This window comes from Orcinus orca, chromosome 20 (genome assembly GCF_937001465.1).
Source record: "Orcinus orca chromosome 20, mOrcOrc1.1, whole genome shotgun sequence".
Lineage (NCBI taxonomy): Eukaryota > Metazoa > Chordata > Mammalia > Artiodactyla > Delphinidae > Orcinus > Orcinus orca.
This window is the reverse complement of record NC_064578.1, coordinates 26,852,110-26,924,198: the sequence shown is the minus strand read 5'-3', so window position 1 is coordinate 26,924,198 and position 72,089 is coordinate 26,852,110. Positions and strand designations below refer to the sequence as shown.

General features: G+C 42.5%; 2 protein-coding genes across 5 annotated transcripts in view; both read right to left on the bottom strand.

The window, feature by feature from the left end:
* The window catches only part of CFAP20 (cilia and flagella associated protein 20), a 12,259-nt gene extending 1,018 nt beyond the window's left edge, over nucleotides 1-11,241 (bottom strand). The window contains exons 1-5 of the mRNA XM_004264943.3: nucleotides 10,894-11,241; nucleotides 2,239-2,318; nucleotides 1,413-1,524; nucleotides 387-575; nucleotides 1-30 (exon numbers count right to left, since the gene is read on the bottom strand). The exon at nucleotides 1-30 is cut by the window's left edge and continues 81 nt beyond it. Of these exons, the coding sequence (XP_004264991.1) occupies nucleotides 1-30; nucleotides 387-575; nucleotides 1,413-1,524; nucleotides 2,239-2,318; nucleotides 10,894-10,977 (495 nt within the window). The 5' untranslated portion in view covers nucleotides 10,978-11,241. The remainder of the gene's footprint in view (nucleotides 31-386; nucleotides 576-1,412; nucleotides 1,525-2,238; nucleotides 2,319-10,893) is intronic.
* An 8,957-nt stretch (nucleotides 11,242-20,198) lies between these two features.
* CSNK2A2 (casein kinase 2 alpha 2) lies at nucleotides 20,199-59,307 on the bottom strand. 4 transcript variants are annotated; one of them, XM_012531309.3, is made up of 12 exons: nucleotides 58,827-59,305; nucleotides 57,896-58,007; nucleotides 48,985-49,086; nucleotides 46,332-46,382; nucleotides 36,717-36,776; nucleotides 31,635-31,718; nucleotides 30,713-30,823; nucleotides 29,781-29,882; nucleotides 28,811-28,911; nucleotides 27,842-27,990; nucleotides 26,323-26,416; nucleotides 20,199-20,642 (listed from the first exon to the last, which is right to left on the bottom strand). In XM_012531309.3, exons 1-11 carry the CDS (start codon nucleotides 58,928-58,930, stop codon nucleotides 26,340-26,342), a joined length of 1,053 nt encoding a protein of 350 aa, XP_012386763.2. In that variant the 5' UTR covers nucleotides 58,931-59,305; the 3' UTR covers nucleotides 20,199-20,642; nucleotides 26,323-26,339. The 4 variants fall into 4 exon arrangements, with proteins under 4 accessions (XP_012386763.2, XP_033274954.1, XP_033274955.1 ...); XM_033419063.2 differs by lacking the exon at nucleotides 20,199-20,642 and having other exon boundaries at nucleotides 21,857-26,416; nucleotides 58,827-59,302; XM_033419064.2 differs by lacking the exons at nucleotides 20,199-20,642; nucleotides 31,635-31,718 and having other exon boundaries at nucleotides 21,857-26,416; nucleotides 58,827-59,306.
* Between the last annotated feature and the right edge of the window lie 12,782 nt (nucleotides 59,308-72,089).

The following is a 72,089-nucleotide window of genomic DNA, read 5'->3' as shown; positions in this document are numbered from 1 at the left end:
AACCCGTCGGATGCGACAGTTTGCATGGATCTGTGGATGCAAGACTTAAAATAAGTCTCAAAATATGATTGTCTTTCCTCTTTTCCTGATGTTCCTTGAGCCCCCCGCATGGTGCCGTCAAAGCTTCACCTCTGTGGCATCTCCTCAGCATGGCTTAGGGGTAGATTTTGACAAGAGGGAGATTTTACTTGCTGTATTCTCCCACTGAATCTGAGCAGATTCCTGAGAAGGTCCTGGGCCTCTCTGAGGTGAAAGCCCTCTGGACAGTGACTTGGGAACTTTAGCCAGAAACCCACACTGTTCTGTCACCTGGGTCACAAGCCAGTAACAAACAAAGCCTAGACCCCTCTCCCATTTGGGGCTCCATCTGGAAAAGGAGCCAGTACCTGCACCCTGAGGGTCTCAATGTAATTTGTGCCATATGCCCGCCGAGTGAAGTCTGACAGGTTGAACTGAATCTGGTTCCAGCCGTCATCCAGCCGCATGGGCATGGTACAGATGAAGGGTTTGACCCTGGTGGTGCTCTGGTAGTTACTTGCCCGAAACCGCCGACGCACATTCTTGTCATCTAGTACCTATGAAATATAGAGAAGAATCACATTAACACCATCTTGGAAGAAGCAAACAACCTTGATAAGACGAGGACTTGAAAATCCCACAGCCTGGTTTCCCAAGGCTGAGACCCAAGGGAGAATAAACAAACCAGATATAGGTCACACTGGATGCAGACGGCCCGGAAGTAGCTAGTTTATCTTGTCTGTTGCCAAGACAACACCAGCTGCTTATGACATATGACACATGCATCAGGCCCCCAGACCATAGCATGATTCCATAAACATTCTTCCCTTTGAAAAATTAAAAAAGCTAGACTTGAGACCAACAATAGCCCTGTATTAAATAGTAACTTCCCAAATGGACACTACTCTAACCCTCAAGCTTTGAACTCTTGTAGCTATTGATTAGATTTTCTAGATGCTTACTGCTTCTTTTAAAACTTGGCATTAAACTTTGATTGATAATACCAAAATAATAATGCCATAATAATAATGCCATAATAATAATGGTTGTGGGCTTCCCTGGTGGCGCAGCGGTAGAGAGTCCGCCTGCCGATGCAGGGGACACGGGTTTGTGCCCCGGTCCGGGAAGATCCCACATGCCGCGGAGCGGCTGGGCCTGTGAGCCATGGCCGCTTAGCCTGCGCGTCCGGAGCCTGTGCTCCGCAATGGGAGAGGCCACAACAGTGAGGCCCGCGTACCGCAAAAAAAAAGGTTGCATCAAGTGTACAGCAGAGGCAGAAAAGAATACATACAAAAGGATAAAGATACTTTCCTGCGGCCACTTTTCTCCTATAAATTGACAGGACATCTCTTTGGTATAGCCAAGAGTGTAGAGATTCATGTGCACATACTTACCTGTACTTCAAAGGTAAAATATTTCTTCAGGTTTTTGATAATCATGACAAGGAAGGGAAGTTTAATTCCCAATGTTTTCTTTGGGTCTGCAGGACATGTGATATATGTGGTGCTGTAGAAAGAGGAAACACCAATAAACACACTACTTGCCTTTTCCTTTGTGGTATGCACAGCAATAACACTCAGTCCAAGAGGATAAATTGGAAGGCAGATCTAAAAGATCCAGATACGTCATCCAATGATCCCTCAACCCTTAAGTTAAGCTAATGTGTTAAAAAAAAGTGCTGGACTCTGAAACAAAAGTTTAACATAGCACTAGACATCAACAATAAAATATCTGAGAAACAAAGCCAGACCAGTGGATCTGCAAGTTCTTCCAGTGAAAAAAGATTTAATTCTGGTCTAAGAAACTATCAAATGATAGAAAACCAAAACTAAGACCATTGTAACACTGAAAACTACCCTGGCCATCCACTGGATGATTACTGTAAACCCATACCTCCACATAAACACATCTGGGTTAAATATTAATAACTAAGACTTATACAGCACTGACTAAGTGCTAAGCAGGTTTTAAGTGTTTTATACACATTCACTTACTTAATCTTCACAATAATTCTACAAGGAAGATGTACTGTCATTATCCCTATTTCACAGGTGAGGAAACTAAAGCCTGGGGGATTAAATAACTTGCCCAAGGTGAGCTCTAAGTAGCAGAGCTGGATTCACACCAGGCAGTCTGACTCTGCAGTCCATGCTATTAACCTCTATGAATGTACTACCTCCTGGCATTCCATGTCTCTGGGAGAACAGAGTGGCAACCTACCTGACATTTGTTCCTTCAATCTCTAGCACCAGGGACTGGATGTCATTATCGGTGATTCTTTTGATGTGGCCATTCCGTACCTACAAGGGATGAAATTAAACTGGTTAGTACTGAAATCGACAAATAACTCTGTTAAGATTTTGAAGGCTGAATGGGACTATTTAAAGCAGCGGTCTCCAACCTCTTCGGCACCAGGGACCGGTTGTGTGGAAGACAATTTTTCCACAGACCGGGGTTGGGGGTGGGGTGGGATATGGTGGTTCAGGCGATAATGCCAGCGATGCAGAGCCGCAGATGAAGCTACCCCGGCTCGCCCGCCGCTTACCTCCTGCTGTGCGGCCCGGTTCCAAACAGGCAGCGGACCAGTACCGGTCCGCGGCCCAGGGGTTGGACACCCCTGATTTAAAGAAAACCACAGTAGCCCAAAGGGCACAACACAGAAGTTTGTGACACGATATGTGAAAGTAAGCCATGCTATTACCTCTGTACAGGGCCCAATCAACCACCACAGGAGTTGCAGGCAATTTGGCAATCTATAAATCAGGACAAATTTCTTCCCAAAGAAATCAACTCAATTTAGATCCAGCTAACGTTTACCAAGCATCTACTATACACTAGGAACATTCCTAACAACAACGAGCTCAGTCCTAACAACAACAACAAAAATCACAAGGTCGTTGGTGTTGCTTCCACTTTACAGACGTGGACACTGACACTCAGGGAGTGCAGACGACAGACCCTAAGTAAGAGGGGCAGGATTAACGCCAGGCTTTCCACTGCCCTACACTGCCTCACATAGTTCTCTGGCCAGAAAGGTCAAGTGCTGAGTGTCACTGAGAGGGAGGGTAGCAACCAAAAACCGAACGTATTACTACCCCAGGTTTACTCCTACTTATGCTTCCTTATCTTCTTTTCCCTAAGTTTCTACTTTTTCAAGTATGAATTCGAGTCCCATCTGTGCCGCACACAGAAGCCTTCTTTAGCATTTTCAGCCTACACTGACCTCTCTTCTCTCTGATTCATTTTTCTTGCTCATGTAGCCTAGACTACATAATTTAGCACTTCATCCTACATTGTTTTGCATTGTTTGCTGCATATGTAGGGGGAATATGATGGAGAGGAATCAATATTCGATACGGATTCCTCCTCTCAAAACATATTTAGGAAAGCACAATTACCTTCAAGCATTACATCCAAGCACCTTATATGGACAGAGCAGAGACATGCAAAGGCACTTCTGAGACAGGGCTGGACTGTTAGGGCTGAATGTATTAACACATGAAAAAGATCAACCAGGTTTAGAACCTGATGCATCAGAATGACAAGCATGTGGTCTTTTACTAGGTATAGTGAAAACGGCTGCCTGTGCTGTCATATTCAACAACTCATCATGTGGCTTTCCATGAGACTTGCATATGGGGAGAGAATACAGCGTTGAGTCTGATAGTTGTATTGTTCAACACAATTATTAATAACATGGCATTCTGTCTTTAGACATCAGTCTCTGCGTGCTCTGTTCCTGCTAATTTGATCCACTTGTGGTGTGCTTGGTATTCCCCAGGTAACATCTGATATCACTGCCCATCTTTTTCTGCCAGATGCAACTGAGTCTTGTCTCCTCAAAAAAGTATAAGCTGAAGGGTAAGGACCAAGTATTAAACATCATTTATATGTTCTATAGTGCTTAGTACTCTGCTAGGCATAAACTAAGCATTCAAATATTTGCTGACTTCTGGAATCTGTCATCCTAAGAGTCGGCACATATGAAGAGATTCAAGGAGGATTTTTCAAAAATTCCTGGATAACATATCCACCATGGGCTATTACGGGAAGCCAGAGATCCTAAGGTATATCACAACGCTAGTGAGGTTACCAGCATAAAGAATGCCTTCCCACAAATCATCCTTTGGTACCCATTGTCAGAGACAGAATGCTGAGTGGATGGGCCCCAGATCTCTGCCAGTGTAGCATTTCTGGATTCTCAAGTCACAAACATCACATTGAAGTGCTTCTCAAACAAAGCTGGCGACATCCAATGCCCTCCTGCTTTGAATTCTGGGCCTCTTTCCAAGGGAGATTAAAAGCACAAAGACTTGGATCACAAAGACTTGTAGCACATGCCAACACTGCCCACCTCATTCCCCATATAAATGCTCCCAAAGTGGCAATATTCCTCCTCTATTTGCTAGCCCACAGCTGCTGTGGAAAATCAGGCAGACTTCTTGGTAAAGGAGGAATTCATCAAGAAATTTTTCCATATAATATGTTGCAGGCACACTGATAAGAGCTGACAGTATCCCAACAAGATGCAAATACTAATTATATAACATACCACTAATTATTCTCTATAACTTCATTCTTTCTTAAAAAGGTACCGAATGCAACAAACCAAACAGATGGTTAAATTGAAAGGATTAAGTAATTAGGGTCCAAAGACTACTATTGTTAAAAGGCAACACGTTGCAATTTAGCCAACATTGTAAGTGGGACCTCAGACCTGGAAGGTCTCTCTGACTACAGTCACGGGAAGCCTCCCTCAGCTCCAGAAAACCCAGCCAGGTTTCACAGGGAGGAAATGTTAGGACGTTTGCCTTCTGCCCATCTCAAAGTTTATAGCACTCCAGTAAATGTGACTACTCAGGTCTTTACAGAAGAAAACAATGCTTTACACTGCACAAAGAAGCCAACAGACTAAAAGCCAAAACAGACTCTGTGTATTCTTACACTTCTGTCCCAGGAGCAAACTAACTTTCAGTTGGACTGTCAGTAACTTCTTAAGAGAAATTCCTTTCACAACACATAAACTACCACACGCACAAACTTAATTCTTACAAAATTAATTAACATAGCCCGTAAAACACGAGAACCCAGAGGGGGAAAAGGCAGCTTTTTCGAAGGAATGCCCAACAGTCTCTCTAGAGTTTTAACCTGCTTAGTGGCGAGAACAGTCTAAATAGAGCTTTGCCCAAGGAGAAAGTTCAGTCCTCAAAGAAGAAAAGTATTCTCATATCACAAGCTGCCAGAGCTTTAAAATCAAATTAAGGTGATTTCTTAGTGAATTATGATTTTTCTTCTTTATTAAGTTCAAAGGGCTGTAAATACAAATTCAATGGAAGAAGAGTGGAGTGGGGCCAGGGGTGCAATTAACCAGAGATATGGGTGGGAAACATCCCCAAACTTCTCTCTAGGCTCTAAAGCTACGATCAAAGGAGAAAGAGAGGTGGACAATTTGGGGCAAGGCCTCCCAACCACTCTGGCAATCTGGCTGTCACTGCCTTAAGTTGTAAAGGTCTTCCAGGAAGCAAGCCCCTCCCCAGTCCAGCTTCTGACAAACATGTATAACAAGACACATGGACTCAGAAAGTATCAACTTCCTTTCCTTAGCTTCTTCCAGTTCAGAGGCCACTAGGCAGGTCTGGCTTTGAAATGAAGAAAAAATGAACTGGTCAGCATTTATTGCACATGGTGGAAGTAGGTTTTATTTTACTTCCCTCTCTAAATTAGAAAGTGCCTATTGTTTTTGACTTGCTAATTTTTTTATTTCATGACACATTCCTGTAGTGTGGCCTATGAGTGTTTTATTCCTCCAAAATAATGATAATAAATAAAGCCAATCTTACATTTTTTAATTTCATGATCTCCTCCCCTCCCCCACCCCCGGGCCCCAACCATGAGGTGGAGGTACTTTAGAAGCTTCAGAACCCAGGCTACTGGCAATTAACAATCAGAATGGTTCTCAGCCTCTGCAGGCACCAAGAAGGGAACCTTCAAGCCCTTTTTTGCAATCACTCTCCCAGGCTTTCCATGGTTGCTGGGACAACTAATAAAGAACACTGATTTTTTTTCCCCCGATGTAAGCCCCAGGGAGGAGAGTCAAAGCTGAGCGGGGAAAATACTACTGGGATAGGGAGGAAGCTGGCCAATGCTCTATATTTCGTCAAGTGCTTTAAAAATAACACGAGTTGTATCCGTTCCCCACTCCCACCTTTCTTTTTTGTGGCTCCACCCACTTATCCTGGCAGACAGCTGAGCCCTCAGCCATCTGGCATCCTAGTCTTAATGACACATGTTCCAATTTACATTAAGCCTTTAGAGCTGTCCATTTCAGCAGGAAAGTTTCTGCCCTGAGCTAGGGGCTGGGCTCTAAGTCAGAAAACAGGCAGAGGGAGACCTCTGTGGGGAGAGCTGGGCATAGCTCTGTCTCAAGCCCTGGGCCTTGTAGGCTCCAGTGGATTAAAGGCTTCTCTTCCTTTGCGGCACGTAACAGGGACTATCCAAACAGCAGACAGGCAACTTTGGACATTTACAAACAACCCTTTAGTTAAAGTAAGGACAATTATATGTATTGCTAACCAGTCTCTTCCTAAGAATGCCTTGAAAGGGCAAGTGTAACTAAAACCCAGGCCTTTGCCCAATTATAGTAAAAGCTATTTTTTGGAAAAATGAATAACATCCTCAGATTGACCCAGGGATAATCTGAAAAAAATAGTTTTAGTACTTTCATGTCCAAATGCTCTCAATTCTACTACTAGAAATTTAACATGTACCAACAAGGTTTGCTAATTAAAAGTTAGGGTGTGGGAACTTTTTTTCTGGAGAGAGACTTTGTTCATTTTTAAAATTAGGAACTGGGAATGGGAATCTAATATTTTCCAGCAACAGCCACAAAAACTCTGGTTCTAATATTTCGTTTGGGAATGGGGAGGATCAGCAGCAGAGAAAGACAAGGTGAGCAGAAAGAAAGAGAAGCTTGTATGAGTTAACAATCTCATGTAGTAGATTTTTAGGGTATTACCAGTAAAGTCTGAAAGTTACATGTTTTACACAGGCATAAGTGGGAAAAGAACCTCCTGGTATTTTCCTTACAAACCGGAAGTAATGTTTACATTAAACATAAAAAGTCCTTTAATAATGTAGTATTTGCTGATCCCAGAAGTTAAGGGAGCATTAAGAAATCCCTAATTTCTGCTAAACTCTTGGTTTGAAAAATTACAAAGGTCTCTATCAGGAAGCTTACCGTCCAGCCAGGAATACAGATCTTGAGAAGCTAATTTCAAGTATGATGAGAAGGAAGTAGAGGTTCTATAAGTGGATATAAATTAACTTAACCTGAGGAGGTACCTTTGAGCTGAGACCTAATGAAGAGGGGTAGGAGTGGGTCCCAGGAGAGTGGCCGGCAAGTACAAAAGCCTAAAGCAGGAGAGAACAGACTTCTTTCAGTTCAGTAGGAGGTCAATACTAGAAGGGGGATCCTGTGGGACGTCAGCCTGGAGAACTAGTTAAGCAGGTACCAGACCACAGTCTGTGTGGCCTTAGAGCCATGTTAAAGTTTTGGATTGGGAAAGCCATGGTACACTGACTAAATTATTCTCATTTCAGAAGTCTGGAGTTACTGTACTTCCTATTCCTAGGCATCTGAATATTGGGCTCAGTTATAAATTTTTCACTTACTCTTGAGCAAATGCCTCAGTTCCCTGCCCTATTTAATACTGTGTGCCATAACTGTTGCTAAGCATTTATATACATCTTCATTTAATCTCCATAACCATGAGAAGGAGGTGGATTACAAGATGAGAGAACTGAATAGTTGAGTACTTGCTCAAGGTTACACAGCACAGGACATATGACAGAGCCAGGACGCAAATCCAAGGTGTCTGACCACACTCTGGCACTGGAGTTTCAAGGTAAGATACTATTCTTCCCCCTAAGGAACCTGTAGTCTAGTGGGAGATATACAATAAATAGGCAACTGCCATTCAGCGTGATATAGAGCGCCACAGGAGCACACAGGAGACATAAACATTATTTCATTGGGAACTTAAGTTAAGCTGAGATTTGAAGGATGAGATGGGGGGAGGGGCTGAGAACTTCAGAGTGTCAGATAAATGCAGGTATTGCAAATGTAGCCACACCCCCAAAATGAATTTGCAAATTAACTGTTATTATGAATATGGCATTCACTCCTCATATTCATAAGGAGACACAGAGCCTAAATGAAGCCAAACCTAAGTTTTCAAAGACTGCTCTTCACCGTAAACAAATAACAGAAATTCTCTCTCCATAAACTCAGGAAGGAGAATAGTAAAGTTTTGTGAAATCAAAGTATGTAACAACTAAAAACAGGCACTTATAGCCAATATGTACCTACTAGCAGAGGGCAGGGTCATTTCTAGATAAATGTGGACAGTCCTTCCCTCCCTCCATCAAACTTTGCCCTTATTACAACTTTGCCTTATTCGGAATCATGGGAGTGGGGAAAATGTCTTCTCTTCCCTAACTTTGTATCTCCCCAAATCTATACAATGCCTGTCACTTTGCTGTTGCTCAATAAATCTTTGATAAGAATATCAGTTCCCAGTGTTTCCCCTTCTGGACTGGATTCCCAACACTTTCTGAGGACTTTATAATACAGCTGAGTAAAGGAACACATACACCAAAGCCTATGGATCTGGCCCCAAACTTTCCTTTCTTCCTCCCTTTCCTTCTCTTGCCTCACGGGGGAAAAGTTCACAGATAAACACTTTTCAATCTAGTCTAAATAAGAAGAGTAGAAACATATAATTTATTTTTACTATTATGAGAATTTTGCTTAAAATGAGTGTTCCTCTAAAGATTTTCTTTGCCAAAATGTCTGCTTAATTTACTCCACGTAACCCTGCCAGTCGATCTTCTAACAATGTTTTCACACAGGTTTATGTCATTAGGGTACCATCCGACCTCTAGTGGCGTTGTTAAGGGACACAGTGCACCATGGTTACTCTGCTTTTATATTCCGTGTGCAAACATGTTGACTACTCAAAAAGCTGCATTTGAAAAATAAAACACACTACAAAAGATCAAGCCCAGAAGGGTTAAAATGGGGCAACTCTGATAAAAGTTTCACCTGATAGAAATGCTGAGGCCTCTCTACCACTGGAATTCTTTGTGTTGGTAAGTTCTCTGACCTGCTCTGAAAACCTCTCCTCCTAGATCAAGCCCCATTCTCTATATCAATTGCCTCATATTGACACTTTGGTTACAATCCCAAATTCAACTGGCATACAATCCACTCTCTCCTTGCCTTTGGACAGTCCAAAATTAAGTCAAGCCACAGCTGAGAAGCCATCATCTTTACAAAGTTCCCAGGTACACTCATTCCGGGTTCTCTTTGTAGAGGTACAATTTCAGAGTTTAAAGTGTTTTTTATTCCAATGTGAACAAAACCATGGAACTGAAAAACTCAGTAAAATGTAGGAAAACAGTTAAGGAACTGCTCTCTTGGGTAATAAGTAACTCTTGGCATTAGCTCTAGTTTGTGGACAGAATCACTGTGAAAGAGGAGAGCTGGTCAGATTTCTCACACATGCATAAGGCCAAACTCATTACATTCAGATCTTTCAACTATCTTATAAAAATGACATTGTGAACACACCATCCCCAAAGCTGCTCTCAGAAAGCAGAATTCCCTAGTGGCAACAGGCAGAAGGCTGTCCATGTTCTCTCCTAATCTCTATGTGGCCCCAAACCTTTATCTGTGGATAAGGGAAGACAGGGAATTGTTCTGAGATGACATCCAAAATTCTTGGCCTCATTACCAATGAACTGCTTATTTAGATTATCCTACATTCTTCTCTATAAAAACAGCATTCAACACACCACCTCTCTCCATTGTCCCCGAAGGAGTGCAGTACTAAGGTTATACCCTAAATCACCTGTCTTCCAATGTACAGTGCTTTATATTAACTTATATTCAAAAAAGGTACGGATGACTGGGAATTTGCATGAGAAAGGAAATATCAAAGTAATTAAATGCAGACCAACTCATAGATTGCTAGGCACACATGCCCCCAATCAACATCTCCAAAAAGTGGACAGGGTCACCATCTCCCAGAGTCAGTGAAAGTTATCATCTAGTGGATGCCTGTATAAAGACGATGAGGCTTGTACCTGGCGTTCAGCTTGTTAACCCAGACAACACTTTATCACCATTTTGCAATCTCTCTGATGGAGATCAGCCACTGAAGGCAGAGTACAGACCCCAAGTCACAGTGAGTGTGGAGCAGGTGCCAAAGGCCACCGAATTCCGGCTTGGCTGGGATCAGTGGGAGGAAGGGAGCAAATGAATGAAACCCAAACATAACTGAGTTCTGGCTGTGCCTCTATAAGGGGGCCTGGAACAAAGGCTCTGTGTCTAGTGCCCAGCACAGTGCCTGGCACAACACAGGATATCAGTAAATATTTGTGAAATCAGTGAACAGCGGTTCCTTTCATCTGCGCGTTCCATTCCACAGCGGTTCCTTTCATCTGCGCGTTCCCGAAGCAACCTCACGTGAGTTTACGCTTTTCATGCCGTGAGACGTGCACTATCGACCCCACCATATAGATGCGGAAACCGAGGCTGAGGAACCGACGGGCCCAGTCAAGTCTGCCGCGAGGGGCAACTGTCCTAACCACACTACTGCCGCAGGACACTTAAACCCCAGGCACGCCCACCCCACAATGCAGCCCCCGCGGCTTACACGACGCCCCCACCTCGCGCCTCAGTCACGCCAGGCTGGGGACAGGAGAGAGCAGAGACCGCCCGGCCTCCCCCAGGCGCCAGTTCGACACAACTACCCGCTACCCCGGGCCCATCCCCGGGCCCCCGCCCCGCCGCCGCCGCCCCCAGCCCCTGACCTTTTTGTCCCAGATTTGCAGGGGCTTGCTGCCAATGCTGTAGAGGATAGAAAGGAAGCCGCTCTGGAACGTGTTCTTGAACATCTCGCCCGCGGCCTTCTCCTCAGCCGCGCCGAAGACGACCTAAATATTGGCACCAAGTGGCGAAGGGAAAACAGGGAGTTAGCCCTAGTCCGAAGAAAGGACGCTGCGCTCCTGACCTCCCGATCGGTAGCCACAGACACCTGGACTTGGACACGCGACGCTGCGTCCGTGAACTTCAGCTCCCATAAAAACTAAGCCACCTCAACACGGAAACCACAGCAACTGCCGCCCGCACCGTTCTCCCCTCCTTAAATGGAGGCGGTGGCCGCCCGCGCCTGCGATGGATCCCTCCGCCCCCTGAGAGCGCTGAGCCCAATCCCGCCACAGGGCTCACAGACTTCCTGTTCCTTCCGCTTAAGCCCCGCCCTAGTTCCGCCTCCTCGTGAAAAGAACTCCTTTGCCCAGGGACTATTTTTCCATCGTGGTCCCATAGCTGCTTTTAGAAAGCGGAAGGAGACAGGATTATAGAATATGTCGTTAGAAGCTACGTAGTGTCATGGAAACCTGGAGGGGGTGGGGTCAAAGCGCGTGAAGGCCAGGCCCCGCCCCCTAAGGGGCTAGGAGGAGTTACAAAGGCAAAAGAAAAGTGAGGAAAGGCACGGAAGGTGAGCTTACCTGGTGTGCTGAGAATGACAAATAAATACTTGTTGGCCGAGTACTGGATAAGGTTAAAGCAGCTAACTAGTATTGCGCACTAACTGTGCTAAATGCCTTATAGGCATCTGCTTTAATTATTGACAAGATCGTTATGTTATGAATACTCACATAACTTGTGGGATGAAGTCAAAGCAATACTTGGAGGAAAATTTATCGCCTTAAATGCATGATTAGAAAACAAGGCCTGAACATTAGGATAAAAGCAGAAATTAATGCAATTAAAATAAAGTTGAGGGCTTCCCTGGTGGCGCAGTGGTTGAGAGTCCGCCTGCTGATGCAGGGCACACAGGTTCATGCCCCGGTCCGGGAAGATCCCACATGCCGCGGAGCGGCTGGGCCTGTGAGCCATGGACGCCGAGCCTGCGCGTCCGGAGCCTGTGCTCCGCAACGGGAGAGGCCACAACAGTGAGAGGCCAGCGTACCGCAAAAAGAAAAAAGTTGAGTTGGTTGAGTTGGATCAACAGCTGTTTTTTTTTTAAAATCAATTAATTCTTAGAATTTTTAAAAATAAATTTATTTTTATTTTTGGCTGAGTTGGGTCTTCATTGCTTCTCACGGGCTTTCTCTAGTTGCGGCAAGCACGGGCTAATCTTCTTCGTCCCGGTGCCCGGACTTCTGCTTGTGGTGGCTTCTCCTGTTGTGGAGCACAGGCTGTAGGCGCACAGGCTCACTAGCTGTGGCACGTGGGCTCAGTAGTTGTGGCTCATAGGCTCTAGAGCGCAGGCTCAGTAGTTGTGGCACACAGTCTTAGTTGCTCCGTGGCAATGTGGGATCTTCCCAGACCAGGGCTCGAACCCATGTCTCCTGCGTTGGCAGGCAGATTCCTAACCACTGCGCCACCAGGGAAGCCCTAGAACATTTTTAAAAAGACATAAAATAAGCTATGGTATTTCAAGTGTGGAAGAAATCCCAAATGTTGGAAACCAGTCACTCACTGAGCACTTACCTGGATATTACTCTGTGTTCAGGCCTGTGTTGGGTATTGTGGCTGACAGAAAAGGAGTTTGCAGCTAACTTCACTGTAACAACTAATGTCATCATTGTAATAACTAATAATTCCTAACATCAACTGAGCATTTATTTTGTGTCAGGAATATAATAGAGTGCTTTAGCCTTTATTAAATCATTTAATCCTCATGGCAATGCCGTGAACAGTCCAACCAGAATTTCCAGACAGAAGGAAAAATATGGATCTTATTACAGCAGAAAGTCAAAAATGTTTATACAAAGCTGTTATTTTTGGATGATTTCTGAGGACTCTGTATAATTCAGGTCAGTGAACAATTTATCCCTTAAGGTTATTAAATTTTTCAAAATATCCTAGGGAGAAACACAATTACTGTACATTAGATTTTCATGTGCACCTGAGTCTATTGCAGGATTTTTTAATTCTGCTCTCTTGAACGCAGACAACACCAAATGCTGGTTAGAATGTGGAACAACAGGAACAGGAATTCATTGCTGGCGGGAATGCAAATTGTACAGTCACTTTGGAAGACAGCTTGGAGATTTATTACAAAACCAAATATACTCTTATAGTATTCAGCAACGCCACTCCTTGGTATTTACCCAAAGGAGTTGAAAACTTATGTCCATATCAACACCAGTACACAGATGTTTATAGCGGATTTAGTCAAAGTTGCCAAAACTTGTAAGTGACCAAGACATCCTTCAGTAGGTGAACAGCTAAATAAACTGGTACACCCAGACAGTGGAATATTATTCAGCACTAAAAAAGAAAATGAGCTATCGAGCCATGAAAAGACATGGAGGAAACTTAAATGCATGTTACTAAGTGAGAGAAGCCAATACAAAAAGGCTACATACTGTATGATTTCTACTATATGACATTCTAGAAAAGGCATGGAGTCAATAAAAAGATCAGTGCTTTCCAGGGGTAGAGGGGTGGGGAACGATGAATAGAGCACAGAGGATTTTTAGGGCAGTGAAAACATTCTGTATGATACTATAATGATGGATACATGTCACTATACATTTGTCCAAATCCATGGAATGTAAAACACAAACAGTGAACTCTAATATAAACTATGGACTTTGGGTGATTATTATGTGTCAGTGTAGGCTCATTAATTATAACAAATGTACCACTCTAGTGGGGGATGTTGATAATGGGGGCCATGCATGTGTGGGGGCAGGAAATATATAGAAAATGTGTACCTTCCCCTCAATTTTACTGTGAACCTAAAACTGCTCCAAAAATAAGGTCTTAATTTAAAAACAACAACCTTAGAAATATCTTCAAGACCTTGAGGTAGACAAAGATTTCTTAAATAGGACACAAAATGTACTAACATAAAAGAAAATATTGATAAATTGAATGTCATTAAAATTTTAAAAGTCTGTTAATTAAAAGACAAGATTAAGAAAGTGAAAAGGCATACCACAATCTGGGAGGATGTATGTGCAATACATACACCAGACAAAAAAAAAATCTTTTATCCAGAATATATAAAGAACTCCCACAAATTAATAAGAAAAAGACAGAAAACCCAATTTTGAAAAACAAAAGAAAATATTCGAATGACCAATAAGCATATGGAAAGATGCTCACCATATCTTGTCATCAGGAAAATGCAAATTTAAATCATGAGACACTGCTGTAGATCAACCAGAATGGCTAAAATTAAAAGGACTGACAATACCCGCTGATAGGGAGGATGTGGAGCAACTGGAATATTCATACCTTTTTTTAAAAAAATAAATTTATTTAATTAATTAATTTATTTCTGGCTGTGTTGGGTCTTTGTTGCTGCACGTGGGCTTCCTCTGGTTGCTGCAAGCAGGGGTTTCTCTTCGTTGCAGTGCGTGGGCTTCTCATTGCAGTGGCTTCTCTTGTTGTGGAGCAGGGGCTCTAGGCACGCGGACTTCAATTGTTGCGGCATGCAGTCTCAGTAGTTGTGGTGTGTAGGCTCAGTAGTTGTGGCGCACGGGCTTAGTCGCTCTGTGGCATGTGGTATCTTCCCGGACCAGGGATCGAACCCGTGTCCCCTGCATTGGCAGGCGGATCCTCAACCACTGCACCACCAGGGAAGCCAACATTCATACCTTCTTGATGGAAGTATAAACTGGTTCAGCCACTTTGGAAAACTATTTGATAATGTCTACTGAATCTAGACATATATAAACTCTGTGACTGAGAAATTCTAATGCTGGGTACCAAACAGAAATGCTTGCTTATGTCCATAAAAGACATGTACAGAAATGTTCTTAGCAATGTCATTTTTAATAGCCCTGAACTAGAAACAGCTCAAATGTCCATCAACAATAGATGGGGACTTTCCGGGTGGTGCAGTGGTTAAGAATCCACCTGCCAATGCAGGGGACACGGGTTCGACCCCTGGTCTGGGAAGATCCCACATGCTGCAGAGCAACTAAGCCCGTGCGCCACAACTACTGATGCTGCGCTCTACAGCCCGCGAGCCACAACTACTGAAGCCTGCGCACTCAAGGGCCCGCGTGCTGCAACTACTGAGCCTGCGTGCTGCAACTACAGAAGCCTGAGCGCCTAGAGCCCATGCTCCGCAACAAGAGAAGCCACTGCACTGCAACGAAGAATAGCCCCTGCGTGACACAACTAGAGAGAGCCCGCGCACAAAGACCCAATGCAGCCAAGAAAAAAAAAAAAAAGGGGGCTTAGTTTGTTAACCTGCAGTTTGTGTAGAACCATTGCAGAAGCAGCAAGGAATTCTGTGCCCGGCCCAGAATCTCTGACCATGAACGAATCACAGTCCTGAGTTTAGATAGAATATCTCACCTTGGTGGCATAAGTGTCAGAATACACACAGAGACTATGGGAAGTGAATCAAATTCATAGTATCAGTAATCCATGTCAAACAGAGGAATAAGTTTGATTATTGTGATATTTTGTTATTTAAGATATTTGAAATAGTTAACTCATTTAGAGGATTAGAGGATATTGTACTTTGAATTTAATTTGAAATGCTTAAAGGAATTTGAAATTAGGTCTGCAATTTTAGTTTTAAAATGCTAAGAAAATTTAACTAAGTTTGTAAACAACGTTTGATTGATTAAATCTATGAGTTTAGACTTCGATATGTTAGTATTTGAATGCTTAGGAAGATTTCAGCAGATTTTAGGCCTTTCATATTAGCTATTGGAAGTGTTTGTGCAAATCAGACCGATTAAATACGTGGTTTACTTTGAAATTGTCTAAGGAAACTAGATTAAGTATGTGAGCAATGTTTATGGTTTAACCCATTAAGTTTTGAATTAATTGAGCATCAAAGATTAACCAAAATAAATGTTCAAATTTACATACAAAACCAACCAGTTTGTAGTTATAACAAGATTTGTAGCCACAAGACAAAATAGATTTTTAAACATACAGCTTTTTCCTTTTTTTTATATAAATAAATTTATTTATTTATTCATTTATGGCTGCTTTGGGTCTTCGTTGCTGCGTGCAGGCTTTCTCTAGTTGCAGTGAGCGGGGGCTACTCTTCGTTGCGGTGCATGGGTTTCTCAATGCGGTGGCTTCTCGTTGCAGAGCACGGGCTCTAGGCACACAGGCCAAGTAGTTGTGGCTCAAGGGCTTAGTTGCTCCACGGCATGTGGGATCTTCCTGGACCAGTGCTCGAAGCCGTGTCCCCTGCATTGGAAGGCAGATTCTTAACCACTGTGCCACCAGGGAAATCCCAAAACGTACGGCTTTAATAACTAAGATATTATATAAAACACCCAGAACTCCAAGAATCCCTTTTAGAGCACAAAACCCTGGTTACTTGCTAAAATCCAGTGGACAGCATCTGTTTATGTCAGTCTGAGACCAGAAACTCCAAGCACCTGGCCACTAAAGGACACAAGGGCCTTGCCACACACTGTAAGGCAGAGATTATTCTTCACCCCTCCCTGCTGATGGAAATGGGGAGATATAGGAATGAGGTGAGGGGTTGTGCCTAGAGAATCACCCCTTATCTGGGAGCAAAGATGGAAGACTGCCCAAATGACGGGGGTGCTCAGCTAGCAGATGGAGGACTGCTGAATCCCAGCTCAGTGGTTATATCCAAAGACATCGTTAAAAGAGCCAGTGGCGGGCAGATGAAGCTCCTGCTAATCTGAGAGTGAAGTTCAAAGGGGACTGTGTTGGGACCCTGCATGTTATTGTTATTTTTTAAAATTTATTTTTAAACTTAAATACAGGAAAATGTACTCTTTTTGGTATAGTTTTTTTTTTAATAAATTTATTTATTTATTATTTATTTTTGGCTGTGTTGGGTCTTCGTTGATGCACTCCGGCTTTCTATAGTTGCAGCGAGCAGGGGCTACTCTTTGCCGCGGTGTGAGGGCTTCTCATTGCGGTGGCTTCTCTTGTTGCAGAGCACGGGCTCTAGGCGCTTGGGCTTCAGTAGTTGTGGCACACGGGCTCAGTAGTTGTGGCACTCAGGCTCAGTAGTTGTGGCTCGCGGGCTCTAGAGTGCAGCATCAGTAGTTGTGGCGCACGGGCTTAGTTGCTCTGCAGCATGTGGGATCTTCCCAGACCAGGGCTCGAATCCGTGTTCCCTACATTGGCAGGCGGATTCTTAACCACTGCGCCACTAGGGAAGTCCCTTTGGTATAGTTTTGAGAAAGGTACCAAGTCATATAACCATTGCCACATTTAGGATACAGAACAGCTCCATCACCCCCAAATTCCCTTTTGCTATCCCTTTGTAGTCAAACCCCCCACCCCCCAACCTTAACCCTTGACAACTACGGGTCTGTTCTCCATCCCCACAGCTTTGCCTTTTCCTGAATGTCATATAAATAGAATCATCCAGCCTTTTGAGACTGGCTTCTTCACTTAGCACAATGCACTTGAGATGCACGCTATTTTAAAAGTCTAGAATATTCTGCAAAGAGTTGCTCATCCATTCCAACACCCAGACCATTCAGGCCAGGGATATTTTAAAACATTTACCAGCCCTCTGCATGGTTACTTTTGAAGGCATCCCCATAGCATTTCAAACATTAAAAGGCAGCCATTTTTCATATTTAAGATAACTTTTTTTCCCTGTAATTTTTTTGGAATTCTCAGTTCACAGGATCGGAGAGACATTTACTTACATTTATTAAATTTTTATTTTGCAACTTTCTTATGTTAGAACCAACACCCTTTTTTCAAGTCTCAAATATTCTGTAGGTCCCTGGAAAGCTCATAGACCTTGGACACCATGCCCCAAGTGCCTGTCAGAGCCCCACAAGAATTCCATAGCTAAAGGCATCATGGTGCCAACCTACACCAGTGAGAGAAAGCAATGGAAGACTACTTTCTCTGAATTTCAACAATGCCCTTGCTAAAAAAAGGAAGAAAGAAAAAAAGCATATGGCACAGTAATTCTTTTTTTGAAAAGATTTTATCTCACAAACATACAGACTGTGTAAGAATGTATGTGCAAATTTGTTCATTGCGACAATACTGGTAAGCATCTATCCATAAGGGATTGCTTCAACTGTGGTACATTACACAATGGAATGCTATACAGCCATGAAAAGCGGTGTGAGGTAGATCTATACATGATAACAGTAAAATTTTCCCAACTAAGTGAAAGCACAAGTTGCAGAAAAAGAACGTAAAATCTGACTACCTGTCAAATAAAAATCATTATAATTTTAAAATGTTAGTAAATGCATAGAAAATAGTCAAAAAATACATGCCAAATTTAACTGTGGTTTCCTCCAAGGCAAGGAAGAGTTTTTGGATGTGTGGGTATGTGGTTAGGGTGAGGCTGTCATTATTTACTTTTATGTAACATTTGAATTTTTTGCCATGAACATATATATTACTTTGGTAATCAAGAAAAGTCAATAAATATTACTTTAGACAATCCCAATACAAGCAGGACTACTGAAAGATGTGAACTGATGTTCTGAATTTCCAAGCACGTTGTGGATGAGCTTCAGACTGTTCTTGGTTTAGTGGGTTCCTTGTCTCCTTCTCTCAAGGCCAAAACAACCTAAGCAAAAACTCTTCCTTCACCTTCTACCTACAACTGAGCACTCTCCTACCCAACAATTATCATCCACAAAACCCAAGTTTATCTTGGTTGAGAGGTTTTTGGAAAATAAGACTTTCCCACTGGTTGAGAAGGGAAATTGGATAAAGCTAGCGTTTCAGTTCTGCATGGCACCTAAAGAACTCCCAAGCCAATTGACTGTGTATGTGCTCTGAAGAGACCCTCCCTGTCGGGGAAGGCCCTCGAACGCCAGTGGGTCAACATGGTGATAACATGCTATGTAGATTAACACACACATATGAAGTACCACGTTCCCAAGAGTTTCAGGGACATGCTCATTAAAACAAGGTATTGAGATGCTGTCTCAGGCACGTGGGAGACCAAAAGAAGTTTAGAGCCTTGGGTCAAAAAGGGCCTCATGAGAGAGATCGCTTGAGAATACGAGGCCGGTGATGGAGCTGGAAAGGACCAAGTCCATACGTTCGGTGTCCTGTCACCTGGTTGGGGGCCTGCGGGCCCTCACTCGCTGGTGTCTAGGGGCAGGCACAGTCTTGAGCTCCCACACCTGAGGAATGGCTTGGATACAACAGGAGCTGGTCCAAGGGACACTGACGCCATGGTGGCCCTGAGGGACCTCTTTGCTTTCCCCCTATAATTGCTTCAAAAACTGTGAGCATCCACACCTGGGTTCCCATAGTCACCTGTTCAGGACAAGCAGCAGAGAAGACAGGAGAAGGGATGTTGGGCAGACCAGTGGCTTTTGTGGAGAACTAGCGGGTGCCCCGTCTAGCTGCCCAGGTGTTGGGTCTGCCCGCCGCTTCTGCTTTACAGGCGGTGGGAGGACGCAGGCCTCAGCCAGACACAAGGCTGGGCAGCCACCAGGTTGTTGCTTTCACCTCCCCGTGGCACAGCTGTCCTGGGAGAGGACTGAGGGTACCAGGGAATCTCATTTGTAAAACAGGTTTCGTTTTCTCACTTAACAGACACACCTGGTGCTTCTATTCCACCTTCTTTCACCTGTGAGTGGGTTGCTTCTCCTCCCATTCACGGGAGCTTCGGGATAATCTGAACCCCAGACCCAACCCCTTCCCCTGCCTCAGGGCAGTAGACTCAACCAGCCTCCAAGGTAAGATGCTTTTTCAGAAGGGGGCGTGGCGGGGTAGTGAGCAGTATTGGGAGGTGGAATGGAACACGGTGATGCGCAAAGGGAAAGCAAAGAATGGGCTAAGGCAGCTTCCTGAGTTCACTAGAGGTGACATTTACCTACCACGTAAATGTCTGGTTGACTCACCTGCTTTGGAAGGAGGGGTCCAGGGAGACGGACGCGTTCAAGGCGAGGCCGAGGCCTGGCTTTCCTGGCTCGCCAAGTCTGCTGGAATCACCTGCGGTCCCCCACTGCCAGGACTGCTTCACATACCTCTTCAACTTCTCATCTCTGTCAAGAGCGTGCTGGAAATGGCCCTCCTCCCCTCTGGGACTGGCCCTCTTCCCTCTGGCTAGAACCTGGCTCAAATGCCCTTCTCTTTCTCCGTCCTCTGTGGCCACAGGTCTCGTTTAATGGCCCCTTCCGCACTGAAAACTCTCCATACATTTCTTTTAAAACCTTTTATTCAATAATATATACTTTTAAAATTATAATATGTAACCGCCCATCATGCCATATACGCCCCGTGCCCCCACTGGAGTCTGTGGTCAGGTAGTTAACATGGTCTGCTGGAAAAAACAGGCGGCCACGGGGACGAGCCAGGGGCGCGGGGGAGCAACAGTAACCACCATTTCGCATACCCTTCACATTTCCCATGCTTTCTGGGTCAGGAGGAAGTCAACAGGAAGCCAAAGGCGTGTGAACCTTTTACATTCAGAAGTGAGGTTTGATATACGGTGGTGGGCTGCCCTTCGGTTGGTCTAGTTCGTGCTCGCCAAACCTGCCACCGTTTTGTGTCTGCTCACGGAACGTGATCTCTCTACACACGTTAAGACGTTTGATTTGGTTCTTGTTCTGCTTATGGAAAAGTGGGAGGAACCGCAACAGACCTGGGGAGAGAGATGGGAGGAGGGGAAAGATGGCATTAATCATTCTGACCCGGAGTGAGGACAGGCCTCCACTGGCGTGTGGCTCCCTTCTCTTGGGGAGCACTGGGAATGGTATACAAGCCTGACTTTCCCACGGCACTTCGTGGAAAACCGGGTAAGAACTGACTGGTTTCAGGTTTCAAATAGCACCCTTTTTCTTCCTCTTCTAATCACCACTCACAGAGGCAGTCTTGGTCCCAGCCTTACTGTGACCGAGTCCCTCCCCTTTTCTTGGGTTCTAGGGTCCAGGACGCTAATCTAGAAGCACCAAAGCCTCTTGTCTATTCTGTGTAAGTCAAGCTACAGGTTCAGCAGCCCAGCTCCAGATACCCATCAGACCTGAACCAACTTACTTATGTCTTGGGACCAAGAATCAGATGACTGTATTTACAGAGGGAAAGGGCCCAGTTCACTAATAAAGAGCAAAAATGGAGCTCAAATATTTTTAACTCCCCCCTGGAAGGAGCTGTCTGGCATGGCCTGAAAACCTCGTTCCTCCTTCCATGTCCAGCACAGCGGAGTGGGTTGTGAGATTCCAGCAGAACTCTAGAAGCAGCAGCTCAGAACGGTGCCACAGCAGGGTACCGAGAGAAAGGACAATGTATCTGGGAAGCTGTCACACAGAAACATTTCATGACCCAAACTTTCTTTGGGTACGGGAAGGGTTCTACGCTTAGTATTTGAGAAAGGCTGCATGGTACGTAAGGTTAGAAATGACTCTTCAGCAGATGATTTTCAAGCATCCCACTCCACAGAGGGATCAGTGAGAAGCAAGCGCACTGATGAAAGACTCCACCATCTGCCAAACAATGGCGTGTGCCCACTTGTGTTGCAAGAAATGGGGCTGGGGAGAGGTTTTCATAAGTGCAGAACACGCTCCCACAAGGTAAAGTTGTGCAATGAAATGGTCAATCCCAAGCAGGATTGGCAGGTTCTGAGTGATACAATTCAGAAGCAAGTACCAAGAAACAATCCCCACACCACCCTAGTCCCACCACTTCTGCTAAAGTCAAGTCTTCACACCAAGGTGATTAACTGCAACCACCCGCCCACACAACTTCACAGTTCAAGGTTTATTCCTCCTCTCCCCCAAGAGACAGGAAATACAAGTTTAAGGTCCTCATAGCAGTGGCTTGTTTCCCACTTGGGAAGGCTGGTGATTCTCAACATGCTGGTGATTATCAACATTTTTATTTATGAAAACAGGATTTAACATGGCATTTTTCTTTCCTCTAAAGGGCAGCAGCACATAAATCATACATCAGTCATCCAGTGATACAAAGAGGTGGTCAATTGTGTCTGAAGTAGTCATTAGTAAAGGATCACAACCCAGGCAGTGTTGCTTTTCTGCAAACAGAAGAAAATAGTCGGCTCCATGTTTCTTGAAGACTTATCCAAGCTTTCCACTGGGTGTCAAGATTTCTGTCCCAACCTCTTAGTCACCATTTACAGCAAGAAAAGCCAGCAAGTGAAAAACTGTTAATTTATTGATTCAATGAATTTTTTTAAAAAAAAAAACAATCCCCAATACATGCAGTTCAGGATTAAGTATCACATTTGTAGCACATTGTTGATTCTCTACACAAAAGTATGCATCACCTGTATAATCCCATAACATCACTTCCCCCTGCCTCTACAATACCTGGTTGGGGTCATTTTCACTGACACATCCACATAGCTCCAAAGCATATGTTATTACTGGTTTTCTTAAGCCAGATGTTTCCTCGCCACCTCCCCTCCCCTCATCCCCACCCTGGGGTTAGTTTTAATGGCAAGATGTCACTCAGTCTTAGATTCATTAAGCTCACTGACAAACTTTGGCTTCTTGTGTGCTCATATGGACCCTGCTTTTGCTTTCGGGTTTATATCTCAATGGCCTTGACTCTGATCAGTTACTATCCACTCCTGTTAATTTGTAGGAGGGAAGATTGCTTTTTCCTGTGAGTGCTCATGCAGTAACACAGGTTCCTACACGAATCATTAATCTGAACTGGCATTAAAGGAGACTGTCAACGGGGCTCTCTCAGATCCATTTCAATGCATATGTAAAAATTCTTCCAATTGTTTGTGTCCCAAAATAATTTTGCTTCCATCCTCATCAAAGCAGCACCTGGGAGAAGCTAAGTCATTTCCCTGAGTAGACGCAGACTGAGATCCACGGCCATGGGCTGGCTCTCTCTGGGACTCAGCATCTGCCTCAAGAGCACCACCTTGCAGTCCCACTGGAACCAATCCTGGGGGCGTTCCAGAACTCAGGGCACGTTCCAGAACTTGAACTTTGTGCTCCCTTGCTTTCTTCCCTCAAGAAGTCATGTTCCCCCCACCTCAAGATCTACCTTTCAACTGTTTTTACTGATTCCCTTTCTTCTTTTAACATCCCCCTCTCCTGTCCTCTCTCCCTGCCCCCAAGGATTATAAGCTCTTCCGTCTCCTCTAATCAATCAGTTGGAAAGCACCTTCCTTCTTTGCAAGGGAATACATAATGCTTTGAGCCTCGTGAGTACCAATGTGCTGGAGAATGCCTGTGAGGAGACCCAGCAGAGTGACTGATGTTCACGTGCCTCACAGAACTGGCTCTGGCACTCCTCTAAGTGGTAAGATGACCCGGGAATGCTTGGTCTGCGTTATACACTCATTGGCTTCTCCCACCTGGTCACTTACCACGGGGCTAGGATAGGACAGGGGCAGGCCAGATGATAGGATCACGGGGAGAGTGAACTGCAAGCAAACCTGATGAAAATATTTGCACTTCATCAGTTCTGCTCTCGCCATGGGATTTCTCAGCTGAAGCAAAACCTTGCAGTTATGCTCACCTGTGGCCAATAACCTCTGATACACCAATCTGTATTTGGCACGGGAACCTTCTGTTCTCACCATACTGGGTCTATGTTCTTGAACACAGGCAGTACCTGAGATGACAGTGTAACACTACCCTGTTCCCCACATTTTTTTGCTTTTCTTTAGGAAATAATAGGTCCTTATCATAGGCACTTTTAACCTGTTACAAGGTAATGAAGCAAACAAAATGTCTAATGAAAATTACTGAGATGAATTTAAGAAATAATATGCTAACCGAAAAGGATATTGGGTGGGTAAATCTACCACAGCTTTGTCTAAATATAAGATTAGACTCACTCACACACACGCACGCTCTCATCCCTCTTTTGGAACTCTCCAAGACTGCCTCCTAACCCAGGTAAATACTCTAAAATCTCAGGGGAGCTAGGTCCATCTGGACACAAAATGGTTTTGGAGATAGGTAAAAGAGGAAAGGTCTGGACAAGACTCAGTTCAGTTTGGGAAAGAACCACCCACAGTCAGTCAGCCAGAAGTTGGGTGTCAAGAACAGACTCAGAAAGGAGCATTTTAAACTCAGTTATTCTATATGTCTAAGGCATGAAGAGAGGTAAAAAGTATAGGTGGTGGAAAAGTAAACTGTATGCATAAAATGGAAGAATTACTCCTTTGCCAAGCTGCAGTCACAGAACCCAAGGACAGGCAGGTGAGCTGTTTTTGCACCTACTACACATCATGACCAGAGGAGAGACAGAAGTCAGTCACCTGACTCTTCTCCAGCTGCTTTTACTGCCTCTGGGGAGACCCAAGAGAAAGAAACGGGGTTACTACTTCACCAAGACCCTCCAGTAGGCTTCCTCTGCCTGGTCCAGACCGGCAATTTAAAAAAAAAAAAAAAAAAAAAAGAAGGGTGGGGGGAGGGAATGGGTGACAAAGGAGGAAATGGGTGGGGCAGGAAAGACACACAGTGGCATATCTCCCTGATAAATAATAACCAACAGTTCGGTGTTGCCTAGAAGGGCACATTAGAAGGCTTTTGATAATCCCAAACACTGAGTTTTGCTGCCTGACATATCAATATAGGTTCACTCAAGAGCTCCTGTCTTGTTTTTGATTTTCAGGTAGAACAAATGTATACATTAATATACAGAATGTGCAATGAAGGCAGGTACATTGGTATGAGAACCTTAACTGAATGCATTTCCTGGCTTTGGGATCTTGTTTTATTTGAAGTTCCCACTGACCAAACAACAAAAATAGAATCTACATTTAGAGATAGGACCCGCTACCAATACCAATACGATTTTATTGGGATATGGAATGTAAACAGATGTTTTCAAACACCCTAACCTTATAAAAATGTACGGCATTATTAAATAGTAATAAAGGAGTCCTGAAGTGTGATGTGGTGGTAGACACCTTGAGCTCCAGCCTAGTGTGAGAGGTCCCCACAGCTGTAGCACGGCCCTGCAGCTGGGGTCAGGGGACTGCTTGCAAACCATGTTGATGACAAGTCCCCAGAGTGATATCAGCTCTATTTTTTTAATTTTCTTAAACAAAATATAGCTTCCTTTGCTAACGTGAAGGCTAGCACAATGGATCCCAAGCTTTGATACTTGCCCCAGCAGCTCCACTCCTTTCCCCAAGCCCCTTGTATGCTACTCTCTCCGGTCGCTCGGGTTATCGGTGGGTGGCCCTGCCCACACAACTCCAGTCCCTGCACGTGAGAAAGACTTCTCTCTGCCAACACATTCATGTATTACCTATCAGAGCTTAAAAACGCAGATTACCCTGATTACAGAGGGAAACTGTTTCTCATGGGGATAAAAAGGGGTAAAGCATGGGAGGGGAGTACTTGTTTTTATCCCACCCAATCCGTCTTTCCTGAATAAATTCTAATAAGGATGCTTTTCTTTCTCCCTCCCTGACCTCCCTGAAGACTGACTTTCCAGCTTTAGTTATGGTTGTGAACAAAAAGTCTTTGTTTCAGAGACGTGCGTTAAAATAGGTGCACACACAGGGATGTGCTGGGAAATGAAGTTTTCCTTAAGAGGCTGGAAAAAAAAGCTACATGAAAAAAATAGCAACAAGATTTTATGGTTAGGCAAATCAACGAAGGTTACACTGAGCTCCAAGTTATGCACTTAGCATCCAACTTTTGATGAGACAGATGGACCTGTCCATGGCATCAGAAGGTTTAAAGTGATGCCTCCTGACATCAAAGGGGACTCCTGTGAGAGTGACTGCAGTTTGCTCCCAAATGAATCACTTAGAAGAAAACTGCAGGGATGAGGTACATTTCCCAGAGAGCTCATGTCATTAAAAAAAAAAAATACATAAAACATGAATTTGTAAAAGAGCTTAGAAAAAAAAATACTGTCACTGTTTTAGTATCTCCTTTTCGTGAATGAGGCTGGTGTGTCACTATAGACTGCTGACATTTTGCTAAAACTTGAGCCTGAATCTCACCAAAGGAAACCCAGACCACAGTGGAATAGATAGGAAGTCAGATATTCAGAGCTTGTTGACTTGAACAGGTTAATTCAACAGTGGTCTCCTGTTAAATAAAGGTAAATGTACAACAACTCCGAGTCTCTCATCTCCCATGCATTCCAAAGGGAAAGTCCCCTCAGATACCCAACTATGTGCATCGTCAGGCTGCCAAACAGCAGTTCCCTGTAGACTAGTGCTGGGGAGTTTCTTTCTTTTTGACAGACTTTTAGGTCTTTACTCTTCTTTGCGTTTAGAAGGAATGGCTAGAATTTCTTTTTATCACACTGTAGTTTTCCTTCAAGGTTTGTGTTTGGTTGGTTGGTTTTATTGGCAAGCATCAATGCCGCATTACCCGTCGCTTTCCAGTCTTCATCGGGCCGCCGTGAGACCACTGGAAAGTACAGCATTATCTGCACAAGGCTGGGACTGCTCCTTCACCACGGGGTCTGCAAGAAAACAGGAGGACAGTCAGCAGAGGCAGGGCTGGCCAGTGCCAGGGGAGAACACCATAACAGACCCAACCTTCTTCCACAGTGACATAGACACAGGCTACCAGGAAGTCAGGGTCAGGAGGGCAACCAAAATTACAGACACTGAGGAATGATCAAGGGGAAATGCTCTCACAATCAACTTGTATACCTCTTCAGAGTACAAGTTCAACTGCTAAGCCTCAGGAAAAAGAGAGGCACAGAAACACCCATTTCCTACTGTTCAAAATTTCTACTGATTTTCTTATGTGTTGTTTTTCCTTGAATACTAACATCATATCCAACTCCCATTTCTTCAAAGTATGTGCAATAGATAGTAAACACTTCAGAGGAAAGGGTGAATAAAAAGAGTTACTAGAAGAACTATCGATTTTAAGCAACAGTGTAAAAATTTTTTTATAGAAGTATAATATGTATTCAGAAAAGTAGAGAGATCATGATTTGCATAATATAAACATCAGTGTTCTTAATTCAGTCAAACTCAGAGTGTAAAAATAGCTTTCTGTGACAGAAAGACAACCATTTACACTTGTCTGAGGTCTGGAAGAATGAAGGGTAACACCTTTTAAATCTGCTGTCTACTAATGCTTATGGGTTACCAGGCTCAAGACCACAGAGCAATGTATTCTTCAGGCAAGATTTAGTTAATCTCCAGAGAGGAAAAAAAGGAGAAGGAAAGAGCATATTGGTCAAGCAAGAGGTAGGCTGAAAGTTCTCTTCTCACTTCAGACAGAAAATTGAGACAGATCACTTAACCTCCCTCACTCTCAGTCTCCTCTGTGACTGGACTAAATGACGTCACACTGCCTTTAACGAGAGGAAAGTCTGGGACATACTTTATCAGTGGGGAGAACCATACACATGCAGACCGATAAGCAAGTGCATAAACTGAATATACACACATACTTTAAAGTGAGACCTAGGAAGTCTGTAATTCAGACAGGATTTTAGCGAGGTCCTGCCATACCTGCTTTCCTTTCCTCAAATTCCTTGTATTTATTTATCTTATTTCCTTCTTTAAAAATATGCTATGGTCACCTTACTACTTTCAACAAATCACTTTTTTTTTGAGGGGGAAAAAAAAATCTTTGATTAGGTTTCCACACAAATGTATATATTTGAAAACAAAACTTTAGATACTTGTCATCTATCAACTCAGGGTCATAGGCAATGGTCATACAGATCAGACTCAAGGGAACTACAGCGAACAAGCAAACACCTTTGGGCAACTAGAAACAGATCTGCAGAGCTGTTTCAAGAGTCGAACTAATGAGGCCAAATCCCAAGCATGATTCATCCAAATACCCAGAATTCTCTTGTCTGGCCTCAAAGATAAAGAGTAGAAGAATTTCCCTTTGACAGATCAGGTCCCTGGAAACTCACAGAAGTATGGGTGCTCCATGGCCTCTTTGGCAGTCAGTCTCTGTTGATGGTCATATCGCAGAAGTTTGTCCAGAAGATCTAGGGCCTCAGGGCTGACGAGGTGTCTGTTCTCACTATGGATAAAATTTTCCCAGCGTTTCCGTGAATGTCTGAGAAGAAAAGGAAAGCATTGGTATTCTGAGATTAAATTCAACAAGAATTCTTACATATTAGGGTTAAAGCCAACAGAGTCTTAGAACACTGTGTTGATTACAAGCTCATTAAATCTCATTCTTAATGTTACCTGTCCCCCCCCCATAGTTATGATCACAGCATCCTCAAACAAAACAGTGCTCTGTGACTGATACACAGAATTAATTATAATGTCTGCATCTGATTTAAACTTTGTAGAACCTTTCTAGATAGTTTTTTATGCCCCAGACTTTTAGTCAATTCTGGGTGAGGCACGGAGGTAGCTGAGTAATCTTTATTGTTCAGCAGATATATTTAAAGAGCTAGCTTCAGAAACATGGAGGTTCCATAAAATTACTGTCTGAAAATTGTCAACACAACATCTACGTTTCAACACTATTGTACTGTATCTGAAAATATGCTTTAAAATTTGCTCCCTTACAGAAAATCCATTACACAGAACAAGAAGAAACTACAAATCTCTTACTGAAAGAAGAATCACAGCTTTCTAAGATTTTCCATTAAAATAAGCCATATGCTATTCCAGAAAGTTTTCTGTAGCATGATTTTGTCTTCCATTTTCTACTGATAAACAGGCTATCTCTTAGAGAAGTAAAATGATTAGAAGACACAATGCCCAAATTTCTCAAGTTAAAAAATATATACGGGGAAAAAAAAGAATATTTCAATTCTGATATAATTAGAAAGGAGAAAGAGCTTTAGAAAGTGATTTCAGCTAACCTTTTCACTTCTGAATTGGGTAAATTAAGACCCTCTTTCTTTCTCTCTCTTACTTACTGTCCCAGGATATCGTTGAAGTGTGGATCTAGGTCTATGTGATACTTCTTCAGATACCCATACAGCTCATCTGTACCCAGAACCTTGGCAATGCGAACAAGCTGAAACACAAAACAAACTGACCAAATTACTGAGCACAGCCCGCGGGGATGCTGGACCAAAGAATTAGGAGACTTCCACATCACTAAATTTCCAGGGAACAGATACAGATCTGAGCCCGGGGCGGAAAGGCAGCAGACTCACAGATATGAAGTTCACATGAATGCAAATTTCCAAAATGCCTTTAAAATGATAACACAACTTATGACAATAATATTCTAGAGGCTGATGATTATGGGAACATAAAACCTAATGATTAGAATCTTTTTTTTTTTAAATAAATAAATTTATTTATTATTTATTTTTGGCTGCGTTGGGTCTTTGTCGCTGTGCTCGGGCTTTCTCTAGTTGCGGCGAGCGGGGGCTACTCTTCACTGCAGTGCGTGAGCTTCTCATTGTGGTGGCTTCTCTTGTTGCGGAGCACGGGCTCTAGGCACGTGGGCTTCAGTAGTTGTGGCTCTCGGGCTCTAGAGCACAGGCTCAGTAGTTGTGGCGCATGGGCTTAGTTGCTCCACAGCATGTGGGATCTTCCCGGACCAGGGCTAAAACCCGTGTCCCCTGTATTGGCAGGTGAATTCTTAACCACTGCACCACCAGTGAAGTCCCTAATGACTAGAATCTTGTTTTATTAGACAAGGAGGTACCTGACTTCCTCATAGACACAATTTGGAAGTTGGGCAGAACACAGCACACTACCTGTCTCTATCTTTGGGGACCTCAGACAAGATTTTGTGAAACTCTTTACCCTGAAGAAAAGCTTATATGCAGATACTGGATGATATTTAGTGGCTCAACAACAGCATCCCTATCAAGATGCTATTTTCTTGGCATCTGCCCCCAAATGGATAGGAGCCAGATGATGTTTGCTTACCTGGTCATAGTTATCCTGCCCATGAAAGAAGGGCTCCTTTCGAAAGATCATGCTCGCTAACATACAGCCCAAACTCCACATATCCAGGCTATAATCATACATCTGAGGAAATAAAGACAACCAGTCAGTTAAGGGTGTTACAAATATCATTTTTCTGATCTGAGTTTCTAGGTTTCTAGTCTTTAGTTGACCTCTTCAGATATTTTAAAATTCAAAGCCAAAAAAAAAAAGTAGCTGAGAAAAGTCCATAATTATCATTTTGGGGTAGAATAAAGACTGGATTTTATTTTATTTTATTTATTTATTGGCTGCATTGGGTCTTCGTTGCTGTGTGCGGACTTTCTCTAGCTGCAGCGAGTGGGGGCTACTCTTCGTTTTCATACGTGGGCCTCTCACTATGGTGGCTTCTCTTGTTGCGGAGCATAGGCTCTAGGTGAGTGGGCTTCAGTAGTTGTGGCACGTGGGCTCAGTAGTTGTGGCTCACGAGCTCTAGAGCGCAGGCTCAGTGGTTGTGGCACACGGGCTTAGTTGCTTTGCGGCATGTGGGATCTTCGTGGACCAGGGATGGAACCCTTGTCTCCTGCATTGGCAGGTGGATTCTTAACCACTGTGCCACCAGGGAAGTCCCAAGTCTAACTTCTTGAGCCAGGTGACAGATTCCTGGGAATGGTACCCAAAAGGTGGCAAACCTTTTCCCCAAAAGTAGTGAGGTCGTGGATGGAATGTAGGCCCAGTTCTGTAGCTGTTTTTTCCTAAACTGTCTCCCCGGGAACCAAGATCATCTACAATGATCCTGGATACATACCTTTTGTATCCAAGACTGGCTTTTAAATGTATCCAAATTGACTAAATAAAAACCAGGAAAAAGAAAAAGCCAAGAAAAGCCCTAGCAAAGGTAAAAAGAACCCAGAGGTGCTTCACTAACATTTTACCTGATAGTCCACAAGGAGCTCTGGTCCCTTGAAGTACCTGGAGGCTACGCGGACATTGTACTCCTGGGCGGGATGATAAAATTCCGCCAGACCCCAGTCTATCAGTCGCAGCTATAAATACGACAGAAATAAAACATGTGAAAGGAGTGTCTCCAGACGCCTGTGTCTTACAACAAGGCCACATCTAATTAGGTAACAATTATTTGGCCACATAAAAAATGTTAGCAAGTGCACTGGCTAAAAAGATACACTTTTCAGCAACTGCTAAGAGGTCATTTCTAGAGCAGAGCACTTGGAATCTTATTTGCTTTTTCTTTTTTAAAATTTAAATTATCCTGGCTTATCATTCTCTCTAGATCAATAAAGCTTAAGGTTGTCTTCTGCCTCCATACCAGCTGCATGTGTTAACATACCCCCTCATTACTGACAGCTTTCATTATAAGCTCTAGTCATTAACAGAAAAGGTTGGGGACATGTGCCCCACTCCAGGATTGAAGCATTGCTCTAGCTTTTCATTAATCTAACACTAGCTGATTCATTTACTCACCAGTCAGGGACAATCAGAACTGAGAACAGAAAATAGGAGGGACCCAAGTATACTTTTTAAGGCCAGGCAGGTTGGTCTGAGGGTCATTAAGAAAGGAAGTAAAAATCACCAGCTGTAGTTTCTGTCTTGAGGCCCTCCAGAAAATCATGACCAAAGTAAACAAGTGACTACAGTCAGGGTCAGCTGTCTACTCTTCTTGTGTACTATGCTTATGTGAAGTAGAAACCAACACTGGAGACTAGAGAAATAACAACATCACAAGTCTGCCCAAGAAAACAGCATGGGTCTTCAGAAACTACCTAGGTACTGGCCAGAGTTTTGATTGTCTCTAAGCCTTCCAATGAAAGGCTTTTCACTGCCTGGCTGTAATGGTACCTTTTTCTGTTGGTGATCTATCATGACATTGTGAGGTTTCACATCCCTGTGCATGATTCCCTTGCTGTGGCAGTAATCCAGAGCCTATTAGATAAGAAAGCACAGAGAAAAGTAAGCAAACCCTCTACCACCCCGCAATGCAAGCATATTCTTTTTATTTTTTTCTTGATTCTGAAAGCTTTTATTGAGCATTGTCAAATTTGTAAGCTTCATAGGTATGGACATCATATTTATAAATGCCCTTCTGTAAGTGCTACCATAGATGTGAAATTCTTGCCTTTAATATCATCTTTGAAAATGTTAAATTGAGAATTCTGTTAACATTTTAAGAATTGGCATATTGTATTACTGCAAGAGATCTGATTTTCAGCATCTGCAAGCACATTCTTATTTGTTTGCGACAGCTTGATCTGAATACAGCCTCTCAAGGGGCAGCCTTACTGTCTGTAACAAAAGAGAAAAAACATGCTTCAGAAGGCACCCCTTGCTCTCTGAGCACACTATGCTGGCAGCTGGTAGAAAGGGGGCTGTGGAGAGGACACCAAGGGCTATGATGAAGGTTTCTTAAAAAGGGGGAATGATATACTTCTTTAGGTGCTCCTCTCCTACTTGTAGCTGGTAGCAATAAATCAGCCACCTCGATTTAGAAATCATACATTAATCTGTTGGTCTAATTTGATGAGTTTAAAACCAGATCTAGGAACCACACTGGAGTCACTTCTGAGTTCAACGACATGAAAAGAGTACATGTGGACATGAAGAATGACATCCAAATATATCTGCAATATGACTTGTCGTTTAGATAAGTGTCCCATGTGGGTTTTCTAGATTAACATATATTCTAATATTAGTATTTTCCTTAAAAATAATCCCTGAGCCAGTTGGTCTTTAAGAATTATGTTATGACTCTACAAGTCAATGATTTTTTAGTAAATTCCTCAAGCTGTGCCACCATTACCACAATTCATTTTTAGAAGTTTTTCATCATCCCAAGAATTTCCCTTAAGCCTGCCTGCAGTCAACTCCCAATCCCATCTACCTCCTACCTCCTTCCTTCCTTCCCCTCTCCTCCCAACCACTGCTCTACTACCACCTGTTGCTACAGATTTGCCTCTTCTGGACAGTCATCAAATGAAATACAACACACAGTACTTTATCTTCTTTTGCGCAGCATACTGTTCCTAAGATTCATCCATGTTGCTTTTTTCATTGCTGAGTAGTATTCCATTGTATAAGTACACTAGTTGAAAGACATTTGGTTTGTTTTAACTTTTTGGCTATTGTGACTAATGCTACTTATGAACATTCATGTACAAGTCTTTAAGAGGACGCACATTTTCATTTCTCTTGGGTAGATTCCTACGGGTGAAGTGCTAGGTTGTATGTACGTTTACATTAAACTTTTAAAGAATCTGCCTAATTGTTTTCCAAAGTGGCTGCACCATTTTACATTACCATCAGCACCATATGAGAGGGTTCCAGTTTCTCTACATTCTTGCTAACATTTGTTATTATCTTTCTGATTACAGCTGTTCTAGTGGGTTTGATGAGGAATATCATTGTGGTTTTGATTTGTATTTCCCTAATGAGTGATCAAGTTGCATATCTCTTCATATACTTTTGGGCTATCTCATATCTTCTTTGGACAAATGTTGATTCAGATCTTTCACCCATTTCTTATTTGGGTTAAGTTTGTTTTTTGTTTTAAACAATATAAAACTTTGCTCCTAAATCTCCCTTTTCTAACACAGTAACTATTTTCATAAATTTCAATGTTGGGCCCTTTGGCTTGTCTTAAAAAGCATTTGAAGCCTACATGAAGCCCATAATATACTCTTTGAATAATGATAGCAACCCATAATCGTATGGTACCTACTATGTGCTTGACACTGAGAGCTCTTGCAAGGTGGAGTTTTCCATGGGACAAGATTAGGGTTTCTCGACGTCAGCACTGTTGACATCTGGGACCAGATAATTCTTTGTTGTGGGGAGTGGTCCTGTGTATTATAGGATGTTTAGCAGAATCCCCAGCCTCCACCCATGAGATGCCAGTAGTGTCCCTCCAACTGTGACAACCAAAAATGGTTCCAGACATTGCCAAATGTCCCCTGAGAGACAAGTTAACCTGGTGGAAAATCACTGGACTAGACTAGCAAGGGCACTGTACCAGGCATCGTTAAGTGGGAGGGAATATATAATCCAGAGAATGATCCATAGAACCAACAATCCAAGAATAAGCAAACTTTGCTTTCCCCAGACACAGAAGAGTATACAGTGTACAATGCTTTTCATATGAAGGTCAAGAACAGGGAAAACTAAGAGATATGGGAACATATGTATATGTATAACTGATTCACTTTGTTATAAAGCAGAAACTAACACACCATTGTAAAGCAATTATACCCCAATAAAGATGTTAAAAAAAAAAAAAGAACAGGGAAAACTAAACTGTGGTGGTACAGGTGAGAATATAATCTATGCAAGGAGAGAAATTTTTGCACTATTTTTGCACTATATGGTAGCCACCAGCCACAGGAGGCCACTGAATGCTTGAAATGTGACTAGTGTGACTAAAGAACTGAATTTTTTATTTTACTTAATTTAAATAGCTACCTCCGGACAGTAGCTACTGTACTGGACAGCATAGTTCTGTGTCAATGTGGGTGAAGGTTTCACACTTAAGTAAAATCAAAAAACTATACCCTTAGGATTTATTCATTTCATCTATGTAGGTTCTACTTCAATTTAATTTTTCTCTTTGTCTTATTTTATACCAACAGTTGCAGCAAGATTCCACAGTGGCTCTGTGGCAGTGCTGTAGAGAACCATGGCTCCTGAGGACACACCTCCCGAAATCTGAATCAGGAGCTCAGACCTGGTGGGAAGCCTCAGCGAGTCACTGAGCAATCACTCTGCAGCCCTCAGCCTAGTTCCTTCTGCATTTTCTACATTCCACCTACATTTCCCCTCTCCCATCCCCGTTTTTTTTTTAATTTTTTCTTTTCTATGAGAAAATTTAGCAAGTGTTGATTCTGTTATTTTGCCTGGTCTTTGTCCAAAGGAATAAACTAATTAGGACCACAGTACCTGAGGTGTGAAAAAATACCTGATGAAAGCAGAGGCTGAACAAATACAGTAAGGGAATAAATTCTTTTGCCACTAGTCAGATTCCCTGTGGAGTTATTAACTGCTTTTAAATTCCATGGGGGAATTATTTCAATTTAAAAATTTGATCGTTTCTGACCATTAAGCATGAAAGAGGTTTTTCAAGTTTCATCTGGGGCTCTGCCTCATTAGCACAAAGTATGACCCACCGCATAGCTGCTACCCCCAGAAGGCAGAGAGGACATCAGACACTGCCATCGGAACGACCAGCCTGTATCACTGCTATGCTGTTACCTGATCTAAGGACAACTGCACTAGGTTATATATCTTACCTTTGGTGTGCTAGTTAACCACAAAATCTTAATACCTTACTTAAAAAAAATAACCAACTGTGAGATTTGGATTGCTGCTCTCACGGAGTGAATGCCTGGGATTTTCTGAGAAGCCCTAGGAAACAGACTAGCCTGACAGTTCACAGCACTGCAAACCTCTGCCCACCAAGGCCTTCCATTCTAGCCCGGAGGGGATATGAAGAAAGGTAGAAAGGTGTGATAAACCAAGCTCAACTTTCTTCATCTTTCTGATCTTAATGACAAAGACTCATTCGCCATAGGAGTGAATCCACCACCTTGGCTCGAATGATTAGTTTGTGTAAGTGCTTGTAAGAAAACACATTCACTTCACATAAAGCTAGTCCTTCAAATTCCCATTCCTTAAAGCCTAAGCCTTGATTTAACTTGTATTTTCTTCGAGCAGCTGTTCATAATCCCATCAAAACTCCACCTTGACAATTTTCTTCAATAATACCAATACCTTAGACACCTCTATATTCTTATAGAGGTTCTTAAATTGAGACCCATCCATTCCACCCTATAACTTTATGTAATGATGTATATTTTTACATGCATTGGTGGCACGGGGGGCGGGGTGGGGTTCATAGCTTTCATTAGATTCTTAGTGATCCATGACCCTAAAAAAACACTGTATTCCATTTTACAAACCTTTTTAGAATTCTTTACTTAAGCATTTACCTAACCAAATTAAAAAAGATCATTCCTCTGTCAATCAATAACACTCGAAAATTTCAGTCTCCTAGAAGGTCCACCCATCACCTCTTCCTGCATGTTAAGGTTAACAAGCCGGGGCTAAATGGGTGGGTTATCGCATACAAGAAGGGGACTATGAGAAATGGCAAGAAAAGGATGTAAAATGCCGTAAAATGCCCACCATCCCTGTATGCATGTCCTTCCACGATGTGACTTCAATGCTCTGCCCATGAAAAGTGGAGTTTACTTCTCCACCCTTTGATTCTAGGTTTGGCCACATGACTTGCTTTGGCCAACAGGGCATTAGCAAACGTGACACAAGCAGAGGCTTGAAAAGTGCTTACATATATCGCGGTTTGCCCTCTCTTGCTCTTAGGACCTGATGAGACCACCATGGGAAGCAGCCCAGACCATCCTTCTGGAGAATGAGACCTCAGCTATTCCAGCTGCCATCCCAGATACGTGAATGAGGCCATCCTGGACCATCTTGCCCTAGTCAAGTTGACCCAGACCAAAAGACTCACTCAACCTACTCACTGAATTATGGGAAATAATAAATCATTTTTAAAAAGTCACTAAGTTTGTGGTGATTTGTTATGTAATGAAAACTAGTAGTAGGTATTAATTAAGCAGCAAAAACAAAACAAAATGAAAAACAGTAAACAAAAAACCAAGGACCAACAAGAGTTATGTTCTCACCTCTGGTATAATGTCCCCTGTACCACTAACTTAACCATTTTTCTCAGTTCCACTGAAGTTTCTATGTAAAGAGTCCACAATGGAGGCCTCATTGTAAGTTAACCCCCCATCCCAAACCAAAAAACACCACTAAATTCTCTGGGTATCAAGAAATATTCTTGAGGTCTCTGTGTCCTCTTGAAAACTTCTTTAATGAATAATCCTGAAAAATTTCACAGTTTATGTCACTTACTTTAAGTAGTTCATACATATAAAACCGGATATCAAAGTCTGTCAGGATCTGGTAGAGTTGCTGAAACAGATTTCAGAAAACATTAAGTTAATTTAGTCTTATTGCATCTTGTTATCCAAAGTTGGTCATTATTCTCTGTAAACTTAGTGCTTAAGTCACTGAAGAATCCCACCACTTTTTACTACCTGATCTGGAACAAATGAGGGCAAAGACTAAAGACAAGGGTCTAACACTTTGGTTTTCAGAAGAAAAAACGAAAGGAATTCCAAGGGGAGAAGAAAAAAAACCATTTACACCAACTTGGATCTTTTAAAAACCTGTGTAATGCTCCATGATATCAACACCCACAATTACATTATTATGAAGTCCAAGTTGTCCAATTGTCCTCATATTCTTACTGAACTTCAAACAAACTATCCCCACTGCAGCACCACAATTTACTTTAGAGAACCAGGTTCCGAGCAGATAGCAGAATCTGAAAAACTTCATCAGCCCACATGGTAAAATGAAGGCAAGATAGTCTGTTCATGAAACCCAAGGAAAATGAACTGCTATAGCATTTGGAGATGGCAAGAGACTAAAAAAAATCTATAACCTCCGCTCCCTCAAACCCACTTCCAGGCTGGAAAAAAGAACACTTCATAGGCAAAAACTGATGGCAGCTAAAGACGTAAAATGTTTAGGGGGGAAAAAAAGGAGTGGTGGAGTGAGATGTTTAAAAAAAAGGAAGGAAGGAAGGAATAAAGGGAGGGAGGGATGGATGGATGGATACCAGTTCTGAAAATGATTCCAGGCCTAAATGACATACCAGTGTAAGTTTTCGTAATTGGTAATCCAAAGACCCACTCACTGGGAGTTTTGTCTTTTTGTTTAATTTCAATTTCTAAGAAACGGAGTAGAATTTACGCATCCAGGTTCATTTAAATCATCACAAACCCCCATCAGAAACTATATCATTATTTTAGACAATCAATTCCAAGTAAATCTCTTTCCCCATCAGTCCAAGCAGCACCTTCCGTAAAATTAATCAGTACACCTTTATTAAACCTATTTTGTTTCTCTCTTTACTGGAAGACTCAAGCCATGTAGGGAATCTCTCCAAGGAGCACAATGCGTTTGTGTAAAAAAGGAGGGGAAACTAAAACTACACATGCATATTTGTATCTGCAAGAACGACTTTTCACTGTGTACCACTTTATATTTTAGATCCATGTAAACATACTACCTGTTCAAAAAAATTTTTTTATGAAAAACAACAGATTTACCAAGAATCGAATCCAACATTTTCGAACACCAGGACTTAGCCTCTTTCTCAAATTTCCCCTTTTAAGTAAGAGTAATTCTCCCTCCAGCTTAGTAAGAGTGTCTGATTTCACTCATGGCACTGTAGAAAATGAACACATACTTTCCAGTATACTGGTGGTGGCTTGGAGCTGCTCCACCACTGAAGGCTGACCCTGCTTGGGACTGAATTGTATTTAGGCCCAACGGCATGAACGTGCCACCACTTCTGCTCCCGAGAGACTCAACTGCATAACAGCTAAACACCCAAGTGTTTTGTTCTCCCCCAGCTCTGCATAGCGAGAAAGGCTTCTCAGCAGCACACTGACAGTCTGTATGTACAGACACAGGCCGAAGATAACATCTCTTCGGGTGCCAAATCAGCTCTTCCTCTGAGAGTTAAGGAGATCACTCCCAGAGACTGTGCCAAGTTGAACCTCAAGTCAATAAACAGACAATGAAAGTGAAAAGGGCATTTTCTAATAACCCTCAGAGGGCTAGAATATTCTATTTCCAGAAAACAAACATGGGCTATTTTATTATTTGGACCTTTATCCACGGAAGGCTTTCCTCTCATACCATGCGGTATCCATCCCAAGCATCCATGCGAGTATTAAGGGATAAAAACAAATGTCCTTGGGCTGCCAACACAGTATTTCTAGCTACTCTAACCAATATCAATTTTATGTAACACAAAAAACACTAGCTGACTTATAGGGTTTAGGTCTAATACATTACAAAGTCTTGAGTGACAGGCTGATATTCACTTTCGGTTTTCAGGAGCTCTGGGAAGGAGACCAAACTACACCTGTAACATTTTACCACCCGGGCCTGAAATTTAGGACTCACCAGAGTCCAGGGAGTACCTTCCTCCAACTTTTGTAGCTGTTTCTCCACTGCAGCCCCCAGGAGTTCCCCACTCTGACCAAAGAAACCTGTCTTTGCCACCTCTGTTCTTCCCTCCCCCATATCTAGAATGCCTGCCCCTCCCCCTTAAGCTGGTAAAGTCATAACCATCCCATCCGGGTGCCACAGAGCCCACAGTGGTCTCGTCCTTCTCTGAACCCCCAGGCTATTCACTGTTCTCTGGGGCGCTCACAGGACACCTACAGCAGCAGCGTGCCTAGAGTTAATGTTCTGCACTCGGGTACTGGCGGTGACCCGAAGTTCTCAGGATACTTTCTCACTCTGCTGTGAACAACAAGAGGCTTCTTCACCTTGCCCACACGCCAAGAGCCCCACGCCACCGACCCTGCGTATCGAGGCATATGCATGCTGGGGAGGAACGGATGCCACAGCTGCTGGCAGTCACTAATTTGGTGATTAAAGATCTCTGAACTTTCCCTCCCTCAGGCATGTCAAGGGTCCACCGTACAACTCTGTCTGTGGACAGCAACTCTGTCTGTGGACAGCAACTCTGTCTGTGGACAGCAACTCTGTCCTTGCACAGCAGAATAACATGTTTTATATAGCCCACACCACGTGTGGCAATTCTGTGCTTGTACACAGAAGGCAGTCAATAAATGTCTTTGATGATGCTCACTAGTCAATGGGACAAAATTAAAACTGTCTTCAAGAAACAGAAGTACTAAGATTCCATGACAAATTAGGAAGGGAAATTTCACAAGAAGCACACTTCTCCTCCATTTTTCTTAGCTACGTGGAGAACATCCTTAACCAACCAACTGCAAAATGTTGTCAGGAAGTTAGTTTTATTTACATTTTCATAAAGTAATTGACTTACCAAAAACAAAACAAGCCTATACTTCCCGGAAGATTACAAAGGTGCTGAGAAAGGAACTATTCACCAATCCTAGTTTGGTTCCAAAGCCTCAAACACACTGGCATTTCCCTAGAAGTCAGTTATACTCCAGGACTATTCCAAGGGCCCAAGGTAGAAATCTCCTGGGACTTTTAATTAACCTCAGAAGGTCTGAGAAGAAGAATGGGAAAAATGCAATTTGACCAAGAGAATCAGTGCCTTCTTGGTCTAAAATCAACATCCAGAAAGGAATGGCCACAAGTGGGCCTCACTCATGCTGTCTACACACAGTTCTTCAGGCTCCAGTCGTGGTGCAGCTAGATTCCAAGGCCCCATCCCTAACGACTGTCATTCAGGAGGACTTCTCACTTCAAGAAGGTTCCCAGCCAGATGTGGGAATCACCAGCACAGCAAACTCTCACGCTGCACACACAGCTTGCATATTCCCTGCCATACACAGCTCGGTCTACGTCCAGAAACCAGTGGTCCCCACGTAAAAGGAGAAGAAAAAGTGGGGGGAGTGCGAAATAAAGTAAAAGTGAAAGGTGCTGAATGCAGGAGGCACCCATTTTAGCACTGTTCACACATAACCCCAAGATCCAGAATGAAACCAAGGGCAACATTTTTAGAAACTTATGGAAGCAGAAAAAATCATTAATCAAGAACATCAAAGTTACTACAAATCACCCGAAAATGTCTTACAAAGAAATGACAAAATAATGTCAGTGATCTATAATAAAAGTAAATTTTGTTCCCCCAATTAAGGAAACTTTATTTAGTCTGTGAATGCACCATCTCCACATCAGACCCTAACAGCATTAACAAGGCCTCAAGATAATCAGGTAGTCAAGGCCTAATTCTATGTGAAAGATAAAAAATTTTCTACAGATTAATATGGGTCTACCATCTTCTCAAGATGGAGCCCATTTGGGATGTCTTAAACATTTTTTAAATGCCCAAATTATATACATTTTACTTAAAATATATACTTATTTTTATTGATACTTTTCCAAAGGCATAGAAAACTGAGAGGCATGTCTCAACAAAATCTCTTTCTACCTTAAAACAGTACCTTAGCTTCCTTGAGACAATTCTGAGTTTGGAAGTTTTCTGTAACTATTCATTCCAACTTTTAGAAACTGGCTTTTCCTAGTCATTTGCTTTCAAATTTTGTCTTTTGTTCTAAGTATCACCATGTATCTTTTATTATCACTTTGACATATATGAAGCATAACTGATGATTTTAAGGAGAAACTGACCAAACCAGTACCACTACCACAAAATAAAATATCAAGGGAAAAAATTATCAAGGCCATAGAAGATCTGAACAAGATTTAAATTAACAAGCTTGATATAAAAAAATGACTGTGCACCAAAGCCACAAAGCAACCATCAACAAATTCCAAATAATCAACATTATACAGATCATGTTTTCTGGACACAGTGCAATCAAATGAGGAACCAACTAAAAGAATCAATAAAAAAAAATAAACAAAAAAATACCAAGTGGATCCTGAATGGACATTCCCAGGACAATAATTACTGGAAACTTTTGAATATAAACTCTATACTATATATTAGATGGCATCATAATATAAATATTAAATTTCTTAAGTGTACTAACAGTATTGTGGTTATACAGGAAAATGTCACCTAGTTCCAGTGATGGCATATTTAAAAGTGAAGTATCATGATGACTACAACTTACTTTAAGATGATTTCAACAAAAAGAAAGACAAAGAGGGGAGGGTGAGGAAGAGGTGAGAAATAACTACAAATGTGGCAAAATAATAACAGCTAGTAAATCTAGGTAATGTAAGGGTATTAACTGTGCTACTCTTTCCAATTTTCAGTAGATTTAAAATTTTTCAAAGTAAAAGATTTGGGGAGAAAAACCCAAATCCACAAGTTTGGAATCTGTACTTGTAATTTGAAAACTATACAGAAGTTAGTTATATAACCATGGAATGTGGCTACAATGGTGCTTGGGGTTGTACAGACTTAAAGCACACTTACTACGAATTAAGAAAGACAGAAACAAATCAAATGAGCTGACTTCAACTCAAGAAGTTAACAGGAAAAAACAGTGAAAACCCAAGAAAGAAAATAATTAAGGAAAAAAGAAGAAAAGCTGGAACAAAATAATTAAGACAGGAGCAGAAGCAGAATGAAATAGAAAACCTAACATAAACTCTCTGAGCACAAAACCAAAAGGCAATTCTTTGAAAGCATTAATTAAGAGATCTCTAGCAACACTGATTTAAGAAAAAAAAAAAAAGAGAGAAAAGAGAGTAAAGGTACAAATAATATTACAAATGTAAAGGAAAGCATAATTACAGACATATTAAGTTTTTAAGTCCTAAGAGAATTCTATTAACAGCTTTATGCGAATATAATTTAAAGTAGACAACTTTAGAAATAATTATCCAAATAGACTCAGGAAGAGATAGAAAACCAGGATAAAACTTTAACCAACAGTATGTTTTAAAAAGGAAAGTGTAGTTCAAAGTCTCCCTTCCCCACCTCAGAAGATACCTACTACCTAGGTCATCCCTATTTTATATAAACTTTCAGAGAATAGAAAGGAAAAGCTATCTAACTTATGTTATGAAGTTAGTATAACCTTGATACCAAAATCAGAAAGACTCTACAATGAAAAGAAATTATAGATCAAAATTTATTATCAATTGTATCAATAAAAAATACTGAAAAGAACAGGCTGTGTCACTGTTGATTCACCCCTGATATTTAAACCAAGGACAAACCTTCTCTGGATGATACCTTAAAACCAGTTATTAATACACTTAACAGTAAAATTTTAAAAATACATAAAAACATCTTTTCCTAATAAGATGGACACAGGACAAAATAGCCTGAAGGACACTGGACACTAAATAACTGATTTCCCCACTTATGGCCTGACATACTATCTGGAAAAAAAAGTAATTTTCCTGTTATGATTTGCTCTTCCAAAACACACATCTACTACCTGATATTTAAGATATTTTAAGTTAACTAAAATGGCATCGTTTGAACATTCAAAGGGGACCTACAGTTTAATAACATGGCAGAACCAACCCATCCTACCTCTGTTTCTTCCCAAAGCTCCTCTAAAATAACTGTAAGATGGACTTCCCTGTTGGTCCAGTGGTTAAGAATCTGCCTTCCAATGCAGGGGAGGCAGGTTTGATCTCTGGTTGGGGAACTAAGATCCCTCATGCCAAGGGCAACTAAGCCCACGTGCCGCAACTACTGAGCCCGTGCGCCACAACTAGAGAGAAGCCCAGGCGCTGCAACGAACGATCCCGCACGCCACAACTAAGACCTGACGCAGCCAAATAAATAAATATTAAAAAAACAAAAACAAAAACCGTAAGAGGAACGGGGGGATTTACTCACAATGCTAAGAGAATGGAAGAGACAACAAACTTTGAAGCTACAAAACAGATGTCCAGTTGACTTAGCAGACTAAAAAAGCTGAGAATTCTCCCAACATTCTGCCAGCAGAGGGGGCCCAGTAGCAAACACTTCACAATGAAAAACTACAGAAAGGCTCAGGAATTGGTGACCCCAGGTATCACTGAAAAAGGGCAAAGAGATTGAGCTGAAGACAGGAAAATGAGTTTAAAAACACGACACTGAAAAGAGGGAATTAAGTGAAAGTCTACATGGCACTCCCTACAGCTCTCCTCAACTTGAGGCTACTAGGGATGCCGGCAGCCAGGCTTGCACTCTTGAGACGGGAGCTGACAATCAGTAATCAGTAATTTCATTACTCTACAGAGGGAGCAGACATTCAAAAACTGTGACATTTCAGACAACTGTAGCAGAGACAAAACCCAAAAACACCCCCCAAAAAGGAATTTGGAAGGAAAACAGAAAAAGACATGAAGAAGAAAACATAATGGGAAAAAAACCCCACATATTCTCAGTGAGAAAATAGAAGATATTACATAAAACATAAAAGAACAGGATACTATTTTTGAAATTCAGAGAAGAAAATAGAACGCCAATATATGAAGTCTAACATTTGAATGAGTTCTAGAAAGTGAGAACAAGGAAGAAAGGGAAAAAAATAAAAGAACATTAAAAATATTTTTTCAAAATGGAAGGACATGGGTTTCTATACTGAAAAAGCCCAGTAAGTCCCCAGAACAAAGGATGAAAGCAACCTGTATGAAAGCACATCACTGTGAAATTTCAGAGACTGAGAATAAAGAGAAAATACTAAAAGCTTTCAGAAGAAAGAAAACAAAAAACCCAGATTACATATAAGATGAAACCAGAATGGCTTCAGTGGTAATAGTGGTAACAATCTCTTCAAAATTCTGAGGAAATTATTAATTACAACCTAGAATTCTGTATCACGGCAAATGTATTAATTGGGAGGATAAAATAAAGATGTTTTCAGATATGCAAGCCTCAAAAAACATCAATTTCCCATGACCCTTTTAAAGGAAGCTCCTAGAGAATATATGCCACCAAAACATCCTCTTTGTAAGAAGTAAGATTTCTCTAGGAATTAAAAACTGATCCTCTGTATGTTATTAAATCAACAGAACAGCTGTCAATTTAAAAAACACAAAAATACTGAAGTGAGGGACTTCCCTGGTGGCGCAGTGGTTAAGAATCTGCCTGCTAATACAGGGGACATGGGTTCCAGCCCTGGTCCAGGAAGATCTCACATGCTGCGAAGCAACTAAGCCCATGCGCCACAACTACTGAGCCTGCACTCTAGAGCCTGCGAGCCACAACTACTGAGCCCACGTGCCACAACTACTGAAGCCTGTGCACCTAGAGCCCGTGCTCCGCAACAAGAGAAGCCACTGCAATGAGAAGTCCGTGCGCCGCAATGAAGAGTAGCCCCCGCTTCCCATAACTGGAGAGAAAAGCCCGTGCACAGCAACGAAGACCAAATGCAGCCAAAAATAAATAAATAAATAAAAATTAAAAAAAAATACTGAAGTGAAATTTTTACATCTGTGGCTAGATAACTGGTAAAAATTCATTAAGGAAGCAGAAGCACTGAAACCTGAGGGATCTGAAACCTGAGGGATTTCACTATGAAGTTCTATTGAGACCAACTTTTAAACTTTTGCATTAGGAAAATGTTTGGTTTCATTAAAGCCTATTTCTTAAGAAACACATTCGCAATCATGTACATCTTGATAAACCTCAGTTGTTCATAGCAAAAGTGTGATCAGTTACGTGTATCAGCACAGTACTCTACCAGCTAAGCACTGTTCTGCTAGTTAATGAAAAAATTTACATCCCACTTTTTAGAGTTCACCTTTAAGGAGTCACATCAACAAGGAAACTTGTTACAAGTGGGAAAAGCCATCCAATTGTCCCTCCATATCTGAGGATTCAACAAACTGCGGATTGAAAAAAAAAAATTCCAGAAAGTTGAATTTGCTGTGCTCCAACTATTTACATACCACTTACATATTAGGTATTACAAGTAATCTAGAGAAGATTTAAAGTATACAGGATGACATGCATACGTTACATGCAAATACTATGCCATTTTTATTAATATATAAGGGACTTGAGCATCCTCGGGTTTTGGTATTCCTGGGGCTCCTAGAACCAATCACCAATCCCCTATGGATACCAAGGGATGACTGCACTGAATATAAAACTTGCTTATTGTTTTGTAAGTCATAATATCCACTTTTGCTTATTTTCACTAATTATTTTAGAGTGATTACCAAAGAAAAAGTAAATGTGAGGATAAGATTCTTTTATTTTCACCCCGAAGCATCACTCCCCATAGCATCAACTTTCAACTGCTGATTTGGTTTTGTCCTAACTTCCGTCAAAACAAAACCACAAGCCTTTCAAACACTGACAGAGAATTATATTCACCTAAAAGTTCTCTAAATGCCCCTAAAAATCAACACCACTATTTGTTTTTATATTGGTTTTCATATTATGCTCTACCATGTCCAGTATGCCTGGCTCCTTATCAGAAGGTTGCAGTGTTTGAACAAAAATAAAAACAAATTCACAAAAAAACAGCTTAAAACCACGCTTTTGGAACACTTTGAAGTCTAAATTAACACACCTTATAAACATAAGAAATGTAAATAACCCAAAATAGGGCTTTTCTAAAGCACCGTGACTCTGTCATCTGCTCTGTACAGTGTGCATGAATATACATGCCATCTGACAGCTTGAATCCAAGGTACTATACTGACTTGTTTTCCATACAAGTCCCGTATCCATTTATCACTTCCTATCAGTAATATAAGATTTGTATGAAAATTAAAGTTAACACCTACCTAAACTATGTTGTCTACAACAGGAGCGTTATAAATGAGGCATTAACTTAGACCCAGCCCAGCAGCCCTCCCCAGAGTACGCAAGGCAGAGTGAGGAGTAATCCCACCTGTGCAAGAACCTAACCACTTTCTGCATTCTGTGGTAATGCTTTAAGGAATCCAGTGTTACTCCCTGCTCTCACCAATGACCCTTCCCGGCCCCCTTGTGTTCTAGAGTATCAAGAGTGCTTATCGCCACCTCCCCACTCCCCATTAACCCCATGTCAGAAAGAAAAAGTATATACGCACCTTAAAATCTGTATTATTGATATATTCAAATACCAAAGCTGGTGTCTTTGACTGCAAGAGAGAATATTAATGCTTTGTAAGTTTCAAACAATAAATGTAATTTGCTTCTGTTGTACTGGCCCACCCCCAAATCCCACTTAGATGAAAGAGATTCACTCATCAGGGAGAGCCTATTAAGAAAGAATCCTCTTGAAATTTTAAGTTTGGAATTTGCTTCAAAACAACTGGGGATGGTGGTTGTTGGGAAGTGGGTGGAGTACAGATGGAAAAAAGTTGGCCACAAGCTGCTTAATGTGAGCTGAAGCTGGGTGATGTGTGCAGGGAGGTTCATTATACTATTCACTTTATTTTGTAAATGGTTGCAAAAGTTCATAATAAAGCTTTTGTTTTTGTTTTTTAAGAAGAGTTGTATTCTCTGACCAACCTGTCAGTGGGCCTGGCACATTATGTGAAGATTTATACTCTGCAGTGTTCCAGGTTGCCAACTACAAAAGGAGTGTTACGTTTTCATCTTGGGTTAATGAGCCAGATGCATTTTACAGAATTATCATAGGTCTTGGGAATTTATTACTGGTCTTTTTAGGATCCAGAAAAGTCTATAATTATCAGTAAGGTAGAATGTGAAATTATTGCCTTGGCTAGGGACAATTAGAGAATGTCTCACTTTACAAAGATGTGTTTCCCCCACAAATCATATAAAATCAAGTATTTTTGAGTACTATAATCTTTAATGCAATGAGTACAAAATATTCAATATTTCCTTGTGTAAATACAGATGTTCAAAAGTCACATCTACCTAAGTAAGGTAAAATAATGCTAACTGGCAGTAACAAGCTTTCAAAATTGAGAGAAAAGCAGGGGCTTAAAGGGTTATAGGAAGAAATAAAATCATCTTGGAAATCTTTACAGCTGTGAAGTTTTGCTCAAGGAAGCAAGTAAAAGTTACCTAGGAAATAGGCCACAGTGCATGCATACAAGTCTTTGAGCAAGCAGCAGACCTGGTGCAAGGATTCCTCACTGGCCCAACGTTGAAAGTTTCAACAAGACCACCAGATCTCTCTATAGGCTGGGAGCAAGCCTGTCCCCCTACAAGTTAGGGGATGAGGGTTCCCTATTGGTTTTCGTTCACCTTGATTTACTTGCGTTACATATCATGTAAAACACATACATGCTCTGAGTAACGAATTACAAAAATAGTAAGACAGGAATCATTAAGTTCTGTTAACTTAAAAAAAAAAAAAAGCAAAATGAAGATGCTCTAAGTATAAAACTACATACCGGCCCACACTGCAGGCCATTTTCAAGGATTATGTAGTCCAGAGTTAGTCAATGTAAAATCAATCTGAGCTGATAAGGTTGGGAAACATTTTTAATGCCTCAGAGAGAATCCAGCATACAACCATCCTTCTCAATCTTTTCAGGGTCCAAAAGGAAAAACTTTTCTTTTTTTCAATTCAATGATACTGTGTAATCTTGGCAAATTACTTAACCTCTGCAGACTTCAGTTTTCTTATCTATACAATGTGACAACATGGACAATAATGTTACCCACCCCACTGAACTGTTGTGGGGATTAAAAGACATGATACCATTAAACACTCAGAACAGTGCCTGGCACACAGTAAGCATTCAATGCATGTCAGCTACATTTTTATGCGGATGTCTTTAGCAGACAGAAGCAAAGACCTACTTCTTAAAAAGCTATCATGGGAGAACAGGGAAATATTCGAGGTAGAACAGGTAAAGAACAGAAATTGAATGGGAAGCTTGGCTAATCATAAACACTTAAGGTTACGTTACTCCCGAGGGAGAGAGAAAACAAAATTAAACAGCACATCTAAAATGGCTAAAAATTAAGCATTTTAACAAAAATATTTAAATTGCATCTGCGTATACAATGTGAGCCCCGATGGTGGATGCAGAATTAAAGACCAGTATGAGAAACAGCAAGATAGTGACCTCAAGGGGTCTGTGGGGCTGTTCAGCTCTCTATGGCAAGTGTCCACATGGAGACACTTCTTATTTCCTTCTATAAACCCAGATTTTCAAATGTCAGGCTTACTTAAGTGAGGTAAAATAATGTTAATTGGCAGTAACAAGCTTTCAAAGTTGGGAGAAATGCAGGGCCATAAGGAAATATTCAGCAAACGTTTGTGGGCCAAATCAAAATAATGAGGTAATAAACCTGGGACAGGGATTTTTTTCTACATAAACTTTTAGGTTCCATAAAAGTGGTGGTGGCGGGCTTCCCTGGTGGCGCAGTGGTTGGGAGTCCGCCTGCCGATGCAGGGGACGCGGGTTCGTGCCCCGGTCCAGGAAGATCCCACATGCCGCGGAGCAGCTGGGCCCGTGAGCCATGGCCGCTGAGCCTGCGCGTCCGGAGCCTGTGCTCCGCAACGGGAGAGGCCACAACAGTGAGAGGCCCGCGTACGGCAAAAAAAAAAAAAAAAAAAAAAAAAGTGGTGGTGGCTATTTTATCATTGGGCCACCATGACTTTTTCTGGTTTTCAAAATCAGTTAGTAGTAAAGACAAACACAGTCATTCCCACTATATTATAATGATGCTTCCCATTATTTTCAGGTTTTGGGACTTGACATACACAAACACACACACACACACACACACTCTCTCCCGCAACCACCAGGCACCTACCACAGGGTCCTTCACGGTGTCAATCAGCTTAATGATATTTGTTCCACCACGAAGGTTCTCCAGAATCTTAACCTCTCGTTTTATCTTCTTTTTCTTCACTGGCTTAAATACACAAGAGTAATCAGAAGTAAGACTCCTTTTGAAGTTAATAAATAAAACTTTAAAACAATGTTTATATCAAATGGATATTGTACTATCTTGCATACTGTGTTATGCTAAAGGACATGTTTAAATTAGAAGAAGAAAAAGAAAAGAAAGAAAGAGATAAAATGGGCCTTCTCATAAGAATCAAATAATTCATGGACTCATATAGCTTATGTGTCAAATCTTTAAGTAGTTACATTTGGGGCACATAAAATTTTGAATACCCATGTCATACTTTAAAAATAAAATGCTTACTAGATAACTAACTGCCAAATGGAAACTGTTATAGCTCTGAACAGCTGTCTATCATGCACTCACAAATGGAAAAACTGAAACAAAATGGTGAGACACCTGCTCTTCCAACGGGTTGCATGTAATTTTGTCTTCTAGGAGCGAAGACCAGTTCACTGACATCAAGTTACAAACTTGTTTCCCAGCTGCTGGCTCCCATGTCCTGTCTCCACTCCCATTTCCTTAATATCTAGAATCTGAAATCAGTTCAAAGCTAGTAAAACTTCCCAAGAGATCCCATTCCTAAAGAAAGAGATGATGGGTCAGCAAAGGAGAAAACTGACCTCTGACACAGCAGTGACTGAAAACTCCCACTACCTACAAACCTTTCAATCTGCTGGATAGAAAAATCAAAAACCTTAATCAGAAATACTAGCATGATGTATGTTATTTCTTGTCTTAAATGGGCTAAAGAGTTTGAAGAAGAATAAAAGTAGTTATGGAAAAATAAGCATTATCATAATCAATCATGCTTTATAAAGTACTTATAAAGTACTTAAACAGTGACTGGCATATAGGAAGCAGTCAATAAATGTTAGCTTTATTATTTTCAAAATTTTAGTTAGTAATAAATCATATTTCATCCTCACAAAATTCCTATGCAGTAGACTCAGGCAAGTTGAGCTATTTGCCCAAGGTCGCACAGCTAATTCTAAAAAGTGGGGGCAGGATTCTAATCTAGACAATCTGACTGTAGGCCTCACTCTTAGCCACTGCACTTTCATTTCCCAAGTGTGGCTATGGAAGAAACATAACTGAGGAAAAGGAGTATTTCACCACTGAGACACCGTTATAAAAGCACAGGCAAAGAGAGTCCAATGGATTAGCCATGAAACAAGACTGAAAAAGCCTGTGTGTATGGGGTGCTGGTGGGATGGGGGGAGATGTAATATACACACATGCCAGAGAAACCTCTTGTTGGTCACCAAGCTACAGCTTGAACACACAACAAAACAGAGGGATTATGAAATACAGAACACCTGTATCACCTGTAAGAGGGTGCTCAATTGAGAGACTGGAATCTGGCTGCAACCCTCCAAGCCAGCTGCCACAATCATGTCCACTCCACTTTGTCAGGATTTTCAGTAGAATGGATCTGGCTACTGTGGTTCTTCCCCACGTCCACTTAGGAATTTTACTCATTACTTCCCTTTTTCATAATTACAGAGCTCAATACTTTGGGAAAATGAAGCACTTGAATATGAAGTACAACTTGGTCAGAAAACAGCCAGAGAAGGATATACTACAAAATAAGTAGCCTATAAGCTTCAAAAATGTCAATGTCATGAAACACACAGACTGAACAACTATTCCAGTTTAAAAAGATATGACAACTGAATATAACACATGGTCTGGGATTTTCCTTTGCTATAAAGAACATTGTAAGGACAACTGGCAAATGAGAATGAGAGCTGTAGATTAACAGCACTGCATCAATGTTAATTTCTGATTTTTGATCATGGCATTGTGGGTTATGTAAGCAATTGTTCTTGTTTTTAGGAAACAGAGGAAATTAGGGATGACTGCAATTTCCTCTCAGGCACTTAAGACATGTAAAAGAAATATAATTATTTATATGCACACACATACACATCTATGTGTGTGTGTGTGTGTATATATATATATATATACACATGTGAGTATATATATGAAAGAGTGAGAGAGAAGGATAAAACAAATGTCAGTATTTGAGAAATCTGGGTGAGATACAGCAATTTTTGCAATTTTTCTGTAAGTCTGAAATTTTGTTAGTAAGTTAAAAGAAAAATAAAAGCTGGCTATCATATCTAAAAATTTAGCTGATACCAGTATATTCAATGTAAGAAAATTCTAGAGTCACTATTGGAAAGCAGTTACACATCTGTGGGAGTGGCAACAGAGGGAGAAAAACACAACGGCCAGAAGAAGCCTGTATTCACCAAAATCCCTCTTCCCCTCTAACAGGGAATTAGTACAGGGATAACCCATTAAATAAGTTGCTCCTATGACAATGCCCCATATAAAGCCTTGCTTTGTTCTCCCATTATGCAGCAACAGATCAGGCAGGCACCCAGTTCCTAGACAACCCAGTTAAGATGAACATATTTTTCATTATGTCTAAAGGTAACCTATAGAGCATGTGAAGCATATTTTGTTACCCAATTGTCACCTGTCCAATAACTTCCCAAACTAGAGACTGGGGACAGCAGGACAATTCTGAAGTGGCACAATGGAGTCACACTGCAGCTGGAGTTCTCACATACTGACAAAAGACCAAGAGACTGTAAGAAAAAGGAGAGTGATGTACAGCTCAGGACACTCCCCTCCAAAGCGGGGCACCAGGTCTCTACAGGACCCAGGCTACGGGTAACTCCCTTTAGCCTCAAGCTCACTCCTCTGAACCTAAGAGATGCTCCAGAAGCTGAAAAACCAATGAGCTCCTAGGGAGTGAAAGCAAAGATTTAAATTCTATAGAAAGAATTGAAGAGAAAAAGTTAGGATTTATAAGGGAGGATCATTGCATCCGAAGGAAAACAGACCATGAATTTTTATAGAAATAAGGATGCTCTGACCCTCTAGCCCACTGGCTGCATTCATTCACCATCACTAAAGTGGAGAATACATTTCCATCACAATCTCATCATTTCACATTTCATCCTGCATGCTAGAAAAAGCCTCTGTCTCACCTAAGGTTCATTTATTCCAATTCAGAGAATATCTGGTTCTAACTGAATCAGTTTAGCTGTTTAACAAAACAAAAAAATTTAAACTCAAAGTCTAGTAGATAAAATGGCAAAAAAGCTAAAAAAGAAATTAAAGTATTAAATCAAGTTTCAATAATAAATTAATTTTGGCACACACCTAGAGAGAATATTTAAAGGGGAAAAACTCATTTAAAATGTTCTGTGGGGCTTCCCTGGTGGCGCAGTGGTTGAGAGTCCGCCTGCCGATGCAGGGGACACGGGTTTGTGCCCCAGTCCAGGAAGATCCCACATGCCGCGGAGCGGCTGGGCCCATGGGCCATGGCCACTGAGCCTGCGCGTCCGGAGCCTGTGCTCCGCAACGAGAGGCCACAACAGTGAGAGGCCCGCATACCACACACACAAAAAAAAGTTCTGTGCACGGGCTCTGAAAACAAAGAAAAACAGATTTTTTTCAGAAGGTTTCTGCTCACAGGCGAAGACTCCTAGCTATTCAGGAGAACCTTGTTCAATGTAATCCAAGAGTAAGGTCCTTTTTCTCTTTCCCTATTCACCACATTAAACATTTTAAAACAAAAGACCAATTTAGTACTGGCTGCTTAGAAAGACAAAAGTTTATAAGGCCAGTAATCTGTCCTATTTACTTACAGCAGATTTTTAAGAAGCCAGATCTGAGAATGATTTCAATTACCAGCATTTAATTGTGACTGAATTTGCAAAGTAATGTCTACCAAAGGCATAAGAATTATGACCTCAATAAATGCCAGCAAATGTTAACAGGCAAAGTCCCGTTTTAATTTCTTTCCAAGCATAACTGAACTAATACATTCAAGGAAGGCAGGAATATAGCTCAGAACTTTCAAATCTGGGATTACTTTTATTCCACTACCAAAGCAACAACTGCCCCACTAAGATTAATTTCATCACCTGCAATAAACAATTACAATGAACAATGGTTGTCAGGAATGTAGGATAGAGGAGAAAGAAAGCTCAGTCTGGATGATGGCTTTTATTTTATTACCCTGGTAGCATCTCTAAAATCCATCATGACTGACCTAAATATAAACATTATCTGAGCAGTGTTTATTTCTTCACAGCAAATTTGCCCCTAATCTTTCAACTCTCATCTTCTCAATTACATTATCAACGTCTTGAACTGTTTATTCTAGATTAAAAAAAATTTTTTATGTAAAAATGTGAGGCACAGGGCTTCCCTGGTGGCGCAGTGGTTGAGAGTCCGCCTGCGGATGCAGGGGACACGGGTTCGTGCCCCGGTCTGGGAAGATCCCACATGCCGTGGAGCGGCTGGGCCCGTGAGCCATGGCCTTTGAGCCTGCGCGTCCGGAGCCTGTGATCCGCAACGGGAGAGGCCACAGCAGTCAGAGGCCCGCGTACCGCAAAAAAAAAAAAAAAAAAAAAAAAAAAAATGTGAGGCACATAGCAGGCCTTTTGAATCTCATGGAGAGGATGGTACAGTCCTTTCTACTACTGGTTCTGCTCTCTGAGCAAGTGATCAGGATTAGACTTGGAAGAACTGTATGGGTTAAAAAAGTATAAAAACACTGGTTCTTGTGGTATCAAACAAGAAAAGAAAGTAACATTTCACTTACAAATTAAACATGCTGCTGTGGATACACACCAGAGAACCCAAGTCTGGGTCCCTATAGCTCTCTGGGCTTTAACCTATCCCACACTTCAACCAGCAACCCTCTGATGTCAAATATTTCCCTTCAGAAGAATAACTCCCAAAATCATTGGAAACAAATTAATTCCATTTGACTTCCAGTGAGTGTTTGGCCATCTTTCCAGTACAGTTCAGAACATCCAGCAAATGTCCTACTTGTTTCCCTCACATCTACCAAGACTCCATGGGAGGGACCGAAGGTCGTGAACCTAGTGCTTCTGCCCCCACCAGCCATGGGACCCTGAGCAAACTGCAGGTTCCCCTGGGTCCGTAAAAAAGAGGCTGGGTTCTAGTAATATCCGTGCTCCCCTATCCTGTGACTCTGTTTCACAGGTTAACCACACTCTCAATGTCTGACCCCGCAACCACAATATTAGAAACAGCACTGACTAGTTCACAATTTTTAATATTTTTATTTTTTTAAAAAAATATTCATTTATTTATTTGGCTGTGCCGGGTCTTAGTTGCAGCACGCGGGATCTCTGTTGCTGCATGCAGGATCTAGCTCCCTGACCAGGGATCGAACCCAGACCCCCTGCATTGGGATCGCAGAGTCTTAGCCACTGGACCACCAGGGAAGTCCCCAAATTTTTATTTTTAATACTTTAATAATACTCTTTAACACTTTTTATACCATGAGACGTGTGTAGAAACTAGAAATCACCAAAATATTTAGATAAATTAGTATCAATGTCTTGTTTCAGAACAATGATGTCTTGGCACACTTGCCTAATAAAGTAAATGGAGGGTAAAAAACCTAGCAGCTGATGAAGTAGAAATAAACGAGAAAGCACAGAGCAAACATCATTTTGATATAACCTAAACAGCCACCAGCCCACTATGAACTAACTAAAAAAATCTGTAATCAACAGTCATCTCATCCTTCTTTTAACACTACCTCCTGCAAGTACAAAAATTTAAATATACCTACAAACAAGTAGGCTAAACATGCTGAAAAAATAAACTTGTATTACCATCATTCTTTGTCTGAAGCTTGATAATTAATTTCTGGGGGGAAAAAATGGACAGCCAAGCTCTTCGTATAAAATAAGACTACCAACAGGAAACCTAATATGAGGATTTCCAGTCCTTGCAGCATGGGTCCAAAAGCCTGCACATTTGTTTTTTAAAAACTGGTATTGCTCTTAACTTCTACTTAGAAAATAGCAGTTGAATTTGAAGGATCCCAAGGACTCTAAGAAGAGATGAAATCCATACATAGATGATACTCACAAAGTGCTAAAAGTTGTCCAAAATGGCCAAATGTTTTTATTTGTCTATGCCTTCCTAAGAGGTACTAAAAAGGAACTGAAAAGTTGACTTTTCAAAATCAACATGAAACCTCAGGCACAAAAGTGGTTTCTGCCCTGCTATATTAACACTTACCATCCACCCCCTCCCCACCTCGGCCTTTTCTCCTCAAAACAATTTCTGTCAAAAAAAGATATAACCTCCCTATTGATTGGAAAGTTTTCTTTGAAGATTTCCAACTCAGGATCTCACTTCAGCATAGACAGAAACATTTTGCTCACCAATTTCTAAATTCCTAAAACCTCTTAATAGCCCCAATATCTTTTGATCACAAAAATATTGAGAAATCTACTGATGTAAATTAAATGATATAAAATCCCTCTGTGGTCATTCATCATCCAACCATTGTCATATATTGAAAAGGACTGGATGGAATGTTCACCAAAAAAGCAGGCAGCCCCTGTCCTCAAGGAATGTACCCTCCGTCTCAGTCACAATGTGCACATCAATATATAATTCCTTCCTGAAGTTGAAATACAGTACGCCTAGATGAAGAGGAAGCTTTTTCTGGATTCCTTCAAATTATGAGCAACTGGCACTCTGTTAAGGAACTAATTTCCTGTGGCCAAGCACCACAACAGTAGGTATTAGTCATAACTTTGACTTATCTGAATAGGGGCACTTTACTGAGTAAAGACCCTATTCTTTTTAAAAAACAATACTTTTAATCTACTTTAATTCAGCCTGTCAGAACAAGAAAACCCGACAATACCATTAGTAGTTTCTTACCCCATCCTTCAGACAGAACAAAATCTGGAGAGAAATGTCACAGGGCTTTGAAAAACAGAAAGTGAGTGTAGTTTTCACCAGTGGAAACAAGGTGGTTCAGGCTGCACTCTGAGAAGAACTTGTGTGGAAAAGATACAAGAAACAACACTTCATTAGCCAGAGCATCAAGGGGGCCTCCCAAGTCTTATTCGAGAACACTGGAACTTACTCTGTGCTCAACGTTAAGATCTTATAGCCCAGTGCTAAAATGAGCAGTAAGAGACAGGAAGAATGGGAAACAGGAGTTCTGGCTAAGGGTTATTTCAACATAGTGATGTTAGATATGTTTCTTTGTGCCTACATTTCTTGTCGGTTAAAAATAACCTTCAGCTTCCATATTGGGTTCCCTAAACATATCCTCCGAATCTTTAGAGCGGGGGAAAAGCTATCCAGCAACTGAGGCTATGAAGCTCTCTACAAGGATGACTAAAGGGCAACGTGATGCTTCCCTAAATGAACGTACTGTTATTTACATGTACACCTGAATGCTGTTCCTTCTCAAAAAAGACACTACAGGAAGTTGCACACTTACTCTAAAAATGCTACCATCACACAAATGTTTAGACATTTTTCTGGAATTGCTTTAGAGTCAGCAGTTCATTCTTCTGAATGTACAGCAATGGAATGTGGATATTCCTAATTTCAACTTATGCCTTGCTTAAAATTTCCTAAAGAGATTTTAAGCAGCTTATATTAAAAACATTTATGCTAATGTATAAAGAAAAAAATTGTATGCCTTTGCCAGGTGATTTCTCTGAAGAGACATTTCTTTCAATATTTATGCTTGTGAAGAAAAACAAACAAAAAAGATCACATGACTCTGTAGGTACAATTCATATTTAGGGAAGAGGAGAGTCAAAAACTCCACGTCTTCAATATCAGTTCCTCACTTCTTACCCCAGTGTTTCTGACAGCACAAATAATTTGCCTATTTCTCTCAACTGCAATCCTGCCTCTTCATCACTAGGCCAGGATGGTACTGCGTAATAGAGATGATCACTTTTCGGAAAGGTGATTTTCAGACAGTCTAAGCCTGACCCTTCTTTCTAAATAGGGACACAGCTGCCCTAACTCTACTTAAGAATCAAAAACAGCTTTTCAATCCCACATTCTTATTCACAAAGCCTCTTCAAAATGGCCACAATGTAACTCTTGTATATGTAAAAGTGTTTATATTAACTAACTCTGGTCATCTCAAGATTTCACTAAATGACATGCACACATATTAAATAATCTAGCAATGATGAATACCCTTCACAGATTCTAAGAATTACTTTTTAGTACACCCTATAAAACATTATCAAAGCTACACAATCAGTCACCTGGAAGATAATTTAGCCAATCTTCATGCTCATTAAGATCATGCCTTCATTCAAGAGATGACAAAGGTGTATGTTTAACAAACTTAGGCTGCTAAACCAGATTCAGGCTGTTTTGTTCCCATTATTTGTGATTACAAGTGTATCCCCCACTGCTCCCAACTTCACTTTTACTAGCTGATAAGCAACAGTGAAGCTTCCTGACACTATTGGCTCACTATATCCACCCCACCTGAAACTTTTATCACCAAAGGAGAAAAAACAATGATTATCCACTGAGGTGTTTCCCTCCGCTCAGGCTTCAAGCTCATCTTCGAAGAAGCTACTCTAATTGTTTCCAACTTCCTCTCTGGAATAAGAAGCTCAGTACTCAGGGAGCTCTTGGAGTGACAGGATCTGCACGAAAAGGCTCTTCTTGCTCCCGAATACCTATTTATTTTGTAACAAATGGAGCCCCTTTGGAATTTTCACTTTGGGACCCCATAATTACATTTCAGAACAAGAACGTTCCTGAACTATCATGATTTGAAACAGGTCTGCGTATTTTCTTGAAAGTTCACAGGAAAACGGGGTGGGAGGAGTAGCAGAGAGACATCAGGCAGAAGATATGTAAAATGAGAGCTTGTACTACTCATTCTAGTATGTGGCTGGAGTAGTTTATATCCTCCTGACCTGTGAAAAAGAAATTTTAACGCCACCCATAAGACACTCACCTTGAGAATTTTGACAACCACTCTCTCATTGTTGGTGATGTTAATGGCCTCAAATACTTCACTATACTTTCCCCGACCAAGTTTTCGAACCAGCTGATAATCGTCTTGATTACTGTGAAAGGCAAGAAAGAGCGACACATAAATGCCAGGACTTGGGATTAACTGAGCCTATGCCCACTACACACCCCCATCCAGCCACTTCCATTAATCAAGCACTTGGTACTGTCTATATACATCATGCCACGACTCATTACCTAAATGAAAGCCACAACATAAACTTGGCTCCCTTCACTGGACGCAGCTCCTAACCTAACTGGTCCCTCATTAACTTGGGGGAGATGAGGTAGGAAGGCAAGGGTCTGAGCCAATCTAGAGAGGTGAGCAAAGCAACACCATCCTGGAGGCTCAGAAGTGCCCCTCTGCCCACAGCACCTGCCTTATACTTCACACACCGAAGGTAGACAGCCCCTCCTTTGAGAGCCTGGACGTCTTTAAAAAATTTCCTCCCACCCAGCCTCATTTCAAAAAACTAAAAAGGCAGAGAATTTTAATAGCTCAAGAGTACAGCTGCTGACTTCCCACCCCAATAGAAACCCCAAAGCGTGAGAAGGGCCGCTCCCTCACTTCCACCAGGCTCTGGTCCCTGGACCCCTACACTTGTCAGTAAGAAAGCATTCTCTGGGGTGAGCGGGAGAAAGGGGTGCGCACGGCGGAGAGGAAGGAACGAGAAGGGGGGAGAGGGAGACGAGAACATAGTGTATGTGTGGGGGGTGGGGGTCTGCCGCCCACCCCAGACCCGAGGAAGCACGGGCCCAGCGGGGAGACAGATCGCTGGGGGTCAGATCGCGGGGAACGAGTGCGGTCTGCGTCGGGGGGCGGCCGGGCGGGGGTGGGGGTGAGAGGGCCCGGCGGGGGACGGCGGCGGCTTTACCCCCAGCTCGGGACGTGAGCCTCATAGTCCCAGTACTCGCGGCTTCTCAGGCTGTTCACCTCGGCGTAGACCCGGGCCCTGCTGCCCGCGGCCGGGCCGGGCATGGCGGGCGGGACCGGGGGGCGCCGCGGGGCGCCTAAGGCGGCGGCGGCGCGGCGGGGGTCGCGGGGCGGCAGGCGGAGGAAGCGGCGGGCCGCGGACCGCCGGAGGAGGAGGAGGAGCGCGGCTGCGGGCGGCCGCGCCAGGCCGGGCCCGCGGGGGCGGGCGGGCTGGGGGCGCTGGGGTCGCCGGCCGAGCCGGCCCGGCCCTGGAGCGACCGGCGGGGCGGCGGGGAGGGAGGCTCTCGCGTTCCGCGGCGGCCTCCGCTTGGCTCGCGGCCCCGCGGCGGCGGCGGCGGCGGCGGCGATGGCTGCACCAGCAGCGGCAGCCGCCGGCCGGGGAAAGGGTAGCGGCGGCGGCGGTGGCGAAGAAGGAGAAGGAGGAGGAGGAGGAGGAGGAGGAGGACACCCGGAAAAGGGGCCGCGCTCACTAGGAGCGGCCGCCGCCCGGCCCGGGGCCTCCCGGGCTCACAGCGCCCCCTGCTGCGCGGGGGGACCCGCCCGGCGGCCCGGCCCCACCCCCGGCCCCGCCCTTCAAGGCTACCTTCCAAGTCTCCCCATCCTCGGTCTGGCCTAACGCCCTCATCACGGAGTCTTGTCCACCCACAGGTTACTGCTCTAGAGGCTTACCCCTCGTATACCCTTTTAGGACTCTCCTAGAGACCCCTACCCGAAGCTCTCTACTCTCTCGTCATCCAGAGTTTACCCATCCCAACCTCCCAAACGGACCCTGTTGTGACCTTTTTGTCACACAAAGTTCCCATCAAGTCCCTCCCTAATGACTTGATCTTATCTCTCAGGACCTCTCCAACTCAAGAGAGTTCCCCATCCCTCCCAGAGACACCCCATCTTCCCCCAATGGACCCTGCCGTGTCACCCAGAGACTCTTGAACCTCAAGACTTCCCCTTCTCTCCTCATCCAGAGCCTTCCTCACGAAACCCTTCTTTTACGCTTTCCCCCAAATTTCCTTCCAGAACCTTCCCTAAGAGCCCTCTGTATGTTCACTTCTGTCACTTGGTTAAGTTGGAGTCAGCCGGGTTTCTCACTGTAATGTTCCTATTTTTCCCTTTGTAATTAATAAGCAATTTGTGGGGAGATACTTTAGGACCATGTAAGTACCCTGGTTTTGTTTGGGACCACAGAGAGCAGGAGAAGAATTGTGAGAGTCCTGCCGGCAGGGACAGGCTAGGGGCATGGACTGAGGGTGGGGTAGCCAACCAAACTTTGGCCTATTTTACCATGTTGTCTTCTAGCCCTGAACACTCTTTTTTTTTTTTTTTTTTTTTTTTTTTCAGTACGCAGGCCTCTCACTGTTGGGGCCTCTCCCGTTGCGGAGCACAGGCTCCGGACGCGCAGGCTCAGCGGCCATGGCTCACGGGCCCAGCCGCTCTGCGGCATGTGGGATCTTCCCGGACTGGGGCACGAACCCGTATCCCCTGCATCGGCAGGCGGACTCTCAACCACTGCGTCACCAGGGAAGCCCCACTCTTCTCTCTTTGATCTTCTGGGCCTTTCTTTTCTCTTGCTTTCCCATCCCACAGTTTTTTTTTTTTTTGTCAACAGAACTTCCTCACTCAGCCCAGGTTGCTCTGACTCCAATCCTTTTCCATATTCTGTTTTCCAGGTGAGACCCTGTTTCCTCCCTTTTGATATAGTTAAGGGCACAGACTGTGGAGTCAGATCCATCCCAGGTCTGAATCCCTGCTACTTACAAGCTGCGTGACCTTGGGTCAATAACTTAATCTCTCTGTGTTGTAGATTTTACAGCATAAAAATAGTAGTGGCACCTACTTCACAGGGCTATGGGGAAAATTAGACAAGGTAAGCCATGTAATACACTTAGAACAGTGTCTAGCAGATACTACATGCTCAATATTATTATTATCAGACCAGGGCCTTCCTCCTATCACTTTTCTGTCCTTGAGATCACCACATGCCCATCTTTCAGTTCTTTTCTACCCTCCAAGCTTGGCCAGGGCCACCTCCACCCCCTCCACTCCCATCTTCCTATGCCTGACTCCTTTTGCCTCTTCAAGTCTCACCTTTAAGTTCACTTTAAATGTTAGAGTTGATACTGCTCTATCCCAGCACCCATCCACATTCTTCAGAAAACTGCATATTTTCTAATTATTTGTTTCCTAGGTTTTTGTCTGTTTCCTCTACTGTAGAAACAGCGTGAGAACAAAAACTGAGTCTGGTTGCTCACCACTGTCTCACCCAGCATCTGCCACAGCTCAAGGCTTTCAGTGGATACAGTGTTACCCTACAGAGCATGTATTAATTACAAAGGGCAACCTGGAGGTCATCACGCTAATCATGAATCAAACTTAACATCATCAGTAAGGAACTAACTGACCCTCTGATGTGATGCATCAAGAAGGGACACAACATTTGCCCCCAGATTTTAACTTTAATCAGACAAATCCAAACTGGGGAGCATTCTGCAAAACAACTAGCCTGGACTCTTCAAAAAGATGTGTCACAAGAGAAAACAAAACAAAAAACCAAAACTCTGGAGTAGTGCTCTTGATTAAAGAGCCTGAGAGATATAACTAAATGAAGTGTATCATTCTGGATTCGATCCTGAATGAAAAAGGTAGGAAGGAAAGGAAGGAGAGACGGAGGGAGGAAGGGAAGGAGAAAGAATACAGCTAAAAGGACACTACGTATTGGGACTACTGAGGACATTTGAATATAGGATGTATATTACATAAAAGTATTGTATCAATGTTAAATTTTATGAGTGTGAGGATTATGTTGTGGTTAGGCAGGAGACTCTCTTGATCTTAGGAGTTATATGCCAAGTGTTTAGGGATGAAGTATCATAATATCTGCAACTTACTCTCAAATGGTTCCCCAGAAAAACAGGGGTTCCTGAAAGCACAAGCATGCAAGGAAGAGGGAAGAGATTAGAGAGAAATGTTGACAGTTGGAGAACGTGATTGGACTACACGAGCTCGCAATTTTTTGGTACTTTGAAAATTTTCAAAATAAAAACTGGAAAAAAATAAATAAAGCATTTATGGAATAAGTGGGCTTTGGAATTTAATTCCCAAACCTGCAAACCTCCCTAAATCTCTGTTGCATGAGAAGACACAAACATTCTCAAATTCTTAATGCAGCCTTAGGATTTCTTTCTGACAAGTCCCTGTGAACTAGTCTAGACTGGAGGTTTTCAATTCTGAGCCCTGGATGAGCTTCCTAGGTTCAAGGAAACCTTGACACTGTGCAAATTTGTGGGTCTGTGTGTGTGTGTGTGTGTGTGTGTGTGTGTGTGTGTGTGTTTATGCATATGGGTGTGTGTGCATTCTGTCCTTAGCATCCATCAGATTCTCAAAGGAGCCCATGGCCCAAAAAGGGTTCCAAACTACTGGTCTAACTACTAGGTCCAGTCCCAGCTGGGGTTCCACTCCTTACCTCCACCCTCACCCACCTCTGACCCCACCTACCCTCCCTGCACCTTCCTCTCATCCCTCACCACCTAACCCACACCCATCTCACGTAACCTGCTCCCACACCTGCCGGGATGCCTGAGGATTTGTCCACACACTCTGGTGAAAAATGCCGTTGGATTTGGCTGACACTTGGCTAACTCAGCCCTGAAACCTGCAGTCAGTCCTCCCACGGCCAAATGGAGTATGCTTTTGTGGTTTCTTGGTAGGTAGGTTAGGCACTCCATGGACTTGGTAGATACCCACCTCCTCTCCTTCCTGCCAGTTTGCCATGCAGTGTGCTTGGTGTGAATTAAGATGGGCGATTGGAGATGGTACCAATGCAGCTTTCACTGAAGGAGTAAGATTCACTTGGATATGGAGAAGGACAGGCCAGTGGCTCGGCAGGGATGGCAGACAGGGTAGGGACATTCAGTGAACCAGAATCAACCTCCTCTAAATACTCTGTGTGTGTGGGTTTCAGGATGAGCATAATTCAGGGTTACACAAGGGAGAATGAAAGAGGGCATCTTGAGTCAACTGGCTCAAGAATTTAATGCCAGCTCCTCCTATGCCCCCAAATTCTATCCAAATACTAAAAAATAACCCCCAACCCCCCTCCAAAATTAAAAAACCCTCACAAGAACACCTTCTATCTTTCCAAGGCCTATTTCCAAAACATTTGAGAGGTTTACAGGCTTTTCTGCTATATTGCTGATTCTTAGAACCTAGCCCAAGAAAATGATGACAATTATGATCAAAGAATTATTAATGGTAGTGACAATTTGTGTGTTCAATATCATTGAATCCTGCAAAAACCCTGAGGCTAAAAACCATTGAATTTACCCCTTAACTGGGTGGATTGTATAGTATGTGAATTATATCTCAAGAAAGCTGTTTAAAACTCCAGTGAGGTTGGAGCTATTGTAAGGATCTCCTTTTTGCAGTTGTGGAAACCAAGATTCCAATGACATGGATAACTGAAGCAGAGCCTGGATTTGAAATCTGGTCTTTCTGACCACCAAGTCCATTTCTGATTCAGTATATCCCCCCAAAGACCTAAAGATGTTCATCATGAAAATCACCATCTTTAAAATCATGAAAATATAAAACAACCTAAATATCCCCAACTGGGGGACCAGTTAAATAAATCGTGTAACCCTACAGTGAAATATTAGGCATCATTAGAAATTATGATTATCAGGAATTTTTAGTGATGAGAAAAATTTTATTATATGAGGTTTCTTAATAGGTTTTTAAAAAATTACACAAGTAATTGTGGTAAGCAGAATAATGCCGCAGTCTCCACCTTGTTCCCCAGAGATCTCTACTTTCTAACCTCTGTGACCTATGAATATATTACTTTACATGGAAAAAGAGGCTTTGCAGATGCAATTAAGTTAAGGATTTTGAGTTGGGGAGATTATCCAGGATTAGCCAAGTGGGCTTAATGTAATCACAAGGGTCCTGATAAAGGAAAGAGAGGCAGGAGAGCCAAGGAAGTAGATGTGAAGACGGAAGCAGAGGTCAGCGTGATGCAATTGCTGGCTCTACAGGTGGAAGGGGGCCATGAGCCAAGAACTGTAGTCAGCCTCCAGAAACTGGAAAAGGCAAGGACACATTCTCACCTAGCAACTCCAGAAGGAATGCAGCCCTGCCCACACCTTGATTTTAGTCCAATGACACCCATTTCGAACTTCTGACCTCTTGAACTATAACATAATAAACCTGTGTTGTTTTAAGCCACCAAGTTTGTGGTAATTTGTTATAACAGCAACAAGAAACTCATACAGTAGAATATAGTTACTAAACATTCTTCAAGAAACTCGGTCAGTGAGGTTAAAAGTGAAGAGTGTTCTTCTTTCCTTTCGACATTCCCACAGTTTGGTGTGTATCCTTCCAGGCCTTTTCCTCTGCAATAAGAACATATAATACAATAACATACAATACAATGTATGTTCTTTTGCTTTGCTTTGCTTTGTACCAAAGTGTATACACATACTTAGTAGATAAGTTCTCAGGCTTGTAACAAATGTATAGAAAAAGAACTGCAAGGAGATACAAGTGCCTTTGAGTCACTTGGTTTTTCTTTTGTAGCCAGAAAAAAGAACCAATGTTTACATGCTGTTTACTATCTTGGCCCTTCTCCCAACAACCTATGAGTTAGTGGGGGCTTTTCACCAGTTGGGAGGTTGTAGAGGGTTGGGGAGTAAGGTCTTAAATCCTCTCTGTAATCAGAGGAATCCACAGGGAATGCTGGACTCTCATTTCTGTGTGTCTTTGAGGCTCCAGACAGGTGAATAAAGTGTGTTCATTAGGGCCGCACTGGCGGCACTCCACCTGGTTCCATTCCCACAACTTGCTTAGGGATAACACACTTTGATTCTTTTTTTCTTAATCATCCTTAGAGTGTGACCCACTCCACCCTCCACCCAGCAGGTGTCCCCACAGAGGGGCAGGAGCAGATGTGGCACAGCCTGCCCAGACTAGAAACAGAAATTTTCTGCTGGTGCTCCAGTGGGGTCCTTCTTTATTCAGCCTTTTTTTTTTTAAATTAATTTATTTTATTTTATTTATTTTTTATTTTTGGCTGCGTTGGGTCTTCGTTGCTGCATGCAGGCTTTCTCTAGTTGCGGCGAGCGGGGGCTACTCTTCGTTGCAGCGCACAGGCCTCTCACTGCGGTGGCTTCTCTTGTTGCGGAGCACGGGCTCTAGGCGCACGGGCCTCAGTAGTTGTGGCACATGGACTCAGTAGTTGTGGCTCGTGGGCTCCACAGCGCAGGCTCAGTAGTTGTGGCGCACAGGCTTAGTTGCTCCGTGGCATGTGGGATCTTCCTGGACCAAGGCTCGAACCTGTGTCCCCTGCATTGGCAGGCGGACTCTTAACCACTGCACCACCGGGGAAGCCCTATTCAGCCTTGTTTGACTGCAAAAGGGGGCACACTTTTCACCCCTGTCCCCCATCACCCATCCTTTCTGAGAAGCTTAGTGAACTCAAACTCTCCTATTATTCACAGGGAAAGAGAGAAACTCATTCAGACTAAAATGTCAATAACATCTCTCTAAAGGGGATTTGCATTTGAAGGAGGGTCTGGACTCAGAAGTCCTGCAGAATGGATCCTTCATCACGCAGTTGTGAGTGGTAGGTGGAGGGGTTATTTTGAAGGGCAGGCAGTACCTCCCTGAGAGCTGCACCCACCCCGAGAGACTGAGGTGGGCATTTGGAGGGGCGTGGGCTGAACTCTACAGTAACAGGCACCACAGCCCCTGGCAAGGCCACTGTACTTCGCAAACATTTATCCTCTTCCGGGCAGACCAATTGCTCTTCCAAATTGTCCACAATCACCATCAACTCCCACCTCCCATCCATCACCAAGTCCAGCTGGTTTTCTGTCCAGCTGGCAGCTCACTTCCACCTTCCTGTCTTGATGCCTATAGAGTTGGCCCTGACTTAAGCCTGAATCATTTCCTCCTTGGCTTTTCTGCAGGTCCTTTTCTGCAGCCATTTCTGGGCTGTCAGACTCACCACGTACTAACCCAGGGGTCCTTAACCTGGCTGGGTCAGTGGCTAGAACTCATTGGGTTCATAACCTTGGGTGAAAGAAAATTACATCTTTATTCACTAACCTATAAATAAAATTGAGCATTTCCTTCCATTATGGATGTAGTAAATAAATAAATTTAAAAAATGAAAACAAACAAAGCCCAGTAGTATTAGTGCCCCCTGCGAGTATGTCACTAGTAGAAATCCCAGATATTTGCTTGTCACTTTACAGTTGGTGTTATTATTTATTTTTTTAAGATTTTTTTGTTTTTTTGATATGGACCATTTTTTTTAAAGTCTTTACTGAATTTGTTACAATAGTGCTTCTGTTTTATGTTTTGGTTTTATGGCCCCGAGGCATGTGGGATCTTAGCTCCCTGACCAGGGATCGAACCTGCACCCCCTGCATTGGCAGGTGAAGTCTTAACCACTGGACCGCCAGGGAAGTCCCTGGTGTTTTGTTTTGTTTTGTTTTCAGATTCTCATGTTTTATTGCCATATCTTCATAAACATTTAAAAGGGAAAAATATCATCACTGCAGTCTTGACAAGTAAGATTTAATCCTTAACTAGATTGTAATGGATCCTCTCAGAATTGAAGAAAATGGTTGATAGAAGCATAAGGTGGCATTTGGTGCTGGTCATTCAGTTCATGAGGCTGTAGACTGGAGCATGTGGTCAAGTGTGAAAGCTTGGCAGCTGGATCCTTCTGCTTGGTCCATTTCCCAGCCAGGTTAAACCCTTGTTCAAACTTACTAGCTGTGTTTCTGATTATAAATTGCTTAATCTCACTTTACCTCAATATATTCCTGGCATATGATAAATATTCAATTAATGTTAGTTCTTATTGTTAGTGATCCAGAAGAATTTCAGCACAAACCCAAATATTAAGATGTTGTTTTAGGGCTTCCCTGGTGGCGCAGTGGTTGGGAGTCCGCCTGCCGATGCAGGGGACGCGGGTTCCTGTCCCGGTCCGGGAGGATCCCACATGCCACGGAGCGGCTGGGCCCGTGAGCCATGACCGCTGAGCCTGCGCGTCCGGAGCCTGTGCTCCACAACGGGAGAGGACACAACAGTGAGAGGCCCGTGTACCACAAAAAAAAAAAGAGATGTTGTTTTAGATCTGCTTCTTTGGGTCACTTCTGATGAGCTTTCTAGTTAGTTAGGCTCGTGATAGATGATGGTTGACCAGCAAAGATCCAACTGATTCATAAGACAGTTCCAAACCTTGTCTGTAGATTTTCCTGGAGGTCTCAGTTTTCGTCAGAACTTTGGAGATCATCTCAATACATCAGAAGGATGCCAATGCACAAAAGGAAAAATGTTCCGTACTATACTAAAAGCCATTGCTGTCCAGAAGGACCAGCTGCTCTGATTGCCGGAGGCAAAACGGAAACAGTGGGACTGTCCCTCCTCCGGAGGATACAGTGGGACTGTCCCTCCTCCGGACCCTAAGGCATCTGTTTAGAAGGCTGTGAGGCTGACATTTGATACTTTTTATTTCCCCCAACAGATACTAGGGGATATACCCTGAGGAATAACAAAAAAACCATACAAAATAACAACAAAGAACCAACTAAACTAAAAGATGTTGCACTTGCAAGCTCTTTTTGTTTTAGGAAGTGCATCATTTCTGGATGCTTGCAGAAGACTTCCTGTTTGACTGGAAGATGACATGGAAAGCCCAAGTGCCAGCGACGGGCCAGCCCTATGACTGCAGGGGCCTGCCAGCTCCGCTGCTCACAAGAGCACAAAGTACAACAGAATTTCCTGTGGATGATCTACCAGCCCCAGAAAGCACAATCTAAGCCCAAGAAGAAAATGAAAACTCCACAACCCTAAGTGGGGACCAATCCCTTCACTGCGAAAATGGAGGAGGAGACATAGACCACAGTGAGAGAGATGGTTGGGAGAAGATAGCCCTGGTGGCAAGCACAGTAGACACCGGTGGGATTGCTGGACTCACCCTAATTAGTGCAAGAATCACGTCATTCTGCTGACCCTGTAATCCTTACACCCTGTTCTAATTTTGCCATTTGCCCAGTAATGTCCTTTAGAGCAAAAGGATCCCTTCCAGAACCACAAGTGGCATTTAGTTGTCATGTTTCACTTTTTAAAATTGAGATATAATTGACATATATTAGTTTCAGGTGTACAACATAATGATTCCATACATGTATATGTTGTGAAGTGATCACCACACTGAGTCGTGGTAACATCCATCGCCACACAGAGTTAGTTGTGGCTCTTTACTCTCTCTCTGTTTAGAACAGTTCCTCAGTTTCTTCTAGAAAATTATAGGCCAGTACTTTTGTAGCCTGATCCTCAGTTTGAGGTTATCTCATATCTCTTCATGATTTGATTCAGGTTATGTATCCTTGGCAGAAATATTACAGACATAATTCCATGTTCTCATCGCGTCCTGTTAGGTGACATACAATTTCTATCATCCTGTTACCCAAAGTTTTGATATTAACTTCAATCACTTGATTATCAAGGTAGTGGCTGCCAGATTTCTCCACTGTAAAGTCACTCTTTTTACCCTTTTAAGGAATATATATTTTATGGAGAAGTGTTCTGAAAACTGTGTACTTATCCCGGTCTTCATCAAATTCTCTATTTATTTCTTTATGTTGGTATGAACTATTTTATTCAATGAGTTATAATCAGTTCTTGTCATTAGTTATTTTGATGTTCAAACTGTCCCTTATGTGGCTAGCGGGAACTCCTTCAAGCTGGCTCCTGTATCCTCTCAATGTTCCATCATCCTTCGAGCACTTTCTTATTTTTTGGCACAAAAAAAATGTTCCTAGTTCGTCTTGTACTTTCGCTTCCCCAGTCCTGGAATCAACCATTTCTCCAAAGTGTCCTGATTCCTTTTAGTGGAGAAGAGTATTTAGAAACCAAGATCTGAACACAAGATATGCTCACTCTTTCTTATTTCTTATTGCTGTTCCCAAGCCTTCTCCAGTCGACTGAGCTAGAGAATATGTATATATGTACGTACAGACACACACACACACACACACACACACACACACACACTTTATTTTCCTTCTATATTTATTTCTCTATCTGTGTTTATTGGAAACCGTGAGTTCGCTGCATATCTCCAATTCCAATCTAACACCATAGAATTCGTTCTAGTTTTCTCCCTCTCTATATTTGTAACCCTCTTTTCTGACAGTGGAAATCTGGCACACGCAGGCTCTTTTAGGTGGTGGAGGGAGTGGTCAGAAAGGCCCCTCTGAGGAGGTGACCTTTTAAGCTGAGACTTGAAGCAAGTGAGGGCATAAGCCATGCAGATTCTGGGAGAAGAGTGTTCTAGACAGAACGCTGCAGTCCTTGAATTGGCCCCAGCAGAGGCATGCAGGTGTGTCTGAGGAACAGCAGGAGTCCTGTGGTTGAGCCAGTAGGCAGATGGCGTCAGCCAGGTAAGAGGGGCTAGTTCAGGTAGCGCCTTGCATTGTAAAGACTTCGGTTTTTATAGTGACCGAGATAGGAAGCCATTGGAGCATTTCGAATACAGGAGAGACATCGTTTTAAAAGGGTTGCTCTGACTGCAAGTATGGAAGCCGGGAGACCAGAGGGAGAGACTTACAGTAAACCAGTGGGTGAGCACCCCGGCTAGGAAGGTGGTGAGAAAGGGTCAGATTCCAAAATCATTTTTCAGGGAGAGCCAATGGAATCTGTAATAAATTAGATGTAGCGGGTGGAGTGTGAGAGATCCGTGGTGGCACACAGTGCTACATAAGTGTTTGTTAATAAATGAATAAATTAAAAAAATAGAATACTTACAAAAAAATAAAAATAAAAAATAAAAAAGAATACTTATGTCGTGCACGACATGGGGCATATAATACACTAATCATGATCACTGTTTATCAGTTGATGAATGGAGGTGAAACCTTTCCCAGCAGCCTCCTTATCCCAACTCTGGCCCTGTCCTAGCCTCCTGCAATGTTACCCCTTGAGCAGAGCTACCCCTTTTCAATCCATCCCTCCCCCATTCTTCCCAGTGAGTCAAAGCTCCCACTTCCTCTGTCTCTGCCCTGTCTCTGCAGGATGTGGGTGACCGTCTGATAAGCTAATTCACAATAAGGTATTGACTTCTTGCAAGATGCCTACTTGTCCCAGAAGCATTCACATTTTTGAAAAGGCAGCAACTTATTTACTTAGCTCTGGGAAAGTGGTGGAATCTCTGATGGTGTGGCAGCGTGTTGAAGGAGGTCATTTTGTTCTGGCCAGTAGTCAAAAGACAGCTTACAGAAGTCTGGGACCTCCTGGAAGCGGTCCAGCCAAGGGCCAGGCTGCATTCCTCCCCTCCCTTGCCTCACACAACCTGGGTATTTACATGATCCACACTTGGCCAGAAGAGCATGCATTCTAGATGCTTTCCCCAAGATGGGCAGGGTTTGGTTTAGCTGCCCTGCCCCTCTGGGGGCCCCCATCTGTGGGATGGCTCAGCAGGGCAGTCTTCACTCATCCATCAGGCTCAACTCACTAAGAGAGACTTAAACCTTGAGGCCACTGGACTGAGGACCTTGACTGTGTGCAAAATTCATTTCTGTGCAAGACTGGTTTAAGACGCAAAGCCACAAAAGTACAATGAGATACCGTTTCACACCCACTGGTGAAACTGTGGGTAATCAGGAGTTAAATCCATTACACCTGTAACCTGCCTTCACTAATCAAGGTAGTTTTAACTGTTGCTACAAAATACCTTGCATGTCCTTCAAGTTGCACATAGCCTAAACAACAGGAAGCTTGCCAGAGCTTGTTTCCCAGGAACTCGGAATCAGCTATGTCTAATTAGAGCTGAGCAAGTTAAGACTGGATAGGACCACTGACCCTCCAACTGGGCATGCGCGAGTGTCCGCTTGGTGACCTTTTGATATGAGAGGGCCGAAAACTCCACCCTCAGGTCACGTTAAATGCCTCCATTTTTTTCTTTTTCTTTTCCATTATGGTTTATTACAGGATATCGAATATAGTTCCCTGTGCTATACAATAGGATCTTGTTGTTTATCCATCCTATATATAATAGCTTGCATCTGCTAATCCCAAACTCCGGATCCAATCCTCTTCCACCCCCTCTAAGCGCCTCCATTTTTGAACATGCATCCCGTGAAGAGGCATGTAACTCAGATATGCCTGAGCAGCATACCGATTACCTCACCTTTTCCCTACCTCCTTTCCCCATTCCTAAGACCAACCTACTTCCTAATCCTATAAATATCCCAAGCCCCTCGCCTTCGAGGAGGCAGATTTGAGACTTGTTCTCCCATCTCCTCACTTGGCTGCCTCTTAAATTAAACCCTTTCTTTGCTGCAAAACTCGGCGTCTCAGTGTTTTGCACGTCAGGCAAATGAACTTGGTTAGGTAATATTAGGATGGCTTTAAATGAACTTGCTTAGGTAGTACTAGGATGGCTTTAATCAAAAAGACGGATAATAACAAGTGTTGACAAGGATGTGGAGAAATCAAAACCTCCTACCCTGCTGATGGGAATGTAAAATGGTGCAGCCACTTTAGAAAACAGCTTGGCAGCTCCTAAAAAGTCAGATATAAAGTTACCATATGGTCCAGAAATTCCACTTCCAGGCATATACCCAAGAGAAACCGAAACATATGTCCACACAAAACTTGTAACTAATGTTTATAGCAGCATTTTTCATAAGATCCAAAAAGTGGAAACAACTCATATGTTCATCAACTGATTAAAATGTGATATGTCTACCCAAGGAAATGCAATTTGGCAATAAAAAGGAATGAAGTTCTGATACATGGTACAACATGGATGGACCTTGAAAATATTATGCTAAATGAAAGAAACCAGACACAAAAGATTCACATGTTGTATGATTCCATTTATAGAAAATGTCCAGAACAGGCAAATACATAGAGATAGAATGTAGGTTACTGTTTGCCAGGAGCTGGGAGGTGATAGAGAGTGACTGCTAATGGGAATAGGGTTTCTTTTTGGGGTGATGAAAATGTTTTAAAACTTAGTTCACAACTCTGTGAACAAACCAAAAAACATGGAATTGTACACTTTAAATGAGTGTATGGTAAGTGAGTTAGATCTCAGTAAAGCAGTTATATATTTTTTAAAATGAAAGTAAGTAAGAAAGGAAGAAGAGGGAATTCCTTGGTGGACCAGTGGTTAGGACTCCACGCTTTCACTGCT

Excerpts from the sequence above, each read along its gene's own strand:
- CSNK2A2 (XM_012531309.3), bottom strand. The coding sequence starts at position 58,930 with ATGCCCGGCCCGGCCGCGGGCAGCAGGGCCCGGGTCTACGCCGAGGTG. Across the intron at positions 49,087-57,895 it reads TGGTTGTCAAAATTCTCAAG|CCAGTGAAGAAAAAGAAGAT; the intron begins GTGAGTGTCTTA and ends TGTGTATTTAAG. Across the intron at positions 46,383-48,984 it reads ACACCGTGAAGGACCCTGTG|TCAAAGACACCAGCTTTGGT; the intron begins GTAGGTGCCTGG and ends TCTCTCTTGCAG.